The sequence below is a fragment of the Melozone crissalis genome, unplaced genomic scaffold, assembly GCF_028551555.1.
Source record: "Melozone crissalis strain CALT ecotype California unplaced genomic scaffold, PUWL_Pcris_2 ptg000046l_1, whole genome shotgun sequence".
Classification (NCBI taxonomy): domain Eukaryota; kingdom Metazoa; phylum Chordata; class Aves; order Passeriformes; family Passerellidae; genus Melozone; species Melozone crissalis.
The window spans coordinates 5,807,568-5,878,846 of NW_026535824.1; the positions used below are offsets into that span (position 1 = coordinate 5,807,568).

The following is a 71,279-nucleotide window of genomic DNA, read 5'->3' on the forward strand; positions in this document are numbered from 1 at the left end:
CTTGGGGTCAGAGAACAGTGCCTAAACTCACTGTGCCAAAAGAATTTCACAGTCTGGTGAGTCTGGTTAAGAAAAGTGTTAGAGAGATTCCTCTGCCCCAATTAAGGTGATAATGAGACCAAACCCAAAATGAATTTTATTGAACAGTAAATGGGATAGAAAAGGGGGGACAGGAAGGGAATGACAGGAAAAAGAGCCCTCCCCTGGGGCAGGGTAAGTGTGACATTGTCCCCGGTGTTTTTGTGGCTTTCCCAGGGTGAGGGTTTTACAGCTGAGCCAGTTTGGGTAAGGGGGGTGGTGTTCACCCCCTGAGCAGGGATTACCCCGCTGTTTCAGGTTGCAATGCAAGATGTAACCAAATGCATGTTTTCAATCCCCATCTTCATCAACTGCTATAAACAGGTGGGGCAGTGTTCTTTATCTCTTCCATGACTCAGCCCTGATAACGCCCTCCAGGGGAGATATCTTCTGTGAATGGGCCATTGAGTGTCACTGCAGGACTGATAAAATTCCATCATCCCATTGTGGGATGCTCTGCCCAGGGGGAGGATCCAAGCATTCCTACCTGGATATAAGCTGACACTTTGCTACACCAGGAGCAGCTTGCCTACTGGATTCCCAGAGGACAAGAGCTCCCTAACCACCACTGGACCTCCCCAGGAAGACCAGACCCTTCTACAGGATCGCTGCTTTGACAGAATCACCTTCATCACTCCAACAGGACTGCAGCCACCATTTACTGGGACTGCTGCCACCACCCTGACCAACAGGGTGTCAGGTTATATCCTGACTCTGTCAGTTTAAGGCAGTGTTTCGGTATCATTGCCTTGATCTTAGTTTTCTTTTAAATTGTAATTCTGGTTTAGACCCTCCCTAGGTTTGCCTTCAAACCAGTACAAAAGACAATGTGCGCACCCTTTGTTTTCTTCCCAGAACAGGATTTCCCATTCCCAAACCTTGGTTGGATGGAGAAGGAGGCTGTGAGGAAGAGGAAGGAGCCCCGGGACACCCAGATAGGTGAGGAGGAAGTCAGTTCCTATTTCCCCCTCTCTCCTGCTCCATCTCCCAGCCCAGCACAGCCCCTGGCTGCAGGACAACCCTGCTGCCAACGCCATCCTGCCAGGGATGCACTGGGGGGATCTCCTTCCCCTTCCCTCTGGCACGGAGCCAAATCCCATCCTGTCCTTGTCCTTCCTTCCCCAGGGAAGGAACTGAGGATGGAGACCAGGGAGGAAAAATCTGCATGGCAGAACCTCGTGAAAGAGGCTGTTTTGAGTGATTCTAACACACAAGAATCCAACAGGGAAGAAAAACCTCAGATATCCCCCATGAGGAGGGGCTGCAAACCCAGCCCAGGGTGCTCTGAAGAAGAAAGAGCCACCCTGAGCCAGGAAGGTGGACAGAGCTTCAGACAGAGTTCAGAGCTGGTGGTCCATGAGCAGCTTCATGATGGGGAGAAGCCCCACAAGTGCTTGCAGTGTGGGAAGAGCTTCAGGCAGAGCAACCACCTGATCAGCCACCAGATGATCCACACTGGGGAATGGGCCTATGAGTGTGGGGAATGTGGGAAGGGCTTCAGCTACAGATCCAACCTTGTGACCCACCTATGAATCCACACTGGGGAGAGGCCCTACCAGTGCACCACATGTGGGAAGAGGTTTCAGACCAGCTCACATCTCCTCCGCCACCAGCGGATTCACACAGATGAGAGGCCCTTCCACTGCCCTGAGTGCGGGAAGGGCTTCAAGCACAACTTCACCCTCATCATCCACCGGCGCATCCACACAGGGGAGAGGCCCTATGAGTGTCCCCAGTGTGGGAAGAGCTTCATCACCAGCTCTAACTTGCCAGACACCAATGGAGCCACCAGTAAGGGAAGCCCTGCAAATGCCACAAATGCAGGAACAGCTTTATGTACCACTTCAGCTTCATCCCCCATGGGAGATCCCACATTGGGAAGATCCCTGGTGATCCATGTTCCCCATGATCCATGCCGGGAAGACACCTGTCCCGTTTCCTGCCCCTACCAGTATCATGATGTGGCATTGAAAAACATGAGGGTCTTGCCATGGCTGTGTCATTACATTCACTCGCACCTCAGAGAATTTCCAGGTTCATAAAAGGACACTCTCTCTCTCTCTCCCTGAGAAGAAGGGTGTCCTTTCCAAACAGGGGAAATTGTGGCCAGGAAGACCCAGTTAGCTGTGTTTTAGTTTTCCCAGTAAACTGTTTCATTTATCCCTTCTATTATCAATATTGTTTCAGTTCTGTTTGTCCCTTATCTTGTTCCTGTTCCTAATAAATTGTTCTTATCCCAGACCAGACCTTTGCCTTCTGTGCTTTCCATGGGAGGCGGGAGGGCAGTGAGGGCAGCACGGTTTTGAGGGGAACAGGATATTGGGGAATCCCATTCCTGCACCCCTGTCCATGGAAACCGAGCATCCCAGCTGGTCCCAGCCCTGGTGGCCATGGCAACAGCCTTGGGAGCGGGTCCCTGGCTGGGTCTGTGGGAACCTCTTCCCTCTGGTGCCCAGGGACAGGAGTGGAGGGAACGGCTGCAGCTGAGTCGGGGCAGGCTCAGGTTGGATGTCAGGAAAAGGTTTTTGCCCAGAGGCTGCTGGAGCCCTGCCCAGGCTCCCCAGGGAAGGGTCCCAGCTCCAGGGCTCTCTGAGCTCCAGCAGCGTTTGGACAGCGCTGCCAGGCCCAGGCTGGCATTGTTGGGGTGTCCTGTGCAGGGCCAGCAGTTGGACTGGAGGATCCTGATGGGTCCCTCCCAGCTCAGCCAATTCTGTGGTTCTGGGATCCCATGAGCCTGGGGATGGGGCTGCCAATGGTTGCCCTGGCAACGGGCTGTGGCTGCAGGCCTGAGCTGGTGTCTGTAGAAGTCCATCCGAAAATCCTTCATTTTTTGCCTCACAATTGTCATGAGAACTACCGAAGGGTTAAAACTGCTGAGCCAGTTGGGAAAGAAAGTCTCCTGCTTATCTAGTGTGCTCACAAGTGATGTTTGCAGAACACGCCATGCTGTACTCGAGGGGGGCATGCTGCCCTTTTCTGGACAATTGAACTGGACTTTCTTCCAAACTCCTGATCTGGCTGGACTGAGCTCTGGGGTGGCTCCCCCCTGCTCCATGAGAAGACCCCTCTTGCCTGTCTTCAACCACCGTGACGGACCAACAGAGATGCGAATCCCCTCATCAAGGAACCAAGAACCCCTCTGGCACCCTATTGGCACCCCCATGGCACCCCCATGGCAACCTCCTTCCAGAGACTGGGACTGTACCCCCTCCCAACTCAGGGAGGGGGAAAAACCTAACGTACCTGTGAGCATTCGGCCACGAAAACAATGGACTTCTCCCCTCCTTAGAAACCTGATTTCAGCTACCCTTCCCCCAAGCAAGAACAGTATATATATTGGGGTTCGGTCCGACTGTGCTTTGAGTACTCCCCAAGACATGTACGAGTGAGTTTCGGCGGCGGGACCCTGAAGACCTCACGTTTTGGTAGCTATACCCCATTCCCTGACCTTCTTTCCTTCCTTTTTTCCTTGTCTTACCCTTCTCTTCCCTGGATCCCTTAACCAAACGCATATTTAGCTGTGGTAATAATAAAATTGCACCTTGTTGATTTGTTACTGCAAAACCCCTGTGCCTTTTGTTGGTTATTTTTGCACCCAAAAATCATTCATCACCTGTTCATTTCGGGCGGACCTTCACAGGTGTCCATGGCAACCACCCCTGGCATGGGGTCTCCATGGAGCTGCCAAGGGACTGAGCATAGCAACAGGGGGCTGGTGATTGTTGCCATGGAAACTGACCATAGCAACAGGGGGCTGGTGATGGTTGCCATGGAAACTGAGCATAGCAACAGGGGGCTGGTGATGGTTGCCATGGAAACTGTCAGGTGCGGGAAGACTTGGACACTCAATATGAGATCAGGAAGCTCCGTTTCTTTAGCAAAAGCTTTAAACTTTTATACACACAAGTAATAAGCTTCATGAATATTCTGCAAGCCAAGCAACCCATTGGTTAAGCTATACCACCAACTCTTCCTCATTTCTTCAGACCTACATTCCCTTTTCCCATGTCTCTCTGTCTACTTGTTATCATACTCAGCCAGGCCCAAGGACATGCTATCTTGCAGGTGCAAAAGCTCAAACTAGCTGTGTTCGGTACTTTCCCAGCCCCTGGGCGGCTAACAAGCGAATGTCTGTGTGACCCCTGTCATGTAGCCATTTCTGCACACACAGTCATCTGAGATGTCACCCTGTGATGTGATACAGCCATCTCTGTGATGTCACAGAAGACACTGTGATGTCATAAAGTCACCATTTGATGTCACTGTCTTTTCTGTGATGTCACAGTCTGTTCTGTGAGGTCACAGCCTGCTCTGTGATGTTACACAGCCACCTGATTATTTCACAAACCAATCTCTGATGCCACAGATTCATGCTTTATTATGGCAGAGTCTGCTCTATGGCCTCACATCCTACTCTGTGATGTCACAGCCAGCTCTGTGATGTCGCAACTCCCTCAGTGATATTACAAAACACTCAAGAACTCAGTTTCATCAAAATGCTGAAGTTTATTGCACTTTGAAGAGATCCCGCTCAGGGCCACAACTGAGAAATTGTCCCCAGGTTCCAGGGAATGCAGAACACTGGAGTCAGTGATGACAGCTGGGGACAACCAAGGCAAAGGTGTCTCTGTGCTGAGCACACCAGATGTGTGTCAGGAATGCAAAGGACCAAGGCCTGAGCCCCAACCCCTGGCCAGGCAGATCCTGTCCCTCCCTCCTTGCTCAGGGCTCTTCCCGGGATGGGCACTGGCATGTGGGGATGTGCAATGCCAAGGGCAGGAGCATGGGGCGGCCCCTGCCAGGCTGCTGAGCAGGGACAAGGAGGCAATGAGGCCCCAGCCCTGCAAGGGTCACTTGTCCCCTTGTGGCCTCAGGCCCACGCCCAGCAGCCATGGCCAAAGTGCTGCCCAAGGTGGCTCTGGCAGGGCTGTCTTGCAGCTGCTGCCCATCCCTGTGCCCTGTGCAGCCCAGGCTGTGCTACGGTGTCCCTGCCCTGTGCCTCTGTCCCTGCAGGCTGTCGGCATCCCCCGGCTGCCCCACCTGGCTGGGCCCTTCCTTTGCTGACAGCTCTGCCTCCTGCCTGCCTCTGCCTGCCCACACAAAGCCTTGGGCTGCTCCAGGCTCCTGCTGGGGACGTGCTGCACCACAGCCCTGCCCTGCCAGGGAAATTCCTTTCTCCTAGTGCCAGTCTGGGCCTCCCAAGCTGCACTTGGCATTAATTCTTTCTCTCTCTCGCTGTTTTCCACTATGTCAAAAGAATCCACCATCACTGAAATCGCTCTTTAAACACTCTCCTGGCTCTGCTCCACTGTCCTCAGTCTCCACCCCACTGAGCACAGAGCTCCTTTGTCCCTATACAGTGCTCATGTGCCCAAGGCCTCCAAACCCCTCCTTGGGACACCTCTGGGCCCTCTCCAAGGTGTTTCCAAATAATAACATTCAGCTCACAGTCTAAGAAAAGCACCAGAGGACAGGGCCAGCCTGACCTGTCTGTCCTGGCTCCTTTTGTCTGGGACCAATCCTTGGATATACAGAATTTGGGAGGCCAAATTCAAATTTTGGCCATGGTCCGTGGACAAGAAGGCTGGTTCTTTCCACAGGATAGAAGGAGCAGAGCCCCAGTGTTTCCAGGACAGATGAGAGGGGACCATCAGAGGCCAAGGCCAGCCAGAGCTGGCAGGTTTTATTTTGTGAGATACCCTTGCAAATAGGAATTTTTTAGGGAGAGTACCAATTTTGGCAATAGGCATCTGAAAAGGGGGACAGTTCTTTTCCATAGCAAGGAAAGCATGGAGCCCCAGTGCTCCAGGAGCTGATGAGAGACAGCCCTTGACATCCCAAGATCAGCCACAGCTGTCAGGTGGCCCCTGGGAGGCCAAGCAAGCCAGAGCTGTTCCATGTTCCCTGGGTTCCATGGTGCCCCACAGTGTCCCAATGGTCCCTTGCTTACAGGTGGCCCTGAGGTGTCATAATGCCCCCTTGGTGACATGAGACCCTGAAGGGTCACAATGGTCTCCAAGGTTCCATCAGGCCCCACAGAGCCATAATGGCCTCTGGGTCCATGAAGCCCCGCTGTGTCACCAAGGCCCCTTGGTTCCATGGGCTCCAGTGGTGCCACAATGATCCCCTTGGTTCCATGGGCTCCAGTGGTGCCACAATGATCCCCTTGGTTCCATGGGCTCCAGTGGTGCCACAATAATCCCCTTGGTTCCATGGGCTCCAGTGGTGCCACAATGATCTCCTTGGTTCCATGGGCTCCAGTGGTGCCACAATGATCCCCTTGGTTCCATGGGCTCCAGTGATGCCACAATGATCCCCTTGGTTCCATGGGCTCCAGTGGTGCCACAATGATCCCCTTGGTTCCATGGGCTCCAGTGGTGCCACAATGATCCCCTTGGTTCCATGAGGTCCCCACAGTGTCCCAGGGATCTCCATGGGAAGGAAAGAACCCAGCCCCAGTGTTGCAGGGGCAACCACCAGAGGCCAAGGCCAGCCAGACTTGACAGTACAGGCAGATTTTGCTGGGAGCAACCCTTGGATATTAAGAATTTTAGAGGTGGAATCTCAATTTCAGCCATTTCTGCATGGATAAGAAGGATGGTTCTTTTCCATAGGAAGGAAAGCACCCAGCCCCAGTGTTTAGACAGCAGGGGAGAGGCACCCCCAGGAGCCCAAGGGCAGCCAGACCTCTCTGTCCTGGCAGCTTTCACTTGGGAGCAATCCTTGGATGTACTGAGCTTTGGAGGTGAAATCCCAATTTTGGCCATGGTCAAGATGGGTGGTTTTTTCCAAAGGAAAGTAAAGCACAAAGTCCAAGTGTTTTGGAAGCAGATGAGACGTGGCCACCCTCAGGCCAAGCCAGCCAGACCTGTCTCTCCTGGCACCTTTTGTTTAGGAGCTGTCCTTGGACATTGGGCATTTTGGAGGTGGAATCTCAGTTTTGGCTGTGGGTGCCTGGACAGGAAGAAGAGTTCTTTTCATTAGGAAGGAAAGCACAGAGCCCGAGTGTTTCAGAGGCAGATGAGGGCCAGTCCTCAGGAAGTCAAGGCCAGCCAGACTTGTCAGTCCTGGCAGCTTTTGTCTGGGAGCTATCCTTGGATATAAGGAATTCCAGAGGCAGTTGCCCAATTTTGGCCATGAGTGCCTGGTCGAGATGGATGGTTTTTTCCTATAGGAAAGAAAAGCAGATGGTCCAAGGGTTTCAAAGGCAGATGAGAGGTGGCCCCAGGTAGCCAAGGCAGCCAGATCGGTCTCTCCTGGCAGATTTCATCTGGGAACAATCTGTGCATGTAAGGGAATTTGGAGAAGGAATCCCAGTTTTGGCCATGGGCCCCTGGAGGAGGATCAGGACAGTTCTCTCCCATAGGAAGGAGAGCCCAGAGCCCCAGTGCTTCAGGGGCAGGTGAGGAGCAGCCCTCGACATGCCAAGGTCAGCCAGGCCTGTCCAGCAGCCCCCGGGAGGCCAAACTAGCCACATCTGCTCCCTGTCCCATTGGTTCCATGGGGCCCCACAGTGTCCCAAGTGTCTCCTTGATTCCAGGAGTCCCTGCAGTGTCACAGTGTTCTCTTTTCTTCTGCAGTGTCACAATGGCCTCTTGGCTTCCCTGAGCCCTTGCAATGTCCCCATGGCCCCTCGGCTCCCTGTGGCCCCGCTGTGTCACAATGGCTCCTTGGTTCCATGGGCCCCACAGCTTCATCCTTGGCCCTTAGTTCCATAGGGGGCCTGAGTTTCACAATGGTCCCCCTGATTCTGTGAGGCACCAGAGTGTCACAATGGTCTCTTTGCTCCCATGAGGTTCCATAGTGCCACCATGGTGTCCTTGGATCTGCATTGTCACAATGGCTCTTGGTTCCATGAGTTTCTGTTCTGTCAGCAATGGTTTCTTTGCTCCAGAGGGGCCTTGATGTGTCACAAGGGTTCCATGGTTGCGGTTTGTGTCTCATCCACACTGAAACCCCAGCAGTTGGTAGCCATGTGCATTTCTTTCTATAGAGCTTCTGTCCTCCTGTCTTTCTGTCTTCTCCTTCTAATGCTCTTGATATGGAACATTTTTTGGTACCTCAACAACTGAAGTGGTTAAACGTTTCCAGGTGCAATGGGCTGAGTTAAGGAAGTTACTGCTATGGTGTTTTATGTTGAATTAGATGTTTTATTAAATCTTTTTCCAAAGTTTCTTGATTTTCTGTACTTTACCAGTAAAATTTTGTGTCATTTTGACCTCTTGAGAAAATATGGTTGGTGTTTCTCCTGTGCACCAAACTCCAGTAAAGGAACCTTTGGTTATTGTGAGAAACGACTGCTGACTTTGAAAATTTTAAAAGGTTTATTCAACCTTAACAAAAATGACAAGAAAAGGACTAAGTAAGGAAGAACAGGCCTGGGAGCTTCCCTCGTGGCTGCCTACCACGTGCCTGGCTCATCCTCAAGATGGACGCTCCACCTTTTATACCCCGAGGATTGCATCAGCCAATCCTGGCCCCTCCCACAGTCTGTCAGTCAACTCTTCTTTGCTGTTTATTGGTGGAGTCTGCTTTCTTGCAGCTTGATTGGAGGGTCAGGTTGTGTCATGCCACGCCCCCTCCCCGAGAAACAAGTTTTTGTACTCGCCTTCTTTCCACTTGTCCTGGATGGCTCAGGCTGGCTGATGGTAACAATAGGGGGAAAGGGGACTGTGGGGAGAACAGAGGGCATCTAAACAACAGACTGCAATAACGTAATCACACATCAGTAAAGCTTCTCTTAATATTGACACAATATTCATCCATTAATTGCGAGAGCCAATCATCTCATTAGCCATCTGTAAGACAAAGGGACTAAAATCACCGTTAGAAGGCTTGGTTCAACCTAAAATTACCCAAAGATGCCTAAAATCCAACCATACAGGCCTAAAATCATCCAAAGTTATCTAAAATCCACCTTAAAACTGCCCAGTTCCTCCTAAAACCACTCAAACAGGCCCAAACCCCACCCAAATGGGTTTATATCATCCAAAGGGATCTAAAATCCACCCTCAACCCTCCAGATTTGGCATAAAATCAGCCAAAGGGGCATAAGATCCACCCCAAAAGACTTGAAATCACTGTAAGGGATCTGAAACCCACCCTAAACCTGCCCAGATTGGCCTAAAATCACCCAATTGGACCTAAATTCTCCGGGACCAAGACCAAACACAGCAGCAGAACCGGCACCAGCAGCAAGACTGAGACCAACACTGGAACTGGGATTGGTAGCACTACAGGATTGGCACCGGGACTAGGACCAAGACCCAGACCAGAACCAGCACCAGAACTGGAACTGGGACAAAGCCTGACACTGGGACCAGCAACAGGAGCGCTTTGGAACTGGGACTGGCACTGGCAGCACTCCAGGACTGGGCTCAGGAACGAGACTGGAACCTGGCACTTGCACCGGGACTGCTCTGGGACCGGGACCAGGACCGAGACCAGGAGCCCACCAGGACTGAGATGGAGACTGTCACCGGAACCAGCACTGAGACCGGCAGCGCTCTGGGGCCGGGACCGAGACTGAGATTGGCACTGGGAGCACTCCGAGACCAAGACCGGCACCAGTAGCAGCACTGGGTCCAGAACTGCTCTGAAACCGAGACAGAGACGGGGACCGGCACCGCTCTGCAATTGAGATTGACACGAGAACCAGAATCAGCACTGGGAGTGCTCCAGGACTGAGACGGAGACCGAAGCTGGCACCGGGACCAGGATCAGCGCCAGGATGACTCTGAGATTGGCAAAAGGATTGGAAATGGGATTAGAAATGGGATTGGAATTGGGATCCCTCCTGAAACTCTGCATTTGTTCCAAGGAGCTTTGGCTGCACCCCCAGGCAGGGCGGGACCCCCTTGGTTTACATCGATCTGGTGCAGCATCCTAGTCCATATGGTCCAGTTTGTATGATCCCAGTCTCTGCTCCTAATCCCTATGGTCCCAGCCTGTGAAATCCTGGTCCACGTGATCCCAGTTTGTATGGTCCTGCACAGCACACACTCCAAGGACCTGGAATTCCATTTCCCAGCCAGGAAAAGATATTCCTGCCCTTGAAGGCAAAGCTCTTAAGAAGGGGCAAAAAGCCAAGTGGAGCAAGATCCTACAGTGACATTTCACTGCCAGCCTTCAGAACTTCACCCATGGCTGTTGTAGCTCCTGCACTGGGAATTAAATTAGGGCAGGGTCTTTGGTGGCAGCTGTCCTGGCTCAAGGGAGGCACTGAGAGAGAAAAAGAGCAGGCAAAGAGAGGCAGGAGAGAAAGGAGGACACAAACACAATCAGCTTAGAAGGTGGCACTCTGCCAATAGAACTGCAACTGACTGAAAATGAAAGGGACAGAAATCAGTAACTCTGAAAGTTTTATTTGCTATCAAATACATCCCAACCAGCCAGCCCCACATAATCCCCATCCCACCGCTCCAAATTGGGATCCCACTTCTCCCAATCTCCTTCCCACCCCATCTCACCATGCTATCGGTGGAATCAAGTGAGTTTGGCATGGGATTGAGTTTATTTTAAGGTGGGAACAAGCTATTTTGATGTGGGATTGAACCCATATGAATTAAAATTCAGTTGTTTAACACTACTATAAAAGTGTGTAAGCTGGATCAATAAATCGGAGTTTGATTTATTGATCCAGCTTACACACTTTTATTGTAGTGTTAATGAAGTTCATACATATTGCAAAACCCAAGCTCATTATTGGCTACAGATTACACACCAACCCCTCCTTTTGTTGTCAATATCTGTGGTTCCTTGTTGAGACTAACATTTGTTTTTCTCATCCTGTTGTTGACTTGTTATTGACTGTTCTCAAGGCCTCCATGTTTTCCATCATGTTTTTTCTCATCACTTTACTCAAGGACACGGTGTTTATTGTTTAAGGAAAAAGCCTGAGAACTTGCTGCTTATAGCTGCCTTTTACTTTTTAACCAGCTGTATATTTTCATGGCCCCTCTATAAGCCATGTCTGAACAAAATTCTGCAACAGTTGTTTTCAGTGGGATTCAGTTGTTTTGAGGTAACCCTCTTGGCTTTTGGAGCGCAAAGAGATGGAAAACACTGCCCAAAATCCCCCCACAGAACCCACAAATCCTCCAGAATATTGTCCCTAAACAATCAATTCTCCCTTAAAAACCTCTGAAATTGTGGAACTTTAGACATCTTTGATCAATTTATTTCATTTAACCCTGTTTTGGCTGTTTTTAAGGGATGAAGATGAAGCAAAAGAAAATTGAGGCCAAACCAAAAGGAGAGAAGCAGCCAGGTGTGTTCCCAGCATGGATCACAAGGAATGTAAGTGACCAGGGATGTGCCCAAAGTGCCTCCTCCAGTGCGGGATGGAGCAGAAGCAGCGCACGAAGCTCTTCCCGCATTCAGGGCACTTGCAGGGCTTCCCTTAGTGGTGCCTCCGTTGGTGTTGGGGCAAGTGAGAGCTCTGTGAGAAGCTCTTCCCACACTGGGGACACCCGTAGGGCCTCTCCCCAGTGTGGATGCGCCGGTGCCTGATGAGGTGGGAGTTGCGCTGGAATCCCTTCCTGCACTCGGGGCAGCGGAAGGGCCTCTCCCCTGTGTGACTCTGATAGTGTCAGAGGAGATGGGAGCTGGTCTGAAACCCCTTCCCACACTTGGAATACTCGTAGGGCCTCTCCCCGGTGTGGGTCTTCTGGTGCGTGATCAGGTGGCAGCTATGGCTGAAGCTCTTCCCACATTCTCCACACTCGTAGGGCCTCGCCCCGGTGTGGGTCCTCTGGTGCTGGATCAGCTCAGAGCTCCACCTGAAGCTCTTCCAGCACTCCACGCACGTGTGGTGCTTCTCCCCATCATGGAGCACCAGCTCCGAGCTCTGGCTCCATCTCCGGCCGCCTTCCCGGCCCAGGCTGGCTCTTTCCCCCTCAGATCCCCGCCAGCTGCGTTTGCAGCCCCTCCTCGTGCGGCATCTCCAGGGCTTTTCCTCCCCGTTGGCTTCCTGCGCCGTGGAGCTGCTCAAAACGGCCTCTTCCACCAGGTTCTGCCATGGGCATTTGTCCTCCCTGCTCTCCATGCTCAGCTCCTGCTCTGGGGGAGGAAGGACAAGGACAGGATGGGATTTGCCTCTGTGCCACAGGCAAGGGCAAGGAGATTCCCCCAGGGCTGAGCTGCAGCCGGGGCCGTGCTGGGCTGGAGATGGAGCAGCAGAGGGGAATGGGGCACTGACTTCCTCCTCAGCTGCCTCAGTGTCCCGGGGCATCTTCCTCTTCCTCACAGCCTGCCAAGGGTTGGCAATGGGAAATCCTGGTTTGGGGAAAACAAGGGATGAGCACGGTGAGTTTGAAGGTCCCTCTGCACCAGTCCATCTCTACAAGTCACTGGACATCTGGGCTCCAGAAAACCTCCCAAGCACCAAGATTCAGCCCTGAAAAAGCCTCCCAGGTCCCTCGCCTCTGGTGTTACAGTGTTCCCCCCTGTCCCAGCTGCTGGGGTCACGCTTGGATTGGGGGTCCCCCTTGTCCTCGGTGCCCGCCCTGCCCAGGCTGCTGGGAGACCCAGCGATCCCAAAAGTTCCCCGTTTTCCATCTCCCCACTTTGGGATGCCGGGGCTGTTTGGGCTCCCGGGCTCCCTTCTCCCCTCATTCTCTGCTCTGGGCTGCAGCGGCTCCAAGGAGTCCCCCCTGCCCCTCTCCAGGCTCTTGAGGCTCCCGCCAATGGCGGCGCTCCCCCCTCTCTGGGCTCCCCACTTTGGGCTCCTGGGGGACACAGGGCTCTGCTCCTCCAGGCTGCCTCTGCTGGCAGCCGCCACCGGCACCCCCCGAGGTCCCCTCGAGGGGCCTTTTCTGCTCAGTCTTGGACTGCTTCATTCTCCAAATATCCCCCTAAAAACCCCACCCAGGGACCCCCCGGGATATCTGGGCCGGGCTCCCCCTCCCTGCTCACCAGCACGATGGGGGGGGGGGGGCGATGATCCCACAGGTGGGGGCTGCAAGTTCAGGCAGGGCTGCAGCGCATGGTTCCATCTGCTCAGCCTTGATCCGCCTTTGTCCCTCCTCTTCCTCTTCCTCTTCCTCCCGCTCCTCCTGTTCCATCCCCTCTCTTCCTCCTTCTCCCTCACCGCACCTCCTTCTCCTCTTCCATCCCTCCTCCCCCTCCTCTTTCCCCACCTCCTTCTCCTCCTTTGTCCCTCCCTTTCCCTCCCTCCTCCTCCTCCTCCCTGACCCTCCCTCCTTCTCCTCCTTCTTCCCTCCCATTTTACCCCTCCTCCTCCTCCTGCTCCTCCCTAACCCCACCTACTCCTCTTTTTTCCATCCTTTCTTGATCTCCGTTATCCCTCCTCTTCCATGCCATCCCTATTTCTCCAGTCCCGGTCCATGCGATCCCAGTTTGGTGGGATCCCAGTCCATAGAATCTCAGACCAGTTTATCCCAGTGTGTATGGCCCGGATCCATATGGTCCCAGTCTATAGGATCCCATTTCACAGGGTTCCAGTTTATACAGTCCCAATCCCTACTTGGTCCCATTCCAGTTTATCACAGTCCAGTTTATCCTTTTCCGTAGGATCCCAGTGCAGGCTATCCCAGTCCAGTTTATCCCAGTCCATAGGATCCCAGTTCCATATAATCCGAGTCCATAGGATCCCAGTCTGGGCTATCCCATTCCAGTTTGTCCCAGTGCATAGGATTCCAGTCTCTCAGGCATCCGCTGAGTAGGGAACTGGGATAACTGGGGGGCACAGGATAGCGGGGTGGGGGGGAACTGGAAAACGGGGGAAACTGGGATAACAGGAAAAATGGGATAAGGGGAGAACTGGGATAATGTGGGGGACTGGGATAATGGGGGGAACTAGGAGAGTGGGATAATGGGGAACTGGGATAATGGGAATTCCGGGATAACAGAAATTCCAGGATAATGGGAATTCTGGGATCAAGGGGAAATTTGGGATAACGGGAATTCCAGTCTAACAGAAATTCCAGATCAATGGGAAATTTGGGATAACAAGAATTTTGGGATAATGGGGAAATTTGGGATAACGGGAAATTTGGGATAATGAGAATTTTGGGATAACATAAATTCCAGAATTATGGGAATTTTTGGATAATGAGGAAATTCGGGATAGTACATATGATCCCAGTCCCTATTTGATCCCAGTCCATATTTGATCCCAATCCATTTGATCCCAGTCCATATCTGATGCCAGTCTGTATTGCTCGGCATACATTCCAAAAGGCTGGAATTCCAGCTCCCAGACAGGAAAAGATGTTCCCGCCCTTGAAGGCAAATGGAGCAAAATCCTACAGAGACATTTCCCTGCCAGCCTTCAGGACTTCAGCTCCTGGGACTGGGAATTAAAATAATATTTGGGAAATAAAATAATAAATAATATGGGGAGGGTTTTTGGTGGCAGAGGGGTCAATTAAAACAGGGCAGAGGTCAATTAAATCAGGGCAGGGTCAATTGAATGAGGGCAGAATCTTTGGTGGTCACTGGGGCAATAAATCAAAGGAGGGTATTTGGTGGTCCCTGAGGCAATTAAATATACGGAGGGTCTCGGGGGGTGCCTGGGTCAATTAAATCAGGGGAGGATCTATGGTGGTCCCTGGGTCAAGAGAGACACTGAGAGAGAAACAAAGCAGGCAAAGAGAGGCAGGAGAGAAAAGGGGACACAAACACAATGAGCTGAGAAGGCGGCACTCTGCAAACAGAACTGCAACGGACTGAACATGAACGGGAGAGAAATCAGTAAGTCTGAAAATTTTATTTGCTATCAAATGCATCCCACAGACCCAGCTCCACACAATCCTCATCCCACCGCTCTAACTGAGATCCCACTTCTCCCAATCTCCTCCCAGCCCCATCTTACTTAGGTGGCTGAGGAATCAAGTGAGTTTGGTACGGCACTGAGTTTTTTTGAGGTGGGATTGAGCCCTTTTGGGTAAGATCGAGTTGTTTTCACTGGGATTTCAGTGGTTTTCAGGTGACAGATCCATCTCTCTTGACTTTTCAAGTGCAAAGAGATAGAGAAGCTAGAAACATTAGGGCCAAAACAAAAGTAAAAGCTGCCAGGTGTGTTACCAACATGGATCACAAGGAATGGGAGTGACCAGGGCTTTGCCCAGAGTGCCTTCTCCAGTGGGGGATGGAGCTGGAGCAGCGCACGAAGCTCTTCCCACACTCAGGGCACTTGCAGGGCTTCCCTTACCGGTGCCTCCGTTGGTGTCGGGTCAAGTCAGAGCTGCTGGAGAAGCTCTTCCCACACTGGGGACACCCGTAGGGCCTCTCCCCAGTGTGGATGCGCCGGTGCTTGACGAGGGTGGAGTTGTGCTTGAATCCCTTCCCGCACTCGGGGCAGCGGAAGGGCCTCTCCTCTGTGTGAATGCGATAGTGCTGGAGGAGATGGGAGCTGGTCTGAAACCTCTTCCTGCATTTATCACACTCGTAGGGCTTCTCCCCAGTGTGGATGCGCCTGTGCCTGACAAGGGTGGAGTTCCACCTGAATCCCTTCCCACAGTCGGGGCAGTGGAAGGGCCTCTCCTCTGTGTGACTCTGATAGTGCCGGACGAGATGGGAGCTGGTCTGAAACCCCTTCCCACACTTGGAACACTTGTAGGGCCTCTCCCCAGTGTGGGTCCTCTGGTGCGAGATCAGGTGGGAGCGCTGGCTGAAGCTCTGTCCACACTCCCCACACTCGAAGGGCCGTTCTCCAGTGTGGATCCTCTGGTGTTTGATCAGGCTGGAGCTCCCACAGAAGCTCTTCCCACACTCCCCACACTCATAGGGCTTCTCCCCAGTGTGGATTCTCTGGTGCTTGATCAGGTTGGAGCTCCACCTGAAGCTCTTCCCACACTCCCCACACTCATAGGGCTTCTCCCCAGTGTGGGTCCTCTGGTGCACAATCAGGTCGCAGTTCCACCTGAAGTTCTTTCCACACTCCACGCACGTATGGGGCTTCTTCCCATCATGGAGCCGCTCATGGAGTACCAGCTCCGAGCTCTGGCTCCATCTCCGGCCGCCTTCCCGGCCCAGGCTGGCTCTTTCCCCCTCAGATCCCCGCCAGCTGCGTTTGCAGCCCCTCCTCGTGCGGCATCTCCAGGGCTTTTCCTCCCCGTTGGCTTCCTGCGCCGTGGAGCCGCTCAAAACGGCCTCTTCCACCAGGTTCTGCCGCGGGCATTTGTCCTCCCTGTGCTCCATGCTCAGCTCCTGCTCTGGGGGAGGAAGGACAAGGACAGGATGGGATTTGCCTCCGTGCCACAGGCAAGGGCAAGGAGATCCCCCAGGGCTGAGCTGCAGCCGGGGCCGTGCTGGGCTGGAGATGGAGCAGCACAGATGGGAAAGGGGCACTGACTTCCTCCTCACCTGCCTCAGTGTCCCGGGGCATCTCCCTCTTCCTCGCAGCATCCCAGGGGTTGGCAATGGGAAATCCTGGTTTGGGGAAAACAAGGGATGAGCACATTTGTAGGAGTGTTGAGGGGTAGGACGGTCGGGACGGATGGAGACGAGAGATCTCTGCAGCCAGGGCGTGGAAGTTGCGGTTTATTGCAAAGGGCCTGGGTGCAGGGCCCTGCTTGGAGCTGCCAGCCACAGCTCGGAGCAGGCCCGAGAGAAGAGCGGGGTAGAGAGGATGAGAGGGTGAGAGAGTAAGAGGGGAAGAGCGTAAGAGAGTAAGCTTCCCGTTACAATACAACAAATCTTCTTCTCTGTTGAATATTCTATTTCTCACTAACCAATCTAGTACAAGATACAAATCCTAGAGCATTTACATACAGCCTGTAAGAATCATTACATCATGATACTGTGCTACATTTTAAACCCTAAACACACCGCTTTGGACCCCTTCTGCTGAGCTATTAGGGTCTGCTCTGACCCCTGGGTCTGTCTGCACGCAGAGGGAATTGTTTCAACAAAAGGAGATTACCTTCAGCCAGGCCACACCATTGTTTTCCAGTTGTTCACTAAGGTATCTCAAAGCTTGCTTCCATCTCAATCTTGCTTAGAGTTTCAATATTCTCAAATTCTTTTGCCAATCATATTTATGAGGCTTCCCTGTTTCATCTTGCCCAACACATGTTCAGTTTGAATGTCCCTCTGCCCGAGTCCATCTCTACAAGTCACTGGCCACGTGGGCTCCATAAAAACCTCCCAAACACCAAGATCCAGCCCTGGAAAAGCCTCCCAGGAGTTCCCTGTCCCTGGTCCCTCCCCTCTGGTGTTCGGGGGTTCCCCCCTGTCCCAGCTGCTGGGGTCATGTTTGGATTGGGGGTGCCCCTTCTCCTTGGTGCCTGCCCTGCCCAGGCTGCTGGCAGTCCCAGCAATGCCAAAAGCTCCCCCCTCTTGGCTCTCCCCATTTCGGGATGCAGGGCTGTTTGGGCTCCTGGGCTCCCTTCTCCCCTCATTCTCTGCTCTGGGCTGCAGCGGCTCCAAGGAGTCCCCCCTGCCCCTCTCCAGGCTCTTGAGGCTCCCGCCAATGGCGGCGCTCCCCCCTCTCTGGGCTCCCCACTTTGGGCTCCTGGGGGACACAGGGCTCTGCTCCTCCAGGCTGCCTCTGCCGGCAGCCGCCACCGGCAACCCCCGATGTCCCCCCGAGGGGCCTTTTCCGCTCAGCCTTGGACTGCTTCATTCTCCAAACATCCCCCCAAAAACCCCACCCAGGGACTCCTCGGGATGTCTGGGCCGGGCTCCCCCTCCCCGCTAACCGGCACGACGGGCGCGGGGGGGGGGGGGGCGATGATCCCACAGGTGGGGGCTGCCAATTCAGGCAGGGCTGCAGCGCGGTTCCATCTGTTCAGCCTTGATCAGCCTTTGTCCCGCCTCTTCCTCCCGCTCCTCCTCTGTCTTATCCCCACCTCCTTCTCCTCCTCCATCCCTCCTCCCTCTCCTCCTCCCCTGTAACCCCGCCTCCTTCCCTCCTCTTTCTCCTCCCCTTCCATCCCTCCTCGAGCTCCTCTGTGTTATACCCACCTCCTTCTCCTCTTCCATCCTGCCCCTTCCATTCCTTCTCCTCCTCCTCCTCCCCCTTCATCCCTGCCCTTCCCTCCCTCCTCCTCCTCCCCCAGCAGCAGCCACACCCTCGCTGCCCATTCCCGCAGCCCTCGCAGCCCGTGGCAGGAGCGGGGATGGAGCCGGGACAGGTCGGGATGGGCAGCGCGGGGCTCTCGGCTGCTCCCAGCCACTGCGGGCGGGGGGAGCCCAGCCCGGGCCAAAGGAGAGGCAAACTGGGCAAACTGGGGGCTGCACATCCAAACTGGGCCTTGCTGGGGACCCTGCCTGGCCACTGCCAGCCCTTGGGGCTCCTCTCGGCACATCCGCCAGGGGGGAACGCACACAGGGCTGGGGGATCCCAGCAGTGGCAGCACCGCCAGGGACTGGGGTGGACTGGGCTGCACTGGGGTAACTGGGAATGACTGTGAGCATGCTGAGAGACACTGGGATATACCAGGAGTGTCTGTTAACCATCCTCGGGTGACTGGAACCACATTGGGAATAGGTGGGACCATGCTGGGGAGAACTGGGACACCATGCTGGGGGTACCTGGGAGCGAGTGGGAATGACTGGATGTACACTGGGGACAACTGGGCATGACTGGGACCATGCTGGCAGGGACTGGGATCATCTATGGAGTACCTGGCACTATACTGGGACAACTGGGATCACACTGGGAGGAACAGGGAGTGAGTGGAACCTTGCTGGGGGCTACTGGGATCCTACTGGGATCACAGTAGGAGGAGCTGGCCAATGCTGGGAGTGACTGGCATCATACTGGATCATACTGGCAGCAACTGGGACTGCACTGAGGGTGACTGGGAGTGGCTGTTAGCAACTGGCATCAGGCTGGAAGCTACTCAGGGCAGCTGGGAATGACTGGGAACATGCTGGGAGCAACTGGGATACACTGGGAGAGACTGAAACCACAAAGGTGGTAAATGGCAGCAACTGGAGCCACACTGGATGATCATGGGAGCAGCTGTGCCCATGCTGGGATCCTACTGGGATCCTATGGAAAATGGCTGGGATCATACTGGGAGTGACTGGGAAGGCGCTGGTTCTGACTAGAACCATACTGGAAGTGACTGGGAGCAACTGGGCCCACACTGGGAGTGCCAGGGAGTCACTCTGAGCATGACTGCAATAACGCTGGGAGTATCTGGGACTGACTGGGGTCATACTGGGGGTGACTGGAACCATACTGGGAGTGACTGGGAGTGGCTGTGAGCAACTGGGATCATGCTGAAAGCAACTGGGGGGAACTGGGAGTGACTGGGAGCATGCTGGGGCTGACTGGGATATACTGGGGGAGACTGGGAATCACTGGGATCATACTAGAGCCTCCTGGGGTCATGCTGGCATTGACAGGGAGCAACTGGGATCATAATGGGGGCCACTGGCATAATACTGGGAGTGACTGGGATCATCCAAGAAGCGAGTGGAACCATACTGGGAGTGACTACTGCTCCTGCTGGGGTCACCCTGGAAGCCACTGGGATCACACTTTGGGCAACTGCTAGAAACTGGGATCATCCTGGAGGCAACTGGGAGGAACTGGAAAAGACTGGGATCATTCTGATCTAACTAGAACTGTACCAGGCCAACTGGGCTAAGCTGAGACTGTCTGTGACCATACTGGGGGGACTGGAAGCACACAGGGAACAGCTGGGACCATGCTGGGGGCAACTGGGAGTGAGTTGGACCTCGGTGAGCGGGACTGGGACTATTCTAGGGACAACTGGAACCATGCTGCGAGGAACTGGGAACAACTGGAACTACTCTGGCAGCAACTAGGATCATACTGGTTTGACAGTGGGAGCAGTTGGATCCATGCTGGGTGAGACTGGGATCACACTGAGGGTGACTGGAGTCATACAGGGATTGACTGGGAATGGCTGTGAGCAACTGGAATCATGCTGAAAGCAACTGAGGGGAACTGGGAGTGACTGGAAGCATGCTGGGAGGAACTGGGATATACTGGGAGAGACTGGGAATCACTGGGATTATACTGGAAGCTCCTGGGGTCATGCTGGCATTGACAGGGAGAAACTGGGATCACACTGGGGGCCACTGGCATCAGACTGGGAGTGAGTGGAGTTACACTGCAAGTGACTGGGATCATACTGGGAGTAACTGGGATCATACTGGGACTGACTGGGATCATACTGGGAGTGACTGGGATCATACTGGGAGTAGCTACAATCGGACTGGGATTGCAGGGGGTGTGATTGGTCCCTATCTGGGGGGTGCTGGGAGCTGCCAGGCGCATGCTGGGAGCCGACTGCGCAGCCACTGGGAGCAACTGGGAGCAGCTGGGAATGGCAGGATGCAGCTGCAGCAGTGGCAGCTCCCCGGTGGCCCCGTGCCGGTGCCGCTCGTGGTGCCGGTTCTGGCTGTGCCGAGATCCCGCTGGAAGGGGATCCCAGCCAGGGACCCCATGGACACCAACCGGGGGAACCCCGGGCCGGGCTCCGACAGCGCCACGGGCAGGGAACGCTGGGACAAGAGAACTGGGGAGACACCGAGATTTGGGGGCTGGGGGGGCACGGGGGAACCAAAGGAGGAACCAAAGGGAGAGCTGGGAGAGCAGGGAACGGGGTTTGGGGGTTCCAGGACTGAGAAAAGGGGAGGCTGCGGTGGGTAGAGGGGGCACGGGCTGGGCTAAGGGGGTTCGTGCATGCAGGAAAGGGAGCTCCAAGGAGCCCAGGTGTTCCCATTCCCAGCAAAAGGTGGGAAAACCCGGGATGGCCGGGAATAAGGGTCCCAGGTGTCCTCGGTGTGAAGGAAAGGAGGGGCTGGGGGCTGGGAAAGGCAGGAACTGGGGTCCAGGGGGTCTCTGCGGGAAGGAAAAGGGGGCTCTAGGGGCTGGGAGAGGCGAGATGGCCGGGAAGGGGGTGCGGGGTGGATCCCCTGCCCGGGAGTGGGGGTGCGGGGGTTGTTGGTGTCAGATGAGGGGGTGCAGGGTGGATCCCATGCCCGGGAGTGGGGGTGCGGGGGTTGTTGGTGCCGGATCAGGGGGTGCAGGGTGGATCCCATGCCCGGGAATGGGGATGCGGGTGATCCCGGTGCCCAGGAATGGGGGTTCAGGAACCTCCGGTGCTCCGGGATGGGAGATCAGAGAGTCCCGGTGCCGGGGGTCCCCTTCAGCTCCCGCCGCCCCCCGGGGCCCCAGGATTGCCCCCAGCCCCAGCGCTGGAGCCATCGCGCTGCTCCTCCTCACTCCCAGTGTGATCCCAGTACAGTCCCAGTAGAACTCAGTCACCCGCGAGCTGCTCCCAGGATGATCCCAGTACAGCCCAGTCACTCCCACTGCTGCCATCCCCCCCAGCCCTCGCTCCGTTCCGACCTATCCCGGCTCCATCCCCGCTCCTTCCGCCGGCTTCGAGGACTCCGGAACCGGGGGAGGATGAGGAGGGAGGGAGGAAGAGGCGGAGCGGCAGCAGGAAGCGGCGGGAGCACAGGACGGCCGGAATCGCGCGGCTCCGGCGCTGCCTGAACTCTGGAACCCAAGAGCATCGCCCCCCATCCCGCAGGTGCCCGGGGAGGTTCCCCCATGTCCCAACTCCTGGGGTCACGCTTGGACTGGGGGTCCCCCGTCTACTCGGTGCCCGCCCTGCCCAGGCTGCTGGCAGTCCCAGCAATGCCAAAAGCTCCCCCCTCTTCGCTCTCCCCATTTCGGGATGCAGGGCTGTTTGGGCTCCCGGGCTCCCTTCTCCCCTCATTCTCTGCTCTGGGCTGCAGCGGCTCCAAGGAGTCCCCCCTGCCCCTCTCCAGGCTCTTGAGGCTCCCGCCAATGGCGGCGTTCCCCCCTCTCTGGGCTCCCCACTTTGGGCTCCTGGGGCACACAGGGCTCTGCTCCTCCAGGCTGCCTCTGCCGGCAGCCGCCACCGGCACCCCCCGATGTCCCCCCGAGGGGCCTTTTCCGCTCAGCCTTGGACTGCTTCATTCTCCAAACATCCCCCCAAAAACCCAACCCAGGCACCCCTCAGGATATCTGGGCCGAACTCCCCCTCCCCGCTCACCTGCGTGATGCGGGGGGGCGATGATCCCACAGGTGGGGGCTGCGAATTCAGGCCTGGCTCGGAGTGACCGCGTGCTTCCCTCAGCTCAGCCTTGATCCGCCTTTGCCCCTCCTCTTCCTCCCGCTCCTCCTCTTCCATCCCCCCTCCCGCTCCTCTGTGTTATCTCCACCTCCTTCTCCTCTTCCATCCTGCCCCTTCCAACCCCTTTCCCCCTCCTCCTCTCTTATCTCGCCTCCTCCTCCCGCTCCATCCCTGCCCTTCCCTCCCTCCTCCTCCTCCCCCAGCAGCAGCCACACCCTCGCTGCCCTGTTCCCGCAGCTCTCGCAGCCCACGGCACAAGCGGGGATGGAGCCGGGACAGGTCGGGATGGGCAGCGCGCGGGGCTCTCGGCTGCTCCCAGCCGCTGTGGGCGGGGGGAGCCCAGCCCGGGCCAAAGGAGAGGCAAACTGGGGGCTGCACATCCAAACTGGGCCTTGCTGGGGACCCTGCCTGGCCACTGCCAGCCCTTGGGGCGCCTCTCGGCACATCCACCGCGGGGGAACGCACACAGGGCAGGGGGATCCCAGCAGTGGCAGCACTGCCAGGGACTTGGCTGCGCTGGGATCGTACTGGGAGTGACTGGGGCTGTACTGGCTTTGTACTGACATCATACTGGGATCGTACTGGAGTGTCTGGGATGGTACTGGGTTTGTATGGACATCATACTGGGATCATGCTGCTATACCAGGGCAGATTGTGATCACACTGATGGAGACTGGGATCATGATGGGATCATACTGGGATTGAGTAGGAGCCGGCGGTGAGCAATTGAGACCTTGTTATGGGCAAATGGGATATATTGGGAGTGACTGGGATTATGCTGAGGGTGACTGGGAGCAGCTGTGAGCAACTGGGAACACGCTAGGAGCAACTGGGAGGAGCTGGGAGTGACTGGGTGCATGCTGGGGGGGTTGGAAACTGCTGGGCTTATACTGGGATGAACTGGGATCATAGTGGCAGTTAGTGCCACTACACTGAGGGTGGCTGGGAGTGCTTGGGAGCAAATGGCATCGTACTGGAAGGAACTGGAAAGATGCTGGAGGGAACTGAGGTACACTGGGACATGCTGGGAGTGACTGGAATGAAAGTGAGGGGGAGAGCAACGTGAACCATGTAGAACAAAACTGGTTTATTCTGGCAGGGACTGGGAGCACACTGGGGCCATATTTGCATCATACTGGGAGGGCCTGGACTAATACTGGGAGGATCTGAGAGTGACTGGGAACACACCCTGCACATCATCCCCCATACTGGGCATGACTGGGGGCAAGCTGGGAGCAAATGGCATCATACTGGGACTGACTGGACTGATCTAGGAAGCAACTGGAACCATGCTGGAGGCAGCTGGGACCATACTGGGAGAGACTGGAAGCAACTGGGATTATATTGGAACCACACTGGGAGCGCTGGCATGTGACTGGGATCAAACTGGAGCTTACTGGGATCATACTGGGGCTGAAAGGAAGCGACTGGGATCACACTTTGGGCTACTAGGAGCAGCTGAGAGAAACTGGGACCATGCTGCAAGCAAACTGGAGGAACTGGGAAGGACTGGAAGCAACTGGGATATACTGGGCATGACTGGGGGATCATACTGGGAGAACTAACACCATACTGGGGCCACTGGCAGTGCCTGGAAATGACTACAAACATGCTGGGGACAACTGGGATATACTGGGAGTGTCTGGAACCATACTGGGGGGACTGGAACCACAGTGGGAACAACTGGAACCACACTGGGCGCAACTGGGAGTGAGTGAGACCATGCTGGGTGGGACTGGGATCATATGGGGAGTGACTGGGACTATATGAGGGACAACTGGGTACTACTGGCATCACACTGGGAGGAACGGGGAGCAGCTGGAACCAAGCTGGGGGCAATTGGGATCCTACTGGGATCACAGTGGAAGCAGCTGGGCCCATGCTGGGGGAGAATGGGATCCTACTGGATCACATTTTCAGCAACTGGGACTGCACTGAGGGTGACTGGGAGGGGCTGTGAGCAACTGGGATCAGGCTGGAAGCCACTCCAGCCAACTGGGAGTGACTGGGAACATGCTGGGGCAGCTGGGTTTTACTGGGAGAGACTGAAACCATAGTAGGGGTAAATGGGAGCAACTGGAACCATGCTGAGAGATAATGGGAGCAGCTGTGTCCATGCTGGGGTCATACTGGGATCACACTGGCACTGATGTGACCGGAAGAGTACTGGGAGTACCTGAGAATGACTGGGATCCTACTGGAACCAGACTAGGAGTGACTGGAAAGGTGTTGGCCATGACTGAAACCATACTGGAGATGAATGGGAGCAACTGGGCCCACACTGGGAGTGACAGGGAGTCACTCTGGCCATGACTGGAATAACACTGGGAGGATCTGGGAGTGACTGGGTCATACTGGGGGTGACTGGGAGCAACTGGGATCATAGTGAAAGTGACTGGGATTGTAGCAGGAGTTACTGGGATTATCCTTGGAGCCACTGGGATTGCAATGGGTGTGAATGGATCCTGACTGGGGGTTACTGGGAGCTACTGGGCCCATGTTGGGAGGAAAGTGTGGAAACATTGGGAACAACTGGGACCAGCTGGAAGGAACTGGAACCATGCAGAGCAGACTGAGACTACAACTGGGATCATACTGGGAGCAACTGGGACTACACTTTGGGCAACTGATAGAAACTGGGATCATGCTGGAGGCAACTGGGATTAATTGGGAAAGACTGGGATCATTCTCAGGTAACTAAAGCCTTACTGGGGCAAGTGGGATAAACTGGGAGTGTTTGTAACCACAGTGGGGGGACTGAAACCACACTGGGAACAGCTGAGACCATGCTGGGGACAACTGGGAGTGACTGGGACCATGCTGGGAGGCACTGGGACTATTCTAGGGACAACTGGAATCATGCTGGGATCACAGTGAGAGCAGGTGGGTCCATGCTGGGTTAGACTGGGATCACACTGAGGGTGATTGGAATCATGCTGGGATTGACTGGGAGTGGCTGTGAGCAACTGGAATTGTGCTGAAAGCAACTGGGAGAAAGTGGGAGTGACTGGGAGCATGCAGAGGGGGGGTGACTGGGATATACTGGGAGAGACAGGGAGTCACTGGGATCACACTGGAGGCTACTGGGATCAGGCTGGGAATGACTGGGATTATACTGGGAGTGGCTACAATCGTACTGGGAGCAGAGTGGGTGTGATTGGACCCTGACTGGGGGTTACTGCGAGCTACCAGGCCCATGCTGGGAGCCAACTGGGGACATAATCAGAGGAACTGGGAGCAACTGGGATAAAACGGGGGGCAAGTGAACCATGCTGAGGTAACGGGGAGTGCCTGGCAATGTCTACGAGAATGTTCAGATATGGCAACTGGGATATACTGGGAGTGTCTGAGACCATACAGGTGGTGTGAAATACAAAGTTGTGTTTTGTGACTGGTACAAACAGGTGATGTGTGTAGTTGTGAATGTGAAATGTGTGGACTCCAACAATGGGAGAGCTGTGAATTCTAATAATAACTGAGGAAAATAAAGCATGGAAAAAGGCCTTTGAACCTATCTTTTGTTTGCAATTAACCCTGCTTGATTTTGGTGCATTGGAATTAAGGTGTTAAAGATGTTGCTCTTTGCTTGCATTTAATCCATAAAAAGCTCTGCAATAATAACATTTTGAAGTATAATTTTAGAATATTACTTGTATCTTTGAAACTACAGCTTTGGAATATATATAAAGGAAATATGCCTATCTCATGCCTTATTAAAGCAGAGAAAAACAGCTTGAGAAAGGAAGCTGAACATCACCTCAAGGGTTTATGGTTTCGACCAAAGGGAAGCTAGACATCACTGTTATGAGATTTATAGTCTTTGCAATTAAAAGGTGGACACACATCTGGGGAGCTGGACCCCACCAGATGGGATTCGTCTTTCTTCTTTCGGAAACTGGACCGTCACCATCTGGGGATACTCCTTTGAGATACATCCTGAGAAATTAAAATCACAATAGTGTATAGAATTGTGATGTAATAATTTGGAATAAGAATTGCTGATGAGTAAAAGATTGGAAATAGAAACTGCTGAAAAAAAAAGCTGATGAGTACCCCTATAAATACCTGTAACCATCAATTATCGGTGTGCAGTTGGAGGGAAAACTTCCCCCACTGTACCCAGCGCTGTATTGCTCATACTTTACCATATTAATTAATAAATTGATTGCTGCTTGAATATTGGCCTAGTCAAGCTTCTTATTCATAACACCAGTCCTCCCCAGTGTTTCCAAGGGCAGTTTCATTTCTCTCGCTGGCTGTGGCAGCCAAACCCAGCAGTGGGGTCAGTGCAGTGCCCATGGCTACAGCCCCTTGCAGGGGCCCAGTGCAGCTTGGGCTGATGATCCACCCTCACAGCTGGCCCAGGGCAGCTCTGCAGTGGCTTTGGTGGCACCTGGGGCTGGCACACACCTGAGCAGTGTGTCTGTTTGCAGTGGGGCAACTCAGGAGTTTCAGATTGCTTCAAAAAACCCCCAAAAGGGAAAACCCCTCTTAGGCTGAGGGCAGCCAGCTCTGAAAGCACAGCAGGTCCCAGGGGAGTGAGGACAGACGGGATGGGGCTGGGCAAAGTGGAGCAAGGTTGTCCACACTGGGTCAGAGCTCCAGGCACAGCTTCTGTGAGCAGGCCAGAGCTGCCGGGGAGAGACCCTGGGTCAGTATCAATCACAGAATGCTGCAATCAACTCTGCTCCAAAGAGAAATAAAATAAAATACTTCCTTTAAAACAGGAATGTGTATTTTTTTCAAGGTGTTTGAAATCTTTCTCCATAATAGGACTTGGAAAATTTTAATGACCCTCTCAGGGCTTTGGTGTTGTTTACATCAGAGTCAGTCCCTGAGAGAGTGTCTTCAAAAAACTTCTCAAGCACTCAAAGTTAAATTTAGACTCCAAAGTTTCTTGAAGTTTTTATGGGTCCCACTGAGGGACATGGCTGGGAAAGTGTCCCCAGGTTCCAGTTAGAGCAGAACACTGGAGGCAGTGATGACAGCTGGGGACAAGCAAGGGAAAGCTGTCTCTGGTGCTGAGCAAAGCTGGATGTATTTGAGGAATGCAAAGGGCCAAGGCCTGAGCCCCAGCCCCTGGCCAGGCAGATCCTGTCCCTCTCTCCTTGCTCAGGGCTCTTCCCGGGATGGGCACTGGCATGTGGGGATGTGCAATGCCAAGGGCAGGAGCATGGGGCGGCCCCTGCCAGGCTGCTGAACAGGGACAAGGAGGCAATGAGGCCCCAGGCCTGCAAGGGTCACTTGTCTCCTGCTCCTGCCTCAGGCCCAGGCCCAGCAGCCATGGCCAAAGTGCTGCCCAAGGTGGCTCTGGCAGGGCTGTCTTGCAGCTGCTGCCCATCCCTGTGCCCTGTGCAGCCCAGGCTCTCCCACGGTGTCCCTGCCCTGCACCTCTGTCCCTGCAGGCTGTCGGCATCCCCCGGCTGCCCCACCTGGCTGGGCCCTTCCTTTGCTGACAGCTCTGCCTCCTGCCTGCCTCTGCCTGCCCACACAAAGCCTGGGGCTGATACCAAAAGGGTTCATTCCATTTTTACCCTGCCTGTGAACTTTCAGCACAGGAACAAGGCATGCAGGGGCTGCTTTCCCAGCAAGGATCAGTGGAAGAGAAGAAGAAGACATCTGGTTCAAGGGTGCAGGGATAGAGAAATCAAGGAGTGAATCTGGGAACTTGGGGTGGGTTTTATGGAAATGGGTAAATTGTAATTCACATTTAGTGATTGTGTATAAGCAACACATTTGTAGAATTACATGTCCATGTAGGGTTGGGAGTTATCCCTCACCAGACCTCAGGCCTGAATAAATGACACCCTCTGAAATAGCAAATTAGTGTTATGGAGTCTTGTTCTGATATTTCAGAGATTTGCTGACCGTGGTTCCTCACAGAACCAAGGAGTCAGCTGTGACACTGTGGAACCCCATGGAACAAAGGGTCCATTGTGACACAGCAGAACCCCATGGAACCAAAATCCATTTTGGCACATTGGGGCCACATTGAACCAATGGTCCATTGTGATACTGCGGATCCAAGGAGACCATTGTGACCCTGAGAAATCTCTTGGAACCAAGGGGCCATTGTGACACAGCAAGGCCTGGTGGAACCATGGGTCCATGTCACATGGTGACACTGCAGAACTTCACGGAACCAAGGTGCCCATGTTCTACTGCAGAGCCTCGTGGAACAAAGGGTCCATGGTGACACTGCAGAACCAAGGAGACTGCTGCTGGCAGTGTGAGAGCTCATGGAACCAGAGATCCATTGTGACACAGCAAGGCCTGATGGAACCAAGAGTCCCTTGTTAAACTGTGTGGCCTCATGGAACCATGAGCCATTGTGACACAGCAGGGCCTCATGGAACCATGGAGGCCATTTTTACACTTGGAGGCCTTGTGGGACCAAAGGGCCATTGTGGCACTTCAGAGCCTTGTGGAGCCAAGGGGACCACGGTGACACTGTGGGGCTGCATAAAGCCAATGGTCTCTTGTGGCATGGCAAGGCCTTACGGGATCATGGAGACCATTCTGACACTACAGGCCTCATGCAAGCAAGGAACCATTGTGACACTGTGGGTTCTTGGCAGGCCAAGGAGCTGTTGGCACACTGTGTGGCACCATGGAACCAAGGAGGCCATTGTGACACTCCAGGGCCCCATGGAACTAAGGATCCATGGAACATTGCAGGACCCCATGGAACCAAACTCCATTGGGACATTGTGGGGCCTCATGGAATTCTGGGGGCCATGATGACACTTGGAGGCCTTGTCGAATCAAAGGGCTCTGCAGGGCCTGATGGAATCAAGGAGACTATTCTGACATTTTGAGTCCCATGGAACCAAGGGTCCATTGTGACACTGTGGCACCGAGGAGACCTCTGTGACACTGCAAGGCCCCATGGAAGCAAGGGACCATTGTGACACTCTGGAGCCCCATGGAAACAAAAGGCCAGTGTGACGCATCTGGGCCTCATGGAACCAAGGATCCAATATGACACCTCACTGTGACACTGCAGGGCCCCATGGAAACAAGGGGACAGGGAACAGGTCTGGTTGGCTTGGCCTGACTGGTGCAACTGCCCTTGGTATGTCGGGGGTCTCTTCTCATGTACCCCTGAAACCCTGGGGCTCTGGGCTTTCCTTCAATTGGAAAAGAACGGCTCTTCTCATTCAAGCATCCATGACCAAAAGGGGATTTCCCCTCCAAATTTCCCGATATCCAGGGATTGTTCCCAGACAAAAGCTGCCATTACCAACAAGTCTGGCTGACCTAGTCTTCCTGAGAGCTGGGTCTCACCTGCCCTCAAACACTGAGGCTCTGTGCTTTTCTTTCCTATGGAAAAGAGCTGTCCCTCCTGCACAGGCACCCATGGCCAAAGCTGGTACTTGTCCTCCAAAATTCCTTCATTCAAGGGTTTTTTCTCCCAGACAAGATCTCCCAGTACAGACAGGTCTGGCTGGCCTTGGCTTGTGGTGGTTGCCTGAATTCTGCCCTGAAACACTGGGGCTCTGCCCTTTCCATCCTAAGGGAAAAGAACCATCCTTCTTCTCCAAGTGCCCATGGCTGAAATTGGGATTCCACCACCAAAAGTCCTATATCCAATTATTGCTCCTACACAAAAGCTTCCATTACAGACAGATCTGGCTGGCCTTGGTCTCTGGTGCCTGCAGTTCATTAGCCCCTGAAGCACTGGGGTTCTGTGCTTTCCTTCCAATGGAAAAGAATCTTCTTATTCCTCCACGGCCAAAATTGCTAGTCCTCCTAAAATATTCACTACATGAAGGGTTTCTCCCAGACAAAACCTGCCAGCTCTGGCTGGCACTGTGGGCTCTGATGGCCACCTGTCATCTGCACCTGAAACACTGGGGCTCTCTGCCTTCCTTCCCATGGAAATAGAACAGTCTCCTCGTCCAGGGGCCATGGCCAAATTTGAGATTTGGCCCCTAAATTTCATGTATCCAAAGATAGCTCCCAATCAAAAGCTGCCAGGAGAGACAAGTTTGGCTGGCTTGGCCTCCCAGGGGCTGCTTCTCATCTACCATCAAACCCTGGGGCTCTCTGCTCTCCTTCAGATGGAAAAGAAATGGCCTTTTCATCAAGGGACCAGTGGGCCAAAACTTGTATTCCACCTCCCAAATTCTGTGTATCCAAGGATTTCTCTCAGGCACAAGCTGCAATTCCAGAAAGGTCTGGCTCGCCTTGGTCCTTGGTGGCCTCTGCTCATCTGCCCCTGAAACACTGGCCCTCTGTTTTCCTTCCAATGGAAGAGAATCGTTGTTCACATCAAAGTGCCCATGGGCAAAACTGAAATTCGGCCTAAAAAATTCTATCTATCCAAGGATTGCTCCAAGGCAAAAGCAGCCAGGACACACAGGTCTGACTGGTCTTGTCCTGAGGTGATTTTCTTAGACTATGAGCAGAATGTTTTCATTTGCCAATACCTTGGAGAGGGCTGAGAGATCTCCCAAGATGGGGTTTGGAGGCCTCAAGCACATGAGCACTGTACAGGGACAGTGGAGCTCTGTGCTCAGTGGGGTGGAGACTGAGGACAGCAGAGGAGAGCCCTGGGAGGGACTGAATGGTGGTTTCAGAGATGGTGGATCCCTTTGACATAGTAGAGAACAGACAGAGAAAGAAAGAATTAATGCAAAGGACAGATAGGGAGGGCCAGACAGGACCCAAAGAGAAAGGAATTTCCCTCCCAGGGCATGGCTGTGGTGCAGCACATCCCCCAGAAGGAGCCTGGGTCAGCCCCAGGCTTTGTGTGGGCAGGCAGAGGCAGGCAGGAGGCAGAGCTGTCAGCAAAGGAAGGGCCCAGCCAGGTGGGGCAGCCGGGGGATGCTGACAGCCTGCAGGGACAGAGGCGCAGGGCAGGGACACCATGGGACAGCCTGGGCTGCACAGGGCACAGGGATGGGCAGCAGCTGCAAGACAGCCCTGCCAGAGCCACCTTGGGCAGCACTTTGGCCATGGCTGCTGGGCCTGGGCCTGAGGCAGGAGCAGGAGACAAGTGACCCTTGCAGGCCTGGGGCCTCATTGCCTCCTTGTCCCTGTTCAGCAGCCTGGCAGGGGCCGCCCCATGCTCCTGCCCTTGCCATTGCACATCCCCACATGCCAGTGCCCATGCCAGGAAGAGCCCTGAGCAAGGAGGGAGGGACAGGATCTGCCTGGCCAGGGGCTGGGGCTCAGGCCTTGGCCCTTTGCATTCCTCAAATACATCCAGCTTTGCTCAGCACCAGAGACAGCTTTCCCTTGTTTGTCCCCAGCTGTCATCAATGCCTCCAATGTTCTGCTCTAACTGGAACCTGGGGACACTTTCTGAGTTGAGTTCCTCAGTGGGACCTATAAAAACTTCAAGAAACTTTGGAGTTTAAATTTAACTTTGAGTGCTTGAGAAGTTTTTTGAAGACACTCTCTCAGGGACTGACTCTGATGTAAACAACACCAAAGCCCCGAGAGGGTCATTAAAGTCCTTGTGCTGTGTCTGTGCTGCTGAACTGGGCTGGGCTCCTGGCCCAGAGGCAGCTCCTTGGAAACCAAGAAGAGCTTCAAAAAGACATTTCCATTTCTCCTGAGGAGCAGCTCCTCTCCCAGCCCAGCAGGGCTGGGGCACTGCCTGCAGCCACCCCGGGCACAGCACAGAGGCACAGAGAGCTTCAATCAGTCAGGGCTGGGAAGGTGCTGAGAAGTGCCTGGGGCCCAATCACTGCCAGCCCTTGGCACAGGAGCCTCTGGCTGCAGGACAATGCAGCTGCAGCTCCTGGAGCCATCTCCTGAAGCTGGAACATCCCAATGCCTGCAGACTCTGTGAGTAAAAGACTGAATATTTCTGGTGCAGGGGAGGTTAAATTCTTATGAAGCTCTGACATGCTGAGGGCTTCTGATCAGTCATAGAATATTTCCAAGACAAGGATTTTGATAAAAATGAGGAAATTTCCTAACACTTTGTATTCAGTTTCCTACAATTGGAGAATGCTAGGGAGGAGGGGATAAATATTAAAGATTGATTATGAATTCTGACAAGTTCCTGAGACATCTGAACCATTACTTTTGGTGATCAATAAGTTCACAGGAGATCCCTAATGTGCTTTTAGCCACTCTGCCCAAGCACAGCAGCAGCATCACCTTTGCTGGACCCATCAGGCTCAGTCTGAGCTGTCCTTTCTCCAAGCTGCAAACAGAATCTGCCCCCAGCCAGTGCCCTGCAAACAGGCTGTAGGGGCACAGGGTGTACACGGAGATTTGGGGTCTGTGAGTGCTGGCACAGAGAGATCAGGCACTGGGAAACACCTGCAGGAGGAAAATCTCCAGCAAGCAGAGAGAAGATCAGGCAATGAGAGGAAACAAAACCCAGAAATGCTGTGGCAGGGAGAGTTTAAAGATGCCCACAGGATCCCCTCCAGTGCAGCCCCTCCCTCTGAACAAGCCCCCTCCCTCCTGTGCCCCAGCCAAGCCTCTGCCCTCAGGGCCGGGGCTCCAAGGCGTGCAGCCCCTCCTGTGCAGGCAGAGCTGAGCAGAGCCGTGGGGCAGCTCTGCAGCCCCGGGCCCAGTTCCCTCTGCAGAGCACAGGGCTGGGAGCAGCTGCCCAGCCCTGGGGGCTCTGGAGGGGGCACTGCTGGCTCAGGGTGACGCTGTCCCCAGTGCCCGGCTCTGGGCAATGCTGTCAGTGCAGCCAGGGAAGGAGCTGCGTCTCCCTTCATCCAATACCATCATAAGGACATTTGGGAGTTTCTCTGAGATTTCAGCCCAAGCTGGGAGCCTCAATCGAGGGTGCAAACCTGTCCTAGAACAACTTTGAGTTATAGGATTGATGAGGAAAGGCAGAGGTGTTGTGACACTGAAAGTGCTGATGGGTTGGTGGAATGAGCAACGTGAGTCCTTGGCTACAAAACTGGAGCTGGGCTGTGGTGGATCCATCTGCTCTCAGCAGTACTTGGGGGTTGGTAAGAGAAACTTGGGAGTGTGAACATTCTCCATTTAAGAAATTGAAAGCCCAGAGAAACTCAAAACAGAATGAAGTGACAGATCATCTGCTCCCAGTCTGCACTCACCATCTGGCTGCAGGGAACTCACTTTGTTCTACCAGAGGGCAGCAGAAACGCTGAGTGTATCTGATATTGAAGAGCAGGACAGACAGGGGGGGAGCTCAAAAAGAAAACCTCACAACTCTTAAACACAAAACAGTGTCTGTGTATGTTACAGTGGAGGGTGTATGGGAAATGGCTTTGATTTTGGTTACAGATATCTCCTCTGACTCGTCACTGTCCCTTTCTCCATGAACAGGTGCCCATGTGCTGCCACAGCAAATGTCCAACAGCAGCTCCATCAGCCACTTTCTCCTGCTGGCATTGGCAGACACGCGGCAGCTGCAGCTCCTGCACTTCTGCCTCTTGCTGGGCATCTCCCTGGCTGCCCTCCTGGGCAACGGCCTCATCATCAGCGCCGTAGCCTGCGGCCACCACCTGCACACGCCCATGTTCTTCTTCCTGCTCAACCTGGCCCTCAGTGTCCTGGGCTCCATCTGCACCACTGTCCCCAAAGCCATGCACAATTCCCTCTGGGATGGCAGGAACATCTCCTACTCAGGATGTGCTGCTCAGCTCTTTTTCTTTCTGTTCTTCATTTCAACAGAGTTTTATCTGCTGACCGTCATGTGCTACGACCGCTACGTGTCCATCTGCAAATCCCTGCACTATGGGACCCTCCTGGGCAGCAGAGCTTGTGCCCATATGGCAGCAACTCCCTGGGCCAGTGCCTTTCTCAATGCTCTGCTGCACACAGTCAATACATTTTCCCTGCCCCTGTGCCATGGCAATGCCCTGGGCCAGTTCTTCTGTGAAATCCCACAGATCCTCAAGCTCTCCTGCTCCAAATCCCTCCTCAGGGAAGTTGGACTCATTGCTGTCAGTGCCTGTGTAGCACTTGACTGTTTTGTGTTCATTGTTTTCTCCTATGTGCAGATCTTCGGGGTCGTGCTGAGGATCCCCTCTGAGCAGGGATGGCACAAAGCCTTTTCCACCTGCCTCCCTCACCTGGCTGTGGTCTCCCTGTTCATCAGCACTTGCACATTTGCCTACCTGAAGCCCCCCTCCCTCTCCTCCCCATCCCTGGATGTGGCCCTGTCAGTTCTGTACTCAGTGGTGCCTCCAGCCCTGAACCCCCTCATCTACAGCCTGAGGAACCAGGAGTTCAAGGCTGCAGTGTGGAGACTGGTGACTGCATGCTTTCAAAAACATTAAACTGCTGGGCAATATCTGCAAATAACTTGCAATCAAAGTCATCTTTGCTACTTCTTGTTGACTTCATTTTAGAGTTTCTTTACCTTTGTTTTACTTTTTTCCTATCGTCCAAAAAGAAATGTCATTGTTTGTTGCATTGGTCATTTTGTTCCTCTCCACCATCCCTGTGGCCACAGACTGTGGCAATGAGGGGCTGTGCTGTTGGTGCCTTTAAATGAAATGATGATCTCTCCCATCAAGGTTTTCTGCAGAGATGCCCTTTTGTTGCCTTCTCTGGAGCTGCAGCAGCAATGTCTGTGTGCAGAGCTGGGGGCAGATCAGGGCTGGCCCAGCAGCTGTGCCCAGCAGCAGCAGCACTTGGTGTTGCCAGTGCTGCTGCCGTGGCCCTGCCCCGCTGCCCTGGTGGCCCTGGTGTTGCTGTAGGGCATGAGTGCTCTCAGGGCCAGGCACAGCCCTGGGGGTGGCAGTGCTGGGGCTGCAGCAGGGACAGGCCATGGGCACTGCTGGGGCAGTGCTGACGCCTCAGGCCAGGCCCTGGGGGCTCCAGGCTCCTTGCCCAGGCTCTCTCAAGAACACGGCCAGGCCAATGCCCAGCACAGAAAAGCCCCGTGAGCAGCCCCAGGATGGCCGTGGGCAGGCTGGGGGCAAACATCATGGCTGGGGCTCTGCAAGGGCCCTGGGACAGAAGGGAAGGAGCAGCAGAGCAGGGGCTGATCCATCCCCAGTGCGCTGCACAGCCCAGGGCAGCGTCCCAGAGCGTCCTCATGGAGCTGCCAACAACATCCCCCCTCTGCAGCCCTGGCCTCTCCCCCAGCTCACACAGGTGGCCCATCCTTGCAGGCACAGACACGGCAGCACTGGCTCAGCAGCCCCTGTTTGCATTGCACACAGCAGGCAGGAGCACCCCCATGCTGTTGTTGTGGGGACATGAACCTGAGGGAGCACAAATGCCATCAGCCCCTGGGGCCAGCAAGGGCTGGGGGACACCAGGGAAACCACTCAGCTTTGTTGTGGCCTCTGCAGTCAGCCAGAAAGTTTGTTCCCATCAGCTGGGAGTTTCCTGTGCCACTGCAGACGCTGTTGCTCAGAGCCAGGGCTGTCTGGCAGCCACCCCCAAACTGCCCTGAGCATTTCCTTGGCTTCACCTTTGATTTCTTTACTCTTCACTGGTACAAATTTCTTCCTGTTGTCGACCCCTGTTCCCTGCCCTGCAAACAGCCCATCCCTGTTTGCCATTTCCTCTCTGGCCCCACTCCCCACTGCAGTTCCTGACTTGGCCCCATGGGAACGTCCCTTTGGGCAGCAGGATCATCCTACAAGTGCTGCAGGAATTGTCTGCAGGCTCCTGCAGTGCCTGGTGCTGCTCCCTTGCCAGAGGCACCCCAGGCCAGGGGGGCACATCTGGGCTGCTGTGTCTGGCTCTGGGGCTCCCTGTTCTGGGCAGTGAGGAGGAGCTGCAGAGGCTCTGCAGGACTGACAGGATGGGCTTTGGGGCTGGCAGGAGAAGCTGAGGGACCTGGGCTGCTGGAGCTTCTGAAGAGGAGGCCCAGGACTCATCCTGCAACTGCTCCAAGGGTGCCTTCAGAGAGTCACAGAATCAGCAAGCCTGGAACAGGCCATGGAGATCATCAAGTCCAACCTGTGCCCTGACACTCCCTTGTCTCCCCTGAGCCTCCTCATCTCCAGGATAAACAACCCCAGCTCTCTCAGCCACTCCTCACAGCACTTGTGCTCCAGACCCCTCACCAGCTTTGTTGCCCTTCTCTGGACACACTCCAGCCCCTCCATGTCCTTCCTAAATTGGGGGCCCCAGAACTGGACACAGCACTCGAGGTGCTGCCCAAGCAGTGCTGAGCACAGGGGAAGAATCCCTGCCCTGCTCCTGCTGGCCACACCATTCCTGATCCAGGCCAGGAGCCACTGGCCTTCTTGCCCACCTGGGCACACTGCTGGCTCATGCCCAGCCTGCTGTCCATCAGGCCCTGCAGGTCCCTTTCTGCCTGGCTGCTCTCCAGCCACTCTGTCCCCAGCCTGTAGCACTGCAGGGGTTGTTGTGGCCAGAGTGCAGGACCCGGCACTTGGACTTGTTAAACCTCACCTTGCTGGATTTGTTCTCAGGATCCACTCTGTGCAGGGCCCTGTGCAGAGCCCTCCTACCCTCCAGCAGATCCACACTCACACTCAGCTTGGTGTCATCTGCAAATTTGCTGATGCTGTACTCAATCCCCTTATGCTGATCATCAGTGCAGATATTGAAATCCACGATGGTTGGCTCTGAACCCTCAGCCATCCTGTGGGTGCCCTGGGATGGCACTCAAGGTGATCTGTTCCATAACCTTGCTGGGCACCCAGGTCAGGCTGACAGGCCTGGAAGTCCCCACCTCCTCCTTCCAGCCCTTCTTGGCGATGGGCTCACATTGGCACCTGCAGTGCTCTGGGACCTCCCTGGTGAGCCAGGACTGATGGTAAATGATGGAGAGCAGCTTGGGGAGCTCATCCACAGCTCCCTCATCCCCCTGGGATGGATCCCATCCAATCCCAAACACCTGTGAGCATCTGAGTGGCTCAGCAGGTCACCAACTGCTTCCTCCTGGATTAGAGGGGGCTGTTCTGCTCCCTGTGCCCATCTGCCAGCTCAGCAGAGCACTTGTCCTGAGGAAAACCTGTCTTATTCTTGAAAATTGGGGTAAAGAAGGTGTTATGTAGCTCAGCCTTTTCCTTATCTTTAGTTAAAATATTCCCCACTGCATCCAATAAAGAGTAGAGGTTCTCCTTCTTCCTCCTTTTGCAAAAAAATTTTTATACAAACTTTTTTTTTACAGAATGGGCCAAGTTAAGTTCTGATTTAGCTTTCACCTCTCTAGTTTTCTTTCTGCATAACCTAACAACATTTTCAAACACATCTTGCATTGCCAGTCCATTTTTCCCCTGAGTTCCCACAAAAGCTCCATGGGCAGCCAGGACAGTAATTTTCCTCACCAACTCATCTCTTGCCACACTGGGACAGACTGCTCCTTTCCCCTTAAGATTACTTTCTTGGAATATGTCCATCTTTCCTCGCCCCCTTTGTTTTTAAGGGCTATTTCCCTTAAAAAAATCAGGACCTGAATTGGTGCTCCCCAAATCAGCATCCTAAACAGGCCAAAATCAGCCCTAATTCCATTGTAGAAGTTTTGTTGCTGCCCCTCCCTTCTTTCCCAGAACATTGAAAACTTGATTATTTAATGGTCACTGTGCCCCAGGCAGCCTCCGAGCCCCACATCTGCCACCAACCCTTCTCTGTTTGTGAACAGCAGGAGACAGAGTGGGAGTGTTACCAAAAATTTGGTGAAACAGAAAACTCATTAACCCCAGTGTAGCATTAAGAAGCAGCATTCTTTATTCAGCTGGATGCACGGGGGAGAGCTCCTCCCAAAGCAGTGCAGGCTGAGTGCAGGAAAGTTTCTGTTTATATTCTGTATTTTGCACACATATTCATTGATTGTCCTGGACTAAACCTATATATGAATATAATTTTCCTGAAATGATTAACATATTTCCCCTCCCCTTTTGCATGTGTTCTTCTGTCCTGGGGTCTCTCTGGTGGTCCCTGGTGATTGTGGACCCCAATGTTCCCGTGGGCCTGGCTGAGCTGGAAGGACACTGAGGCTGGTGAACTTCCAGTTCCCCTTCTCACACAATGGGCATTGTGTGGTTTCCACAGGCCTGGGGTTGTGGAGAACAAGCTCCAGGTGTCAGCTCAGCTGGTGTAGACAATTTATCATCTGGTAACATGAGGTCACAGAGTGGGCTATGACATCAGAGAGTGGGTTATGTGGGGTCATTGAGCAACTCTGACATAATAGACTGCCTCTATGACATCACAGAGCCAGCTGTGACAGGGCAGAGGTCTGACATTCCAGAGCAGACTGTGACATTACAGAGTTGGCTGTGATATCATAGACCAGCTGTGTGACATTAGAGAATGGGATGTGACATCACAGAGCAGTCTGTGACATCACAGAGGGGCTGTGTGACATCCCAGCAGGGCTGTGTCAGGTCACTGGGTTGGTCACTCTGCCCCAGCTCCCCCTCACAGTTTCTCCCAACAAGCCCAATGCTGTTCATGCCCAGCAGGGTCCCTGTCCCCCGGGATCCCCCCCAGCCCACCTGGAGCCACAGCCGCCACCAAAGGGTGTTCCACAGGATCCACCCCGGAGCCTGACATGGGGACAAGGGGCCAGGGCTGTGTGACCAGGACATCAAGCACGGGGATTATCCAGGTCACTGTGGCCTGGTTTGGGTTGCCCAGGGCAGGAAAGATGTCTGGCAGCTGGAGCAGGGTCTGGGAAGGGCCTCCAAGGTGGGGCTGGAGCCCTTGGGCTGTGAGCAGAAGCTGAGGGAGCTGGGCTGCTCCAGCCTGGAGCAGGGAAGGCTGAGGGGCTCCTCATCCCAGCCTGGCAAGGACAGTGAGGAGGGGATGGAGAACACAGAGCCAGGCTCTTCACCGGGGGGCCTGGTGGGAGACAAAAGCCAATGGATGGAAGGGGAAAGAGGGGAGATCAGCCAGTTGGAGATAACACATTTCAATAAATTAACAGGAAAATAAAACTAAATAGGATCTAAAAAAACCGCTTCTCGCTGTCTTTTTAAATATCATGTATTCACTTTGAATACACTACTGAGATCTACCTAACCACAAAAGACTTGAATATTAAAATTAAATTATTCCCAGAGGCTTGGCTTGTTCAGGTGTTCTGAATGTTATTGAGCCCTGGGACGCTGAATTCCTGCACTGAAGAGCTGAAGGCTGAACAAGCCTCTGGAGCAGGAAAATTCAGCAGCAGCCTCCAAGTTGCTGAGGATGTCAGCAGCCCCCACTGAGGCCATCCCTGCCCAGAGACCGTGGGGGAATGGGCAGACAAGGAGAGCGTCCCTGGGGCTGGGGCAGCACAACTCAGAGGCACCAGGGGCTCCAGCTGGGAAAGGGAGTGTGGAGTGTGGCTGGGAAAGCCCTGCCTGGGCTGTGCCAAGCAGGACAGACAAGCCCTGATTGGGCTGTGCCCAGCAGGACAGACAAGCCCTGACTCCCAAATGCCAAACAACTCTCTCAATGAGACATTTAAAAGGAATTACAATTTTTTGTGTACTCTGAGTTATGAGCAGTGGAGAAATACCAGTACAAGAAATTCTGAGGAGCACAGAAGAACAAAACAGCCTTTACTGGGTACTTTAGAAAATCAGAGAAACTTTGGTAAAAGGTTTCTTATAGCTTTGTAGTGGTTTTGGTTTGTTAATTTAAGATTTTTCAAATCCTGGGATTTCTTAAGTAATGTATGGATGAGTGTGGTGGGTTTTAGTGTCAGTTAATTATTTATGTATAAATTTTGTTATGAGATAGGATTGTGAGAAAGGTACAGTAGGCCTAAAATTTTAAGAGGGTACAAAGAAATTTTTATTTAAAAATAAATTTAAAAAGAAGAAAGTAGTAAGAATTAAACTCTTTAGAACACTTTTTTCTTTACAACCTTTTTTTTACTGACAATGGAAGGAAACTAAACCTAAAATTTCTAGTTAGGGTACTATTTCTAGAATAGTCTTTTTTAGTTTACTTTTGGAGAGAAGTTTTACTTGTTTAGATTATGGAGATTTTTTTACAAAAGGATAAAATGGATTTTTTGATCCTCCTTATTCTCTCACTGATAACAGTTGTCTAGGGAACTTTGTTATTGTGAAGCTACTTTTATTGCTACAAGCTTTTTTACAGCTTCTTAAGGGTCATGTCGACTTATGGGGTATTGCTTTAAGTATGAGTCATTTAAAGGTAAAAGTTTTTATTATTAAGTTCAAAATTATTTTTATCTCTGGGAATAGAGATCTTTTTTTGAGGATACTGGATTATTTTTTTTTACCCTGTTTACACTTTTTATGAAATTACAGTTATTTTAACATTTGTTTATTTAAGTATGGAGATTTTTGTTTGATATTAATTTGAATTTTTTTCTGTAGTTTTATGTGTTAGAAAGAAAAAGAGTTTTTTCTCTTTAGTTTAGAAGACAATTTTATTTTTAAGATTAAGGGGTTTTCTTTCTTTTTTTTAATTAGGATTTCATTGCTTCTTTACTTACTTTGATGGTTTTATGTTGTTTCTTATATGCTTGTATTTTGTTTTTCTTTTACTCAAGGGAGGATTGAAGTATTGAAAAGGTTACTGATCCGCCTGTAACTTGTGCGGGAAGTTGTGGTTGGGTTGCATTAGGATTGGTTTTATGGTTGGTTTTGGGGTTTTTTTGTGTTTAAACTTTTAGTTGTAGGGTTATTTTCTATGGGTTGTAAGTTGTAGAAGTTTTTGGTTTTAGTTGTGTTGCGGGGAGGGGGCCTGATGGTAAGATTTTAATAGGTGTGGCTAGGTTTGTTCTGGTTGGGGTTTTATAGCCTCTTTTTTTTTCCTGTTTGGTAGTTGTTGGAGTTTGGTTTGGTTAGAATGGGGGGGAGGGGGGGCAGCCTGGGGAGGGGGGAAGGGGCTCAGCCCACAGCAGGGTTGCTTGGTTTGGTTTGATTTGGTTTGGTTTGGTTTGGTTTGGTTCGGTTGAGATGGAGGCCAGGGCCGGGGCCCACTGCTTCTTTGTTGACTGGAAAAGAAAGAGGAGGTTCCTGGGTTTTTTTAATCTTTAACATACGTGTTTCACAGAGGCGTGTTCAGTATCTTAGTGGTTTAACAGATTGTCAGTTACACAAACAGTTTTGCTTTACTTTTTAAAATTCTTCTCATGTCAAACTGACAGATATTCAATCAACAGAAAACACTTCTCAAAGCATTGACTTGGTCCATTCATATTCACAAACTCTAAGCCTGTTCAATTTAATGTTAATCAAAATCTGCAGGAGCACAGAAATAGAAGAAGAAGAAGACACAGAAACAGAGAAAGACAAAAGAGCCAGCCTGGTTCCGTGTTCTTTTGTTTTTATGGTGTCCCATAGTGTCACAATGGTGCCTTGCATCCATGGGACCCCGCAGTGTCATAATGGTGCTTTGATTCCATGGGGTCCAGCAGTGTCACAAGAGACCCTGTTTTCAATTGGATTCCACAGTGTTGCAATGGCCCCAAGGTTCCAGAAGGCCCTGCAGTGTCATAATTGTCCCAATGATTCCATGAGGCCTTGCAGTGCCACGATGATGTCTGTGGTTCCCCAGGCCACACAATGTCATGTGACTCCTCTGTTCCATGAGCCCTGCAATGTCACAATGGACTTTTGGACCGTGGGGGTTTGCAGTGTCACAATGGTTTCCTTTGGCTCCACAATGTCAAAATGGACCCCTGATGACAGGAGGCCCCACAATGTCACCATGGCCCCTATGCAGCCCTCAGTGTCACAATGGCCTCTTGGTATCATGAGGTCCCAGAGTATTCAGAATGGTCCTCTTGATTCTGTGGGAACTCCCAGGGTCACAATGGTCTCAGTGGTTCCATGAGGCCATGAAGTCTCTTAATGGTCTCTCCATGGTTCCATGAGGCCCTGCAATGTCACAATGGACATTTGGCTCCATGGGGTCTCATAGTTTCACAATAGCCCTTTGGTTCCATGACACCCCAAAGAGTCATAATGGTTCCATAAGGCACTGCAGTGTCACAATGGACCTTGGTTTGATGGGGCCTCTCAGTGTCACAACGATCCCTGCATTCCATGGAGCCACACAGTGTCAGGACAGTCCCCTAGATTCCATGAGGCCCAGCAATGTCACAGTGGTCTCCAAGATTCCATGAGGCCCCTCAGTGTCACAATGGTCCCCTTGGTGTCACAGGACCCCAGCGTGTCACAATGGTCCCTTTGGTTCCATGGGCCCTGTACTGCTGCATTCCCCCCTCCCTTTCTAAGGCCACCCTGCCAGCTAAGAAATGCTCCGTGGGCCTCAGCCTTGGCCAACAGCCCCTGGGTTCAGCTCCTCTGCAGCTCAGTACAAACACTGTCTGCCCCAGGCACTGCTGCTGCCCAACCAGCTCCTGGTTCCTTTAGGAGCAGCCCTGGGAGCTGTTTTTGTTCCCTCCGTGGCACAACATCCCTGTTCTCACACTGCCAAAAAAAGCTGTTGATGCCAAGTGCGGCCAGGATGAACCATTGCTGGGAATGAAGCCCCTCTCTTAGGGCCCTACAAACAGTGCTCCAAAAGGAGCCCTTGGAGCTCTCCTGGGCCAGCAACTCCCTCTGGGTGGGGCCTCTCCCAGCCGGGAACTCTCCCGTTTGCTGCACTTGGGGATCCTGAACAACCACAGAGCCTGGGCCGATCCCCCCACTCCTCCATGCTCTGCCCTCTGCCCACTGGGGAGATGCCAAAGGATCCACAGGGAGCATTTCCTGCCCTCAGGGGAATTTCTCCCAGGTGCCTTGCACTGACTCTTTGTGTCTGTGTGCACACAGGAGTGCCTGTGCTGGGGAAATGTGGCAGAAATGCTGCTCTCTGAGGGCTTGAGTGCCTTGGATAGCTGAGTCAGTGAGGCCTGTAAGTGAGGTTAAATCACAAGGTCTAAGTGAAGTTAAATGTTTCTTAGAGTTGTTCTTCGTTGAAGTTGTTATTTTTAATATAGGTTATTAGGTTAAATATTGTTGGGTGTTATTCCTCTGTCAAATTAGTAAGTCATGCATAATAAGTTAGGGTAAATACTCTTAAGTGCTGGTCTTTTAAGGTATCAGTTAGGGTTAAGATATAAGTTCAGTCCTGTTAAGTTTGAGCCCTGTTAAGCGTTTAGGCCGTATTCCTTTTATCCTTGCCCTCACTGTCCTTGTGTCACACACACACAGAGGGAGAGTTCTCGGTTCATTTCTGGTTTAATTGCCTGGATTTGGTTTGGTTTTGTTGTTGCTTTTTTCCTTGCTGTGCCTGAAGTGTCCAGTCAGGAGCAGAGGGACTCTTGCCAAGGAACTTTGTGCTGCTGTCCCTTAATATTCAATCTGGTTTTTGCTGCTCCCTTGCTGGGGATTTTTTCAGCGCTCTCAAGGCCTCGTTCGTAACAGGGTGAAGGAGCCCTGGCCCAGGCTCTGGCCCTGGGGGACATGGGGATGCTGCCGTGGGTCCCTGTCCCCCTGTGCCACCCCCAGGGCCCCGGCCCCCCGTCCCCGTGTCAGGCTCTGGGGTCGATCTCGTGGAACATCCTCTGGGGGAGGCTGCGGGGCCAGAGGCGGGGGGACCTGGGGGGACAGGGGACCCTGCTGTGCACGAGCAGGGTTGGACTGCTCTGGGGGGAACTGTGAGGGGGCTGGGGCAGAGTGACCTCCCCAGTGACCTCACACAGCCCCTGTGATGTCACACAGCCAACTCTATGATGTCACACAGCCCCTGTGATATCACAGATCCTAATGCTATTATGTCACCCTGTGATGTCATATAACAGTACTGTGATGTCACAGAAGACTGTGATGCCACAAAGTCACCCTGTCATATCACAATCTTTTCTGTGATGTCACAGCCTGCTCTATGATGTTACACAGCCGCCTGGTGATGTCACAATGCACTCTCTGATGCCACAGAGCCATACTCTAATGGCAGAGTTTGCTCTATGGCCTCACATCCTCTGTGATGTCATAGTCAGCTGTGTGATGTCACAACCCCCTCAGTGATGTCACAAACCCCTCAAGAACTCAGTTATGCTGAAACACTGAAATTTCTTGTTCTTTGAAGAGATCCCTGTCAGGGACACAACGGAGACAGAATAAGAATCCTTAACACTGATTTACTATTTAAGAGCGTATCATTTATTCAGCCCTGAGGTCTAGTGGGGCATAACTCCCAACCTCACATGGTCATGTAATTCTACCAGCATTGCTAAATATGTATTACAATTTACCCATTACCATAAACCCCACTTAGAGTTCCCAAATTCAGTCCTTAAAATTTTCTGTCACTGCATTCTTGAGCCAAATGACTTCTTCTTCTCTTTCAAACATTCTGGCTGAGAAAGCAGCCCCTGAATGCCTTGTTCCCATGCTAAAAGTTCACAGGTACAGTAAAAATTGAATTAACCCTTTTGGTATCAGGCCAAGGCTTTGTGTGGGCAGGCAGGGGCAGGCAGGAGGCAGAGCTGTCAGCAAAGGAAGGGCCCAGCCAGGTGGGGCAGCCGGGGGATGCTGACAGCCTGCAGGGACAGAGGCACAGGGCAGGGACACCGTGGGACAGCCTGGGCTGCACAGGGCACAGGCATGTGCAGCAGCTCCAAGGCAGCCCTGCCAGAGCCACCTTGGGCAGCACTTCGGCCATGGCTGCTGGGCCTGGGCCTAAGGCCACGAGGGGACAAGTGACCCTTGCAGGGCTGGGGCCTCATTGCCTCCTTGTCCCTGCTCAGCAGCCTGGCAGGGGCCGCCCCATGCTCCTGCCCTTGGCATTGCACATCCCCACATGCCAGTGCCCATCCCGGGAAGAGCCCTGAGCAAGGAGGGAGGGACAGGATCTGCCTGGCCAGGGGCTGGGGCTCAGGCCTTGGCCCTTTGCATTCCTGAAACACATCCAGGTTTGCTCAGCACAGAGACACCTTTGCCTTGGTTGTCCCCAGCTGTCATCACTGACTCCAGTGTTCTGCATTCCCTGGAACCTGGGGACACAATCTCAGTTGCGTCCCTGATAAAGACCTCTTGAAAGAACAAGAAAATTCATTGTGTCAATGTAACTGAGTTCTTGAGGGTTTTGTGACATCACAGAGCTGGCAGTGATGTCACAAAGTAGGGTGTGTGACCATAGAGGAGACTCTGCCATCATAGAGTGTGGTTCTGTAACATCTGAGAGTGGATTGTGTCACCACCAGGTGGCTATGTAACTTAACAGAGCAGGCTGTGACATCACAGAACAAAGTGTGACAACACATGGTGACTTTCCAACATCACAGAGTCTTCTGTGACATCACAGTACAGCTGCATGACATTCCGGGATTACATCCCAGAGTAGACTGTGTGACATCACAGGGGCTGTGTGACATCATAGAGGCTGTGTGACATCACAGGGGCTGTGTGAGGTCACTGGGGAGGTCACTCTGACCCGGCCCCCCTCACAGCTCCCCCCAGAGCAGTCCCACCCTGCTCGTGCACAGTGGGGTCCCCTGTCCCCCCGGGTCCCCCCGCCCCCGGCCCCGCAGCATCCCCCAGAGGATGTTCCATGAGATCGACCCCAGAGCCTGACACGGGGATGGGGGGCCGGGGCCCTGGGGGTGGCACAGGGGGACAGGGACCCACGGCAGCATCCCCATGTCCCCCAGGGCCAGAGCCTGGGCCAGGGCTCCTTCACCCTGTTATGAACGAGGCCTTGAGAGCGCTGAAAAAATCCCCAGCAAGGGAGCAGCAAAAACCAGATTGAATATTAAGGGACAGCAGCACAAAGTTCCTTGGCAAGAGTCCCTCTGCTCCTGACTGGACACTTCAGGCACAGCAAGGAAACAAAGCAACAACAAAACCAAACCAAATCCAGGCAATCAAACCAGAAATTAAACGAGAACTGTCCCTGTGTGTGTGTGACACAAGGACAGTGAGGGCAAGGATAAAAGGAATATGGCCTAAAAGCTTAACAGAGCTAAAACTTAATAGGACTTAACTGACACTTTAACCTTAACTGATACCCTAAATTTCACAATTTAGACAAAAACAACATTTAACAGTATTTACCCTAACTTATAACCTTTGACTTTGAATTTAACAAAGGAATAACACTTAAAAGTATTTAATTTACCCAAATACTTACATTAAAAGTAACAACTTAGCAAAAGAACAACTCTCAGAAGCATTTAACTTAATGACTGAACATTTCTTACGGTCCTGACTGACTCAGCTATCCAAGGCACGCAAACCCGCTCAGAGAGCAGCATTTCTGCCACATTTCCCCAACACAGGCACTCCTGTGTGCACACAGACACAAAGAGTCAGTGCAAGGCACCTGGGAGAAATTCCCCTGAGGGCAGGAAATGCTCCCTGTGGATGCTGTGGCATCTCCCCAGTGGGTGAAGGGCCGAGCCTGGAGGAGTGGGGGGATCGGCCCAGGCTCTGTGGTTGTTCAGGATCCCCAAGTGCAGCAAACGGGAGAGTTCCCAGCTGGGAGAGGCCCCACTCAGAGGGAGTCGCTGGCCCAGGAGAGCTCCAAGGGCCCCTTTTGGAGCGCTGTTTGTAGGGCCCTAAGAGAGGGGCTTCATTCCCAGCAATGGTTCATCCTGGCCGCACTTGGCATCAACAGCTTTTTTTGGCAGTGTGAGAACAGGGATGTTGTGCCACAGAGGGAACAAAAACAGCTCCCAGGGCTGCTCCTAAAGGAACCAGGAGCTGGTTGGGCAGCAGCAGTGCCTGGAGCAGACAGTGTTTGTGATGAGCTGCAGAGGAGCTGAGCCCAGGGGCTGTTGGCCAAGGCCCAGGCCCAAGGAGCATTTCTCAGCTGGCAGGGCGGCCTGAGAAGGGGAGGGGGGAATGCAGCAGCACAGGGCCCATGGAACCAAGGGACAACTGTGACACTGTGGGGCCTTGTGAGACCAAGGGACCACTGTGACACTGTGGGACCTCATGCAATCATGGAGACCACTGTGACATTACTGAGCCTCATGGAACCAAGGGGACTGTCCTGACACTGTGTGGCTCCATGAAATGTAGGGATCATTGTGACACTGAGAGGCGCCATCAAACCAAGGGTGCATTGTGACACTGCCGGGAGTCCTCAAACTGTGGAGACCATTATGACACTTTGGGGAGTCATGGAACCAAGGGGCCATTGTGACACTGCAAGACTCTATGGAGCCAAGGGTCCAAACTGTGACATTGCAGGGCCTCATCGAACCGTGGAGAGACCATTAGGACACTTCACAGCCTCATGGAATGAAGGAGACCATTGTGACACTGAGGGGCACCATGGAATCATGGAGACCATTGTGACATTACAAGGCCCCATGGAATAACCAAAGCATTATGTCACTGTGAGGCCTCATGGAACCAGTGAGACCACTGGGACCCTGGAGGTCCCCACAGAAACCAAGAGGACCATTGTGATACTGTAAGGCCTCGTGAAACCAAGAGGCCTTTGTGACATTGCAGGGCTGCCTGGAACCAAAGGTCCAGTGTGACATTGCAGGCCCTCATGTCATCAACGGTCCATTGTGACACTGTGGAGCCAAAGGAGACCATTGTGGCACGGCAAACCCTCAGGGTCCTAAGGTCCATTGTGACATTGCAGACCTTGTGGAACAGAGGAGTCACGTGACATTGTGGGGCCTGGGGAACCATGGAGACCACTGTGACACTGCAAGGCCTCATGGAATCAGTGGGACCATTGTGAGACTTCAGGGCCTTGTGGAGCCGAGGGGACATTGTGACACTGCTGGACCCCATGGAAACAAGACACCAATATGTCACTGATATTTTTTCATAAAAATCATTTCTTTGGGATTTTTCCTCTTCTGGGAAGCTGAGGCCCCAGAAGAAGAATGGAAACAATTGTTATCTGCTGCTGTGGATTGTAGCAGGTGCACCTATGATTGGCCCATTATCCATGTTTACAATTAAGGGCCAATCAGGACCAAGCTCTCTGGGACAGGTTCACAGAGAGCTCTCTTGTTTATTGCTATTCCTATTCTTTTCTTAGCTTAGCAGCTTCTGAAGTTTTCTCTCTATTCCTTTTAGTATAGTCATAATGTATTATATATAATGAATTAATAAATCCAGCCTTCTGATCATGAAGCCAAGATTCTCATCTATCTCTTCACCCCTGAGGAACCCTTGCAAAGCCATGTAACACCATTATGGCACTGTGGGGCCTTATGGATCCAAGGCACCATTGTGACACTATGGGGCCCCACAAAACCAAGGGAAGATGGAACAGGTCTTGCTGGTTTGGCCTCCCAGGGGCCACCTAACTGGTCCAGCTGACCTTGGAACATTAAGACTCTCTTGTCATCTGCTTCTGAAACACTGGTCCTCTGTGCTTTCCTTCCCAATGGAAAAGAACTGTTCTTTTCCGCCAGGCACCCATGGCCAGAATTGGGATTTCACCTCCAAATTTCCCTATATCCAGAGATTGTTCCAGTAGGAATATTGCCAGGACAAGTCTAGTTGCCAGTGGTTTCATGAGGGTCACTTCCCATCTGTCCCCAAAATACTGGGGAAGGCTCCATGCTTTCCTTCCTGTGGAAAGAACTGTCCTGCTTTTCCAGGTGCCCATGGCCAAGACTGGCCTTCCACCTCCAAAATTCCTTCAGTTCAAAAATGCTCCCAGACAAAATCTGCCCTTATTGACAAGTCTGCCAGGCCTTGGCCTTGTGAGGCTCTCAGCTGCCTTCCAAACACTGGAGCCCTGTGTTTTCCTTCCTGTGGAATAGAACTGTCCTTCTCCTCCAGGCACCCATGGACAGAATTGGGATTTCACCTCCAACATTCCCTGTTGTGAGAGACTGGAGGAGATTGTTGGCTCAAAACATTTTTGCACAGGGGAGGAAGGGGCAGGTCCAGCCTTGCCCTGCCCTGGAACTCCAATGCTGCTGTGCCCTGGAACCCCAATCGCCCCAGAGCCTCTATGCCAGCCCAGCAGTGTCTGCCAGTCCCTGGCACAGCACAGGCAATGCTCCACAGCCACCTCTGCAGCCCCCAACCCAGCTCCTGAGGGACCAAATGAGCCCAAGTCCCACCTGGGGGAAGGGCCCAGGGAAACCAAGCTGACCACAAGGCAAGCACACATCTTGACCCTACCTCCACTTGGAATTTCCATCTGAACACTCCTGGAATCCAGGACTTGGTAGCTGTGTGGGTGCTTCTGTACATGTTTTTTGTTTTTCTCTTTCTGTGTATATTTCTTCCATTTCTCTTCTCTTGCAAATCTTGAGTAACTTAAAACTGCACAGGCTTAGAGTTTGTGAAGGTGAGTGGTCCAATTTAAAGCTTTGATAAGTGGGGTTTTTTATTTCATTGAATGTCATATTAAACCATTTGCCAAGTTTCCATAATTTTCTAATATAACTAGTAAAAGCTGTCTTGTTCTTTCGAGCTCCTGATGATCTCTTGTCAGAATTTCTGCACTGCGTCCAACTCAGAGGAAACAAACAATTGTAATTTCTTTTAAATCTCTCATTGAGAAAGTTTTTTAGTGGATGGGAGTCAGGGCTTGTCTGTCCTGCTGGGCACAGCCCAGGCAGGGCTTTCCCAGCCACATTCCACACTCCATTTCCCAGCTGGAGCCCCTGGTGCCTCTGAGTTGTGCTGCCCCAGCCCCAGGGACGCTCTCCTTGTCTGCCCATTCCCCCATGGTCTCTGGGCAGGGATGGCCTCAGTGGGAGCTGCTGACATCCTCAGCAACTTGGAGGCTGCTGCTGAATTTTCCTGTTCCAGAGGCTTGTTCAGCCTTGAGCTCTTCAGTGCAGGAATTCAGTGTCCCAGGGCTCATTGACATTGAGAACACCTTAACAAGCCAAGCCTCAGGGAATAATTTAATTTAATTGTCCAAATCACTTGTTCAGCCTTCAGCTCTTCAGTTCAGGAATTCAGTGGCCCAGGGCTCATTAACATTCAGAACACCTTAACAAGCCAAGCCTCTGGGAATAATTTGATTTCAGTTTTCAAATCATCTGTGGTTAACTTGACCGATTTCAGTAGTGTGTTCAAACGGAATATATTCTATTTACAAAGATAATGAGAAAACTTTTTTTAGGTCCTTCTTCAGTTTTTTCCTGTTCATAAATCAGTCTGTGCAGTCTCCAATTGACATTGAATCCAAGTACCTCCTCATGCAATTTGAATAAAGATGAAAATCAAGACCCTTCATGGCTGACAATCAATCAGACTCTGTCCCCACCCCCACCCCACCATTTCCCCCATCCAAGCCCTGGCACTCAGAGCAGCCTTGTGCAAATCTGAGCTCCCTCCAGCCCAGGCTGCACCTGCAGCTTTCAGCTCCTTGGCTCCAACTCCCACCTGCTTTTCTCGGAGAAGGAGCTGCCTGAGACACAGAGGGATGTTCATTTCTTGTCAGCCAACAAAGCCAAGGGAAGGCACAGCTCCATCAAATGCAAAAGTCATTCCTCTGCTGGATATTGAATCCACTTTCCACAGCAGACAGTCTCAGAGCAATGGAAAACACCTTCTGTGCACAGCACAGATCTCAACAGATCCTCCCGTGCAAACCCTCCATACTCTGATTCTGCCCAGATTTGCTCTTTGCACACAGCAGTCATACACTGAAGTCAGGAGCTCCCTCCATGACCAGAGGGAGGAACATAGGGAAAGGGGATGAAGAGCTCTCCTGTGCAGAGCCAAGGTCCAAGTGCAGCCCCTGCAGTGGGAACCACAACTCATCAGGTTTGTGTCCTTTGTGGTCAGGGACTGGTGGCATCCAGAGGCACAGAAAGGTTTCTTGCCAACAAACACAAGTTGAACATTTGAACAGTTTAAGAACCATCACAGCTCTTCCCTCAGCTCTCTGGGATGTCCCAGAAGCATCTGACATACCCCCAATCCCCAAGGGATTTCTGTACAGGAAGAATTCTAAAAAAAGGACATAAGAAAACACAATACTGTGATAAATATAAACAGAAATGACATGATGTTTAATTATATATTTATTTGAACTTCAGAAATATTGGGCAAATTCTTGCAGATCAAAGTATGAAATCAGTCCTTTGAGAGGTACTTCAATGACCAGAGAGGACCTAGAGGAGTAAATCTGGGGGCAGCAGGAAGTACATAGATCCACCTGCTTTAAAAGAAGAGATGTCCTTAGACATGGCCATTTAACCAGGAGGGCTGGAAACACCTGATGGAAAAGAAAGATTAAATCATAGAATGAATATTGTGGACACAAGCAGAGGGGAAGATCAGTATTTTTTCTCCTTCTGCCATCAGTATGCTTCCAGGAAATCCCTGTTTTTGATGGGAAAACTTTGCTATAACTTCAAAGTACTCAGATTACCCAGATAATAAAGATTTGTTTGTATATTAGAAACTAACAAGTATTTAAACCTGTGCCCCTATCCAGGCAGACATCAGTTGTGTGCCCATGAACAGGCAGTGCCACTTGTGCCCTGAGGTGCCCAGCTGGGATTGGATCTCTCTGAGAGCACCTGAGAGAGAGTAGGGCACCTTGCAAGCTGCAGGTCCCTGACAGCCCCACAGGGCTCCTGGCCCATCAACATCTGCTCTGCTCCAGTCTGAAACAGGGCCCAGCATGGTGCCAGGATCATCAGAGAGCTGAGGTGTGTGCTGGAATTCAATGCCCTCCCCATCCCTCAGCAGCCCTGCATTTCCCTCCTGCAGCCTTGGCCTCCAGCACAGCCATGGAGGCTCTTTGGGCTCTGCACTGTTCCTGCAGCCCCAAGGGCAGCTGAGCTCTGCCTTTGGCACAGTCAGGCCTGGCCAGCGCAGGCCATGCTCAGCAATTGCTTGTGTGTGCCTGGCCTTGCTGTCAGCCCCGGCAGCGGCTGCGTGGCCCCTTTGTGGCCCTGTGCTGGCCCAGCCATGGTGGCCCAGCCCCTGTGCAGGCCCAGCCCAGGCCAGGAGCATTGCGACTGGGAACGGCCCCTGTGCCGTGGTGCCCACAGCAGCCTTGGGGCTCTGTGCCCCATGGCCTCCCTGCTGGGCAGCCTCTGCCAGCTCCTGCAGAGCCCCTGGCACCTGTGAGGCTGCACAGAGAGCCCTGCCCCGGGCTCTGCCAGCCTCTGGGCCAGCAGAGAGGCAGCCAGGGCTGGCCATGGCTGTGAATAGGCCCTGAGCCCCGCAGGAGGATGGAGCTGGGCCACAGCCAAACTCAGCCCAGGCCAAAGCTGGGCTCAGCAGCCAGGGCTGCCAACACACGGGCACAGAGGCTGGCACTGACAAATGTCCTGGGCCCCCTCCCTGCTCTGTCCATGCCACCAAGGGCACAGAGCAGCCTCCTCTCTGGGCCACATGCCTGTTTGCAATGCCTTGCACAGGCGCTGGCCCTTCCCCACAAGGCCTGGCCGGAGTCCTGTCCCTGCACGCTCAGCCAGGCTGAGGTGGACACTGATGGTTTCTGGGCCAGGCTCTCTGAGCCCAGCTCCCTGCAAGCTCTGCCAGCTGCCCTGAGCTCTGGGCAGCACCAAGGGCCTCTCCCCAGCCCAGCCCAGCCGGCTCTGGCCCCACAGCTCTGCTCAGGCCAGGCTGCTCTGGGCACTGCCCCACGGCCTCAGCCCCTGGCAAGGGCACAGCAGCAGCTGCAGCTGCCACAGGACTCAGCCCCAGCCATGGGGGGAAGGTGCTTGGCCAAGGCCAAAGGAGGCTCCCTGGCTTCCCTGCTCCCCTTGGGCTGAGGTGCTGAGAGCTCTGCAGCCCCTGCTGCCATCCCATCTGCCCAGGGCAGCACAAGAGCCCCAGCCTTGGGGCCCTCAAGAGTTGCTCCTGCTCCAGGCCCAGGGCCCATGCCAAAGCTGGGGCAGCCACAAAGCTGTGCCCATTTCTGTTCATTGTTGCTCTGATGGGGATGGATCTGCTGGCACTTGGAGGTTGCTCATGAATTTTACTACTCCAGAGGCCTCTTCTTTCTTGAGCTCTTCAGTTCAGGAATTCACTGGAAAAGGCTGTTAAACATTTCTTCAAATCACCCAAACAAGACAAGCCCTTGGGAATAATATAAGTTTTCAGTTCTTCTGTGATTAATTACACACATTTCAGAAATGTATTCAAAGTGAATATACTGTACTGAAAAAAATGCAGAGAGAACTGTTTTGTCCTATTTTTTTCCTGTTTATAGATTGATATCAGCAATGCAGTGTCCAGTTGATATTGACCCCCAGCAGCTCCTAATGCAGCATGAATACATATGAAAATCAAGACCCTTTATGGCTGACAATCAATCAATCAATCACAATTTCTCCCCACCATTTCCCTTATCCAACCCCTGGCACTCCTATGGATCAGGAATTGTGTGCCCAGCAGGAGCAGGGCAGTGATTCTTCCCCTGTGCTCAGTACTGGTTGGGCAGCACACTGTTAGGTCACAGGAACTGGCTGCCCAGGGCAGTGGGTGAGTCACTGTCCCTGGAAATGTTTATGGAAAGACTGGATGTGGCACTCAGTGCATGGTCTGGGTGACAAGGTGGTGTTGGGTTCCAGGTTGGACCTGATGCTCTCCAAGGTCTTTTCCAGCCTGGTTGATTCTCTGATGATTGTGACACTGCAGGGCCCTGGGGAAGCAAGGGGCCATTGTGACACTGCGGGGCCTGGTGGCACTAAGAGGACCATGGTGACATTGTGTACGACATGGCAGGACAGAGCCAAGAGGCCATTGTGACACTGTGGGACTGAATGGAAGCAAGGGGTCCATTGTAACAGTCTGGGTCCTGGTGGAACCACAGAGGTCACTGTGACACTGCAGGACCTTGTGGAACCAAGGGGCCATTGTGCCATTGCAGAACCAAGGAGACCGTTGGGAGAGCATGGGCACAATGGAATCAAGGGGCCATTGCTCCATTGCAAGGACTCTGGGAACTGAGGGAACAATTGTGACCCTGTGGTGCCCCATGGAACCAAGGGTCCCTGGTGACACTGCAGGATCTTGTGTCACCAGGGCTCCATTGTGACACTGCAGCACCAAGGAATTCATGGTGGCCCTCTGAGGCCTCAGGGAACCAAGAGGCCACTGTGACCCTGCAGGGCCTTGTGGAACCATGCAGGGCATTGTGACAGAGCAGGACCTGGTGTCATGATGGGGCCATTGTGACACTGCAGGGCCCCATGGAACCAAGGGGACAGTGCTGCTCCTCAGTGTCACATATTTTATCTGAACATATTTTATGAAAAATCCTTTTGCTAGGTATTTTTCTCCTGAGAAGCAGAGATGCCTCAGAAATGAAATGTAAGCAATAATTATCTGCTGCTTTGGAATGCAAAGGGGGACCTTGATTGGTCTCATGTGGTGGTTTTTAATGTCCAATCACAGTTTGGCTTTCTCGGACTCTCTGGTCAGTCACAAGATTTTATTATCATTCCATTCTTTTCTATTGCTTGCTAGCCTTCTGATGAAATCCCTTCTTCTATTCTTTTACGATAGCTTTAGTATATAATTTTATTTTAATATATATAATATATATCATAAATTTATAAATCAGCTTTCTGAAACATGGATTCAAGTTTCTTGTCTCTTCCTTTGTTCTGTGACCCCTGTGAAAACCACCACACCTCAGGTACTCCTGGAATAAAGGAAACATGTTTGACAAGGTGGTGGCCCTTGGGACCAAGAGACCATTGTGACACTGTGGAACCAAGGAGAGCATTGCTGCACTGCCAGACCTCATGGAACCAAGGATACACTGTGACACGGAAGGCCTTGGGGGCCAAGGATCCATTGTGACACTGCAGGGCGCAAGGATCCAAGTGACTTTGTGACATCAAGGGGTCCCTTGAAACCAAAGGGACATTGTGACACTGGGTGGCCTCATGGAATCATGGAGAGCATTGGGACACTCGGGGGCCTCATGGAACTCTGGTGACACCAAGTTGTCTGGGAATGTTGATCTGCTGCAGGGTAGGAGGGCTCTGCACAGGGCCCTGGACAGGCTGGATCCAGGGCCCAGATCCAAGAAGGTGACGTTTCACAAGTCCAAGTACCGTGTCCTGCACTTTGGCCACAACAACCCCTGCAGCACTACAAGCTGGGGACAGAGTGGCTGGAGAGCAGTCAGGCACAAAGGGACCTGCAGGGACTGATGGAGAGCTGGCTGGGCATGAGGCAGCAGTGTGCCCAAGTGGCCAAGAAGGCCAATGGCTCCTGGCCTGGCTCAGGAATGGTGTGGCCAGCAGGAGCAGGGCAGGGATTCTTCCCCTGTGCTCAGCACTGTTTGGGCAGAACCTCAAGTGCTGTTTGCAGTTCTGGGTCCCCCATATTTAGGAAGAACATGGAGGGGCTGGAGCATGTCCAGAGAAGGGTAGCAAGGCTGGGGAGGGAGCACAAGTCCTGTGAGGAGCAGCTGAGGTAGCTGGGGTTGTTTATCCTGGAGAAGTGGAGGCTCAGGGCAGACAAGGCGGTGTCAGGGCACAGGGTGGTTTTCATGTTCTCCATGGCCTGTTCCAGCCTTGCTGATTCTGGGATTCTCTGGAACCACCCTTGGAGCAGTTGCAGGATGAGCCCTGGGCCTCCTCTGCAGAAGCTCCAGCAGCCCAGGTCCCTCAGCTTCTCCTGCCAGCCCCAAAGCCCATCCTGTCAGTCCTGCAGAGCCTCTGCAGCTCCTCCTCCACTGCCCAGAACAGGGAGCCCCAGAGCCAGACACAGCAGCCCAGATGTGCCTCTCTGGCCTGGGGTGCCTCTGGCAAGGGAGCAGCACCAGGCACTGCAGGAGCCTGCAGACAATTCCTGCAGCACTTGTAGGATGATCCTGCTCCCCAAGGGACGTTCCCATGGGGCCAAGTCAGGAACTGCAATGGGGAGTGGGGCCAGAGAGAAAAGGGGAAAAAGGGATGGGCTGTTTGCAGGGGAGGGAAGAGGGGTGGGCAATAGGAAGAAATTTGTAGCAGGAAGAGGAAGGAAAGCAAAGGTGAAGCCAAGGAAATGCTCAGGGCAGTTTGGGGGTGGCTGCCAGGCAGCCCTGGCTCTGAGCAACAGTGTCTGCAGTGGGACATGAAACTCCCAGCTGATGGGAACAAACTTTCTGGCTGACTGCAGAGGCCAGGACAAAGCTGAGTGGTTTCCCTGGTGTCCCCCAGCCCTTGCTGGCCCCAGGGGCTGATGGCATTTGTGCTCCCTCAGGGTCCTGTCCCCACAGCGTCAGCATGGGGGTGCTCCCCCTGCTCTGTGCAATGCAAACAGGGGCTGCGGAGCCAGTGCTGCCGTGTCTGTGCCTGCAAGGATGGGGCACCTGTGTGAGCTGGGGGAGAGGCCAGGGCTGCAGAGGGGGGATGTTGTTGGCAGCTCCATGAGGATGCTCTGGGACGCTGCCCTGGGCAGTCCAGCCCACTGGGGATGGATCAGCCCCTGCTCTGCTGCTCCTTCCCATCTGCCCCAGGGCCCTTGCAGAGCCCCAGCCATGCTGTTTGCCCCTAGCCTGCCCACGGCCAGCCTGAGGCTGCTCACGGGGTTTTCTGTGCAGAGCATTGGCCTGGGCGTGTTCTTGAGAGAGCCTGGGCAAGGAGCCTGGAGCCCCCAGGCCCTGGGCTGAGGCGTCAGCGCTGCCCCAGCAGTGCCCATGGCCTGTCCCTGCTGCAGCCCCGGCACTGCCACACCCAGGGCTGTGCCTGGCCCCGAGAGCACTCAGGCCCTGCAGCAACACCAGGGCCACCAGGGCAGCGGGGCAGGGCCATGGCAGCAGCACTGGCAACACCAAGTGCTGCTGCTGCTGGGCACAGCTGCTGGGCCAGCACTGATCTGCCCCCAGCTCTGCACACAGACATTGCTGCTGCACCTCCAGACAAGTCAACAGAAGGGGAATCTGTAGTTAAAACTTTGCTGGGAGAGCCTTTAGTTCATTTACAGCCACTAAAAGCACAGCTCCTCCTTGACAAGTCTGGGGCCACAGGACAATTTAAGAGAAAGAAAATGAGAAATGGAATAAAGAAAAGCCTAGATTTAGAGACAATAATACAAACTAAAACAGAGGGGAAAAAACCCCAAATCAACAGAACTATCCAAGATGAGTTTTATTATAGATTATTTGCAGAAACTGGCCAGCCGTTTAATGTTTCTGAAACCATCCAGTTGTCAGTCTCCACACTGTAGCCTTGAGCTCCTGGTTCCTCAGGCTGTAGATGAGGGGGTTCAAAACTGGAGGAACCACCAAGTACAGAACTGAAACCACCAGATCCAGGGATGGGGAGGACATGGAGGGGGGCTTCAAGTAGGCAAAAAAGCCAGTGCTGATGAACAGGGAGACCACAGCCAGGTGAGGGAGGCAGGTGGAAAAGGCTTTGTGCCGTCCCTGCTCAGAGGGGATCCTCAGCACAGCCCTGAAGATCTGCACATAGGAGAAAGCAATGAAAACAAAACAACCAAAAGCTATAGAGATAGAGAAAAGAGAAACCTCAATTTCCCTGAGGTAGGATTTGGAGAAGGAGAGCTTGAGGATCTGGGGGATTTCACAGAAGAACTGGCCCAGGGCACTGCCATGGCACAGGGGCAGGGAAAATGTATTGGCTGTGTGCATGACAGCACTGAGAAAGGCACTGGCCCAGGCAGCTGCTGCCATGTGGGCACAAGCTCTGCTGCCCAGGAGGGTCCCGTAGTGCAGGGGTTTGCAGATGGACACGTAGCGGTCGTAGCACATGATGGTCAGGAGGAAATACTGTGCTGAGAGGAAGAACATTATGAAAAAGAGCTGTGCAGCACATCCTGAGTAGGAGATGGTGCTGGTGTTCCAGAGGGAATTGTGCATGGCTTTGGGGACAGTGGTGCAGATGGAGCCCAGGTCGCTGAGGGCCAGGTTGAGCAGGAAGAAGAACATGGGCGTGTGCAGGTGGTGGCTGCAGGCTACGGTGCTGATGATGAGGCCGTTGCCCAGGAGGGCAGCCAGGGAGGTGCCCCGCAAGAGGCAGAAGTGCAGGAGCTGCAGCTGCCGCGTGTCTGCCAATGCCAGCAGGAGGAAGTGGCTGATGGAGCTGCTGTTGGACATTTTTTCACTCTGGCCATGGTGGACTGTTGAAAGAAGACATTGACAAGCGCTTTGAGTCAATCCTATGAGGTTATTTTAGGAATTCCCTCAAAACTACTTTTCTATCTGTGGGGGAATTTCACTAAGCTTTTTTTATTTTTGATTGGGTTTATGCTTTTGAGTCCCTTCCTCATCTTCAGCATTGCTCTCAGCCTGAACCCCAGGGAAGCCCAAAAGGGAAAACAGGGCTCCCTGTGCCCCAGAACAGTCAGACCTGCTGTTCCCACAAAGGTGCCCTATGCCTATTACATCTCCTCTTATTTCAGGGTGATGAAATTTTAAACATGTTTAAAAACAAAAGTGGAGTTTCTAAAGACTCCAGTTTCAAAGTCAATTTCTCTAAGCCCGTCTCTCTTTCCCAGTGCACCTGAACAGAAAGGGATACCAAGGATGGGTCTGGCTCTCTGCTGCCTGTAACTTTGCCTACTAGGAACTGTTCCTCTCTATCCAAGCCTTGTCCCTGCCAGTGCTGCCAGAGCCCAGCCAAGCCCTGGGGACTCAGCTGTGCCCTGCAGACACCTCCCAGCACAGGGCACTTCCCAGGGGCATCTCCATGGCAGCAGGGCCTTAAGGGCAGGCCAGACAGAGATGCTGCAATCCAAGGTGCTGCTGCTGCTCTCTGTAGGGAGAGGAGGCTAAGGAGGCTTTCTGAGGGAGATCTGGGGCCCATCTGCTGATGCCCAGGCTGACAGTGCAGGAGTCTCAGTGACACAGCCAAAGCTGACAGCCCCTTTCCCTTCCCTTCAGGAGAAAGCTGAGAGCAGCCCTGGCCATGCAGCACCATCTCCAGAGCAGGAGGAATCTGCTCTGATGGGGGTGGCTCCTTCCACCTCCAACTTCTCCCCAGCAGCATCCATGGGCAGCTGCCAGGCAGGCTGAGAGCTGCCCCTGGCAGGTGGCACATGCCCTGGGCTGGCCAAGAGCCCTGAGGGCTGCAGGAGCTGCTCTGCAGGACAACCCTGGCTGCACATGCAGTGCATGTTCATGTCCCAGTCATGCTGTGCTATGGCTGCTTTGCAAGTCTGCTTTAAGCCAAATAAATAGGAGCGATAATATCAGGAAGGGGAAATTCTGAGCTGGCCCTGTTGTGCCTTCTCCTCCTGCTGCCTTTGCTGATCCAAGTCTTGGCCAGCCCCCTGGCCTGTTGGCTCAAGATGCTGATCCCCTGGAAAACCTTTTTGTTCCAATGGGCTTCCAACACAGCCAGAGCTCTGAGCCACGTCCTGGCAGGGCCATGTGCAGGAAGGACCTGGGGGCTGCAGCTGTTTGTTCCATCCCTTACCTGCTTGACTACCTGAGCAGATTTAAGGACAGTGCAAATCTGGAGAAGATCTGGGTATTTCTGAGAGCTGAAAAGTTATGGATGTGTCCCAGGCATGTCTGGAATCACTCTGTCTCCAGTGGTTTCCTCCTGTGTTAAACACTTGTCTACAGTCAAGGCCAAACTCCCTCTTCCCGACTGAGCTGTGCCAGGAGTTACTGACCTCCTGTGCCAGGCTCTGGAGCTGCTCTCATCATGCCCAGATTTCCCTCTGGGAATGTTTGCCTGGCTTGAAACCACTGGCCTGAGCCAGCCTGGCTGAAGAGACCTGGGAGGTGGCCACAGATCCATTTGGTGAGCAGCAGACCATTGCCTCTTCCCAGGCTCAGCATCCAGCAGAGGATCTGACACCAGCCCCAGGCACACAAGCACAGAGCAGATCGTGTCCCTGCAGCCCAGCGAGCTGTGACACCTCTGGGAATTTACTGGAAAGCCCTACCACCTCTCTAAGGCTCTCAGGAACAACCATGAGGGAAGGAAATAAAAAACAAGCCCTCAGAAAAACACAAAATGCTGTGTGAAGTACCTGAAATGCCCCCAACAGTTTAACTAGAGCATGGAGTAAGCTGAGAAAATGTATGAACAAACGAATTAAACAAGTGAGCACACAGCAGACAAGTTGGCATTTAGGTGTCTACTGAGAAAGCTTAAGCACAGCAAGGGGAGAAAAAGCAAACTCAAACCAAGGCATAATATCCCTCACATTTTGGAGCAGAGCTCTCAGACCATGTATCATCCAAACCACTCCAAATTACCATCTGCCAGAATGTCCTTCAAAGAAAAAAGGTCCACAAGTTTGCAAAGCAGCAGTTTAATGTTGTCCTATCAGATGAGAGGCTCTCTCCAAAGAAGATTTTTGCACTTGAGTAAGAAACACTACACAAAAGTGTGACTCTCGTGGCTACTGCTACACTGTCAGGTACCATGAGACAATGAATTTTTGGAGTCCTGGCCATGTCATGGCAGGTACATCTGGAAAGAAGCTCTTTAGCAGCCCCTGTCATTTCATAAGTTACCTGCAAATGTTTCCAGATCCTCTGCATGATCTTCTCTGTATGCAGAAAGAGTCTACATAAAGAACCTGAGCAAACCACTCTGGTATTGTTTCAGAGACAAAGATACACCAGAATATGAAGAGCAGGTTTTGTTTCTCATGTATCTTCCTGTCATCCCTAAATCAGGCTCTGTTTCAGACTAGAAGCTGGATCCTTCCCTGCTATAAACCTGGGTACCTGCTCCTGTCCACGAGGCCCATCACTCCACACACGCTGAGGGCCAACTGCATTGCATATGAGATTGCCAAGTAAATTCAGGTCTGTGCATGCACCATGTGTTAGACTAGGCCATAAATAATTTATGATGCTGGAGAAGGTGACTGTATTTTTAGGTGTAGAAATATGCAGATAAAACAGTCCTGACCTTCAATTTTCACTCTGCACTTCTGATCCTGAATTTGAGTCTATCCAATGAATTTCTAAAGCCTCTGCACCTCTGAATGAGCAACACATCCCCTGCAAAGCCCCAAAACCCATAAATCAAAAAAGGGGCACCAAGAAAACCCATGGAGCCCACAGGATACCTCCTGTAGCCAGCGCTACACAGGATGCCCCAGCATAAGGAAGAGCAGGCTCCTTCCCCTGAACCTCAAACATTCTGCAGGTCAGTCTCCTCTGGATTCTGGCTGCTGACCCTTATTCCTGACCCCACATCTAATCAACACGCCTTTGATGTCAGAGGCACGTGTTCATGGGGCCCAAATCTCTCTCTAAAGACCACGGGAGCTGCTCAAATCAGCACCTTGCCATCCTGAGGCAGCCTAGAAGCAAGGATGAGGAAGGACAAAGGTGCTCACTGGGGTGCTTGTAACTGTACCCTCTGTTACATCTTCCCCCAGAGAGAGCTGTCAGTGGGACAGAAGGAGAATTATTCCTTCCTTGGACTTTGTAGAAACAGGGAGCCCAGGGAAACCAAGAAACAATCATAGATTTGACACCACATTACTTCTGGATGTGTCCAATGAGCAAGATAAGGACACACTGAGGAGAAGGGGAAACAGATGTTGCAAGGGCGAGGAAGGGGACAAGACAGTTTTGTGGTGTGTCACAACACAGCTTTTGGTCTCTGCTATCAGAAATAAACCAAGGGAGGTGGAGAGAAGCACAGAGCCCAGGTGAGGGCAGGTCTCACCTGGACAGGGCAGCTCCCAGGACAAAGGCAGCGTGTTCCTTCAGCGAGGCCTCGCTGCTGTTCAGCCCCTCGATCACCAGCCGGAGCCCACCCATGGACAGGAAATCCTTGGCATTGTCCACCTGGGAGAGAGCAGCTTCCATCAGCACAAAGCCCCAGCCCCTGGAGAGCACCTCCCTTCACATCCACAGCATCCCTTCCCTCCTGCTTTGACCAGCAGGGAGTTTTATAAGGGATTAAAAATTCCGAGGGAATGGCTGTGGCTGAGCTTAGCACAGCCCTGCCCATGAGCAGAGATGTCACAGCTGCCCAGGCACAGTGTCCTTGTGTGAGGACATTGTCACACTCAGAAGGCATCACTGGAAACTCAAATACTTTGATTATAGCTATCAAAGCTGCTCTTGACATGTATTTGGCAATTCAGGTGGTGTCAAAAACTCAATATATCTGCTGATGTCAAAAAACTCCAGCTCTTTGCTCTCCCCTGAGCAAGCCTTTACTAGGGATCCAGGGAATTGCATGTTTTGCAAATGAAGTTAATTAATTGATGCTGTAATTGTAGCACCAGGAGTCAGGGATGTTTAGGAGCCTGTCAGCGCCAACAGGGTGCAAAGGGGGCATGGGAGCGAGTAGCATGGGCAGTTCTGGGAGTTCTCCATGAGTTCCATCAACAACTTCCCATGGACAAGGAAGGAAAAAGCCAGTCCCAGCTTGGAGGGGTCATCCAGGAGCTTCCCCAGGGAGCAGCCCCACAATGACTTTTCTAAGCAAACAATAATGGATTAACTGCCAGTAGGGAAAAGTTTGCACATTAGTGGGAATTCATCAGCCTCTGGCTCTAAGTGGATCAGGGGCTAGCCAGGCACAGTCCCAGCGGGCATCTGCTCTTGGAGAGGAGATCAGATAAGGCTCTGAGTGCTCACAGACAAAATTTAGAGAAACAGCACAAACTACTTCAAGTACAAAATTCAGTCCAAAGTCAAATCAATGCATTTTGGTATTCAATGATTTTTTTTTCAGTTTAAAAGAGGATCTGATGAATGCTCAGAACTGCCTGCACAGAAAAATCAGTTTCTGCCTGCACAGAAAAATCAGGTTTAGAAATTCAACATATCTCTCTGAAAGACAGGGACACAACAGCAATCGTTGGCTGATGGAAACAGAATATAAAAATGAGTTATCAGCAGGGCAAGCCGACCCCCTGATGAGGTGGAACAGGACCACAAGCCATGCAGGGCATGTGGGACCCTCTTCTAGTCAATGACTTCATGCTCAGTGTTATATGTATCTCAACCATGTACCTTCATCAAAATTGGCCCTAAGTCAGATATTTCAGGTACCCAGGAGAAGAAGCTTTGTGTCCTACAGGTCTGTTGTTACCAACCAAAGCAGGACCTGGGGAGCTCCAGCTCATCTCTGCTCCCCAGTGGGACAATACCCACCTGTCCCTCTGCAAAGCTGCTCTCTGCAGGTCTGCTGGGGCTGATTCAGGATTTGCAGCAGCTTTTGTATCCTTTCAGATGCTGTTCTTTTAACTGTCCCTATAAACCAGGCCTGCCAGAGCTCTCACTTTTCTGCAGACCCATCTTTATCTACAAAGAAATCTATGCAGCAAGGCAATTTCAGCTGCTAGTGGGTCCTTTTATTGCTCAGCCTCTGTAAAAACTGGTTTAGTGCTGGAATCAGACATCAACTTCTGCATGAGAGGGAATATATGGACAGGCAGGAATTTGCATCCAGCAGCTGGAGTGGTAAAACCATCCCCTGCTGTAACCTCAGCAGCACCAGAGTCCTTTGTGCTGCCCCAGCGTCAGTGAGACACCACAACAGCAGAATGTAAATTGTGCTGTTGTGCTGTAAAGCTTATTCTGAAGATGTGTTTATCTTTTTTAACCAGAGTCTGTTGTGAGAGCTCCAGTTCTAAAACTAACAAAATCCCCAAACTTAACAACTTGAAGGTATTAACCTCTCTGGGGAACAGTGTATGCTGCAAGGCAGCAGCTTCTACCTCACTTCAGTCCACTGAAATCAGCACAGAAGAAAAACCAAAGATCAAAAGAGCTCTTGAGTAAAGTGCACAGCCAAAGCAGGCGAGGGGAGGGATGGGAGAAGAGCAAATATGACAGCAGTTATTCAGGGAGCAGGTTTGAATTGGAGGAGAAAGAAAATAGGGAGGGAAGGTGAGAGAGAAAATGTTAGAAAAGAAGAGCGAGGGAAAGCAGCATGTCAACTGCACACGATGGAGAGGAAATTAGCAGAGAGAGATGGTGTAGCATGTCAGAGCAGAGGAGAGGGGAAGATAAGCAGAGTAAATAATTGAGAGGAAGAGCCTGCAATGCCTGAGAACGGGCCTTGGCTCCACACACTGCTGTGCAAGCACCGTGAATGCTGTTTATGAGTTACGCTCTTCCCTCTTCACATTTGCATTTGGGTTTTATGCGTTACAGATAACCCAGCAAGCCAAACCTTCCTACTCCTTCTCCAAGACGGGCTCCCAAACATGCCAAGCTGAATCGTGGCTGAGGAGAAGCAAACCAGAGCTGGCAACCAAAAGCTGAGCAAAGTCAGAGCCCTTGGGCTGACTCTTCAAAGGCAGGAGAGAGCATCTCCCCGGGCTGGGCACCAGCCGTGGCTCCCACGGCACACTCCGAGGCACGAGCTGCCCCGCACCCACTGCTCCAGGGTGACCATGGCACAGAGCAGGGAGCAGCCTTTGCTTGCACGCCCTCCAGGGCATGGCATTTTCCACTCCACAGGGCATCCTGTGTCCCGGAGACAGCAGCAGGATGGCCGGGAGCTGAACAGTTCTGAAAAGCCATGGCACGGCATGGTACTGCTCAGATGGAGGCTGGGGAAGGTGGGACTTGCAAAGTGGCCCTACACAAGTCCTTGGCCACCCACATCTGCAAGGATCCCCTGCTACCACAACAGGGCTGTGACTCGCTGCAGAGGAGTCCTGGCAGTTCAGCCCTTCCAGAGTTATGCAGCACCAGCGTCCTTTGGCTGCTGTTCAGTAATTACATTAAGCCACTGCTGCTAAAGTCAGTCCCAAGCAGAGATAATGCTCTGGACGCATTCAACTGACTGGAAGAAGAAAGAGGAGGAAAAGCCATGCTGGCTTAGAGACAAGTCATATTTCTTATCAGCTTCCTGCCTGACGAGAAGGTGCTGCCCAGCCATCTGCCCCGACAGCGCGGGCACAGAGCAGCGCTGTGATCGGCGCACAAAGGAGCCCCTGTGCTCCTGCCAGCCTCCTGCCATTCCCCCTCTCTGACCCCTTTGATGCTGCATGTGTTTCCCTTTGATGCTCCAGTCCCTGCTCCTCTGCCATTCTGAAATTGTTTGCCCCATCCTGTGCTGCAGGGATTTTCTGCTGGAATAGTCCAGATTGCTATGCTGGAATTCAAGGCATGCCAGGGCATTTGGGGGTTGCTTTTTAGCACAATGGCCTGATGCTCTGGCACCCTTAATCAGGCAAGATTAGCCCTGAGTACAAATATGAAGCTCTTTGGGTGCCCATTGTTCACAGTTATTCTCTGAGTCACACAGATGCCATCAGTGACACAAAAGCAGGGAGAACAAACAGCAAGAAAGCCTCTGCATGCCCACAATGACAATTCAGAGTGGAAATTCAAGACAAAGAGCCCTGGAAATAACACTTGTATCAGCTGGCACATGGACTCTCTCTCTCACAGCAGCAACACTTCAGCTGCCTGCCTCCAAATACCACATTTGGTTCAACAAGTTCTGTTCCAGTGAAAGGGCTTGCACTGGCACCTCCCAAGAGTTGTCCTATTCACCCTCTGAAATGACAAAGTGCCATTGGAAACTCTCGCAGTGCACTCCAGACTCTCCCCAGTCACTGGGGAGGGAGAAGCCAAGTCCCTTCCCACACGGCAGAGCAGAGGCTGCATGCCCAGACACCCTCCCAGGGGTGGCACCAAGGCAGGCACCAAGCCCAGGGGAGCAGAGCTCTGTGCCTGCAGCTGCATCCAAGGGGAGGTAGGAATGTGTGAGCTGAAAGCAGAGCAAGAGAGATCAGAGAGAGGGGGGAAAAGTGTGAGCACAAACCCCAGGAAGCGAGATGCCAGGAAATATGTTCACCCTCACACAGAGCTAATTAGCACAGCGAGGCTCTGCTTGCCACTGCTTACTCACACCAATGCAAAACAGGGGGTTTTGGGTGGCTGTCACCTTTCCTGGTACAAAGACGTTCTCTGTGAACTGATATAAAGGCACCTACCATCAACCACGGCAGCTTTCCATGGAAGCAGAGAGAAAATAATTATTTTCTGAGCAACCACCACTCTACTTACCCAAAAATGGCAGCTAAAACACCATTTTGAAACATTAAGGAGATAAAAAAGGAAAAAGAGAGGATAAGAAAACCAGCCTGAGAACAGACAACAAATCAGGCAACCACCAGGATACTGCTGGCTCCTGGCCCAAGCGATGATTAATTCCAACCTGGATATAAAATAAGCCTGCACTAGTCCTCTGCTGTCTGTTATTGTCCCAGGATTATGGTAATTAAGCAATTTGTATTACCTGATACTGATAAGAAAAAATAAAGCCCCGTTTATGACACCGTATCCCCTGGATTTTACACGGTAGTTACTGAGGCATTCTTGCTACCTGGTGAACATAATATTCGAGATCATAAAGCGCCGCGACTTACTCATCCAGCGTGGAGGCAGAGCTGTTGAATTTGCTGATTAATTTAACCATAATTTCATAATCTGTTTCTATCTTCATGTTCAGCTTTTCAAACTCCTCCTTCAGCTGATCTATGGGCCGGAACTTCTTCCTCACCTCTTCCTCTCGGGCCTTGGAAACAAAAGGAGGAAAAACCAGATGTGAGATAACAAGATAGGAGATGAAGAGAGACAAGACAGACACAGAAAGGAATGCCAGCCCCAACATTCACAAAGGGAACCGAGCTGTCTGTGCCAATGGATTTATTGCTCTACATCAGAGGTGCAGGGGCAGGGTCCTTCTGAGAAGCCCAGGAACCCAGTTAGCTGTGATATACCCACAATATGAGAGAACAGTAGAGCTCTGTGCACCACTTCTACATCTCTACAGCATTTGTGCACTATTTCTACATCCCATTTCCATCCAATTCAACATCAAGCCCACAGGCAGCAGTACTGCTGTTCTCTGCTTGCCTGCAAGTGGATCTTCTCAAAACCTGGCTGCAAAAAGCCCTGAGGCACCTCCCTGATCTTACAGCTGAACCTCTCTGGAACTGGACATGAGGCTGGAGAGCTCCAGAGGTCCCATCCAGCCCAAAGTGCCCAGTGACTCCAATGAGTTCTCAGACACAGACAAAGATGCTTTTGCCTTTCCAAGCGTTGAGCAAATTCCTGGAAGGGTCTATCTCCTAGGGAGAGGTGTGAGGACAGAAGCTGTCAGAAAGGGAGGCAGAAGGAGCAGTGATAAGCTGGGGGCAGCTGACGTGCTGTGCCATGGGGCTTGGCCAGCACACAGCCTGTCCTGAGCTCATCTCCCTCGCAGTAACAGCACCCCAAGGGCTGCCCTGAACAGAGAGCTGACACAAAACATGTGGTGAGGAGGAAAGGCTCTGTCAGAGATCTCAGAGAGCCCCAGAGGTGCAGGAACATCAGCACTGGTGGCACTGGGGACAGAGCCTGCTGCTGCAGGGGACAGAAGCAGCAGAGAGGCCATGCTGGAGCTGGGCTGCTCCAAGGACAGGAGAAAGGCAGAAAGCCCCTTTTGGAAGGCATTTGTCACAAATGCCAAGATGTGTTTTTATGCGGAGTGAGCCTCAGCTGGAGGGTTTGCACTGTCCTGCTCCCCGTGAGGGATCAGAGAGGGCTGGAGGAAAACCAAGTGAGCAATGGAGGTGAAAGCTGTGTCAATGGAATGATAAATTACCAGAGGTACCACACCAAACCCATCCCTCCCCGAGCTGCCTCTGCCGGAGCACAGAGGGGCTCAGTGTAACTCCATTTCCTCTGACACTGAGCCTTCAGGGATGGATTTGCTCTCTGCAGGAGTGACTGCAAATGGAATACTTTAGGTTCATTAGATGTAGCTGCTTTTAGCCTAGTTGCTGGGACAAAAGCTATTCTAACAGGGGGTTTTAAAAGATGGCTTATTTTCCCCTAATAGAGTATCACTAATTTTTGCATTTCAATGATCCTCATTTCCAGCAGCCCTTTTCAGCAGCCCTGCAATCAATCAGCAATGCTACTATGGAAATAATCTCCAGCAAATGTAATCATGCCGTGCTGCCACATAAGGGAAGAAAAAGCCTTTCTGTGACACCAGAACTTTAGAGCCTTGACTCCTCTTTCAGTTTTTGTTTGAGTGAGCCAAGACCAAGGCAGCAGGAGGAGCGAGGGTTAAAGAAATACTGCTGAGGGGGAGAAGGGAAAGAGGCTCTGATGTACCTGATGAGTCACACATCTTCCCACCTATTTACTTTGGGTTGTGGGTTGTTTTGTAACTAAATGGACAACTTGGAGCTTGTGTAAGGAAACGTCAGCCCCTGCTTCCCCATGGCCACTTGGGTTTTGCTATCCAGAGCACAAGGTTGGAAACCCAAAGCAAGGAGAGTAAAGGGAAATACCCTCTGTAAATACCATCAGCTGCAATCCAGTTCCCTTTGGGGTCTGCAGACATTTTTGTGAATTGAGCTGCAGTGAAACAGATAAATTACATTGTTCAGAGCAGCTGTGGCTGCCCCTGGATCCCTGGAAATGTCGAAGGCCAGCTTGAATGGGGCTTGGAGCAACCTGAGATAGTGGAAGGTGTCCCTGCCCATGGCAGGGGTGGGACTGGATCAGCTTTAAGGTCGTATCCAACCCAAACCACTCACAGAATCTTCGAGTCATACAGAAAAGTCAGGGAACAATATCACTAACAGGGTAATAAAGGTATTTTAGGTCCATATTCACTACAAAATTAGTTTGCATAGTGTTTTCCAAGCAATCATTTTAACCATTGTGTTTCAGCAGAGTGTAACAGGGTGTTTTCAGATCCCTGCAATGTGCATTGCTTTAGAAATGGGAAACTCACCTTCCTTTCTGCCTTCTCACTTTCCTTCATTTTAGCCAAGGCCTTTTTAAGCTCCTCAGATGTGAATGAATTTGCATCGAGATCAACCTTGCCCAGCCTTGCAGAAGAAACAAAACAAACAAGAACATGTAATGAGTGATAAACGGCCTCAATTCTATTTTCACTGTGACATTCTAGCAATGGCTAAGGGCAGGAGGAAAGGAATGAAAAAACCTACCATACTCAAGAAAAGATTAGTCTGAGTGCTGGATTCTGTGTCAGGCTCACAGACACCACCCCCTGACAATATAGGGCTCTGCTGACCCAAATTCTCAGATCCCACCACAATAAAAACAGCTGATGAATTGATACCTCAGAATTTCGTGTTGCCATTGAGGAACCACACCAGCGCCACTATATAACTGCAGAGGGCCTACAAGCTTCAACTTGCAGATTTCAGCTTATGAACATTGTACAGAGAGTCACAGGAGACATCAGCACCTTTCCAGTGAGGGAAGGGACTACAGAGAAGTGGGAGAGGACTCTTGGTCAGGAACTTTAGTGACGGGACAAGGAGGAATGGGATCAAACTGCAAGAGTTGGAAGAGATTTGATGATGGGAAGAAGTTCTTTACTCTCAGAGTGCTTGTCCCCGACACAGGGACCAGTGCAGAGAGGCTGTGGATGCCCCATCCGCAGCAACATCCAAGGTCAGTTTAGAAGTTCCTTGTAAATATGTTTACTACGTTGGAAGTTTTTTGTAAATACATTTTGAAGATTGTTAGCCCATCAGAACCCATGTCAATATGTTCTGTATGTTTTTGTGGTTGTTGTTATAACAATTGTTATAATGACACATGTTCTGTAAATCCTAGGTTTGCCGATCTTCGGCAAATAAATACTGTTTCTTCTTAAAACCTCACTTCTCTGGGCCATTCCTTTGGGCACAGGCAGCCTTTGCACACTTGTAGGTTCCACTTGTTCCGCCTTCCCGGGGCTGGAGGTCCCTGGGGGTGTTGGAAAAGAAATGAAATTTAGTAAAATGTGTAATTATAGTTTAGTTATGAGTTGTGTGTGAATTGGTTTGTTAAAAGCAGTTTTGCAGTTTTGTAGCCATTGATAGTGTGTGTGTGGGGTTTGTGCGTAACCTAGCAGGTAGTCATAGGAATTTAATAAATAATTAAACTAGTGCAGGAAAGTAAGAATGCTAACCTGTCTGGAGGCAGCATACAATGCTCTTAGAATAAGATAAGCAGAAGATTTATGATCTTGCTTGTGAACTAAGGAATGTATTACAAGGGGACCGTGACTAGGCAAGGGGAACTATTTCTTGGAGACTTTGTTATGAATCGCATGTATAAGAGGGAAGCACCCATATCTGAAATCGGGGGCTCGGGGCTTTTTTGGGATGTGAGTCCCCCCAGCTCCCCGGGCCCTTAATAAAGCACCCACAAAACTTATTCGAGTTTTGTGTCTTTTATCAATCAGGCAACAGGGGTGCTGGCACGGCGACCCCAGGGCTTGGGGTCCCTGTGCACAGGGGCTCCCACTGACACCACTCCTGGCACTGGGCACTGCTGCTCTTCCTAGCCTGGGGCACAGCGCTGTCCCCAAGAGCTCAGCTCTCACCAGCTCTTACACAGGGGGCTCTCCCAGCACTGGCCCCTGCAGCCAGGCCACCAAAGCAGGCAGCAAACCTTCAGCCACCCTTCCTGCTGCAGCCACAGGGACTCCTGGGCCCAGAGACGCCAGTAGGCCACACCCATGCAAAATCCACCTGCACGCTCTCAAGGCCACCACAGCCTTGGCAACTGGGCCGCCTGCATTTGGGCTGCTGCAGCGACTGATCTTTAGGCTTTGAAACCTCCAAAGGCTTTGGACTCTGCTTCCCAGCCTGCTCTGCACTGCCCTGAGCCCGCTTTGTTCCAGAACCAAAAGCCAAGGAAGGGCATCCTCACCCTGCCCGCATTCCTGCTGCTGCCAGCGGCCACTGGCCCCTGGGCCCCACTCAGGTGACAGCTGCAGGGACAGAGCAGCCTTTGCTGGGCAGGGGGAATGGAGCTTTGGGCCAAGGGGATGCTGCTGCTGCTGCTGCTGCTGCTGCTGCTGCTGTTTCTGGGGGCCATAGGCCCAAGAGGGCCCCGAGCTCAACCCCTTCCTGGGCTGCTGCCCCCAAAGCCCCACACTCCCCAAGCATCCCCATGACATCTGCCAGGGGGAAATCCCACGGGCTTCAGGAAAGAAATTCCCCCTAGTGACTAAACCAAGGGGTCCAAGGGGAAAGTCAGCACCAGCTGATGTTTACAGCACCTTGACAATGGTGGCTGCAGGGTAGGTGAGATCTCCAGGGCCTCTGGCAGTGCCTGCTCTGCACATGAGTCTGTGGGGCTGCTCCCACTGGGACACAGCACTGGGCTCAGGACAGCCTTTAGCCCCTCACAGCTGATCCCAAGGAGCAGGCTCAGAAAGCAGTTTCAGACCACTGCCTGCAGATATTTCAAAGGACTAAATGTCATTCAAAAACCCAAAATGCCGATTTATTTTTGGTGTCGTGGCATGAGAAGCCATGAAGGTGCGTCTAAATGTGCACTCAGGGCATTTCTACTGCCATCCCAAACGGATCACAAAGGACAGGCCTGTGCTTTCAGCACTGATGAGTTCCTCACCCAGCAAAGAAATCTCAGGAAGATGCAGGAACAAAGTTCACCAGAGAACCTGGCCTCTAATAAAAGGCATGAATCCCGTTGCCCACCCAAACCAATGCCTTACGTTTTCCTATATTTTCCGTCTTCTCTCATCTCTCGTGTCACTTT

General features: G+C 52.5%; 1 protein-coding gene across 1 annotated transcript; it reads right to left on the reverse strand.

Moving 5' to 3' along the window:
- Positions 1-13,701: 13,701 nt before the first annotated feature.
- LOC128943471 (olfactory receptor 14J1-like) lies at positions 13,702-57,515 on the reverse strand (the record flags this gene model as incomplete). The annotated part of the gene is made up of 2 exons (XM_054286407.1): positions 13,702-13,776; positions 57,054-57,515. Coding segments are annotated over 2 exons (537 nt in total), but the record flags the coding sequence as incomplete, so codon positions are not given.
- Positions 57,516-71,279: the final 13,764 nt, after the last annotated feature.